Here is a 72,089-nt window from a genome sequence, read left to right on the forward strand (position 1 = left end):
TCTAGACACTGTCAATGAAGACTAATCCAGAATAATTTATACTTCCAATTTTATATTTAGGAAACCCATTGCAAGAGTTTCCTTTGATTTGCAATTTGAGCTACATACATATTCTGTCTTGCAAAAATACTGATATCTATGGAAAGTTTCATGACTTTCTTCTGTAAAAGCTAGGAGTGTCCTAGAAATCAATTAAATAGAAAGTCTCTCATTAGGGTGATCATTTTATGATATGTTTTATCTTTGCAAGCCAGGACACTGGAGGACAAAACAAACATTTAACCCTGCCAGTGGGATCAGGAAAAGGCCAAGCTTTTTCACTTTCTGCCATAGCTATTCCAGAATGTTCACGTGTAAATCATGCTTTCAGAGCCAAGCTATGCTTTAGATGTCTACAGAAGCCTGCTATTTAAGGAAAATTACAGTGAATCCTTTTGCAAAGTGAGGAATACATCGCTTTGAACCATGAACAAATATGATTAATTTAGTTCTCTTATAGTAACCTTTCCATATATTAGTCTTTTTGAATGCACCTAACTTGAATGTCATTACTGGTAAAATATTACCCTCTTCTTACACTTTTTGTTTTTATTTATTTTTGATTATTATTTTTTTTTGAGATGGAGTCTCGCTCTGTCATCCCAGGCTGGAGTGCAGTGGTGCAATCTCGGCTCACTGCAAGCTCCGCCTCCCAGGTTCATGCCATTCTCCTGCCTCAGCCTCCTGAGTAGCTGGGACTACAGGCTCCTGCCACCACGCCTGGCTAATTTTTTTTTTTTTTTTTTTTTTTTTAGTAGAGACGGGGTTTCACCATGTTAGCCAGGATGGTCTCAATCTCCTGACCTCGTGATCTGCCCATCTCGGCCTCCCAAAGTACTGGGATTACAGGCGTGAGCCACCGCGCCCGGCCTCTTTTTATTTTAAAGTAAGATTGAATGTGGGTAAAAACTCTAAGCTGCTGTGGCCTTATAACTGCTCCATTCTATAGAATTGCTCTTCTCTAAGATTTGTTTGCTTTTCTTCTCTGAGCCAGTGTTATGTTTAAATGGAGCCAGTGAGTCTTCATTAGCCTTTTTTCACAGTGCCTTACAGTTTGTCACATGAGTGGGTTGAATGATTTTCCAGGAAACATCATCACCTCTCATGTGGGAGAAGGGATGACAAGGGATGTGGGAGAAGGCAAGGTCATTTCTGCTCCAGACCATGTCACAGAAGAAATGAGTGACGATTTGTGCATGGTTCTCTTCTATTGATTAGGAATGTGTGCGCTTCATTCCCATTCCTGTGCACGTCCTTCTGTCAGGATGAGATTTCTAACTGCTCAGTTGTCTCACTGTGGTCACAAGGAGAACCTCACAAGTGAGTGGAGAGGACCCAGAGAACCCCTTTCTACTCATGGCACAGCAGCCCACAAGATGAGATCCCTATGCCGCTCCCAGATAGCACGTCCCCAATGCGTTCTGTGCTTTTGCCTTGGGCATGATTATTCCATGTCACTGATAGCTTCCTGGCTAAAGGTTAAATGTCTGTGTGAGCCAAGAAGACACATTCTTGTTCATGCCTGTCTTTACTTTTCCCTCCTTGTCTTCCAGTTCTGGTCCTGTTTGCTTCCTGGACAGTTTGCACTACTTCCAGGAAAAGTCCAATCATTCAATGAAAATGTAATACAAGTAAACATACTTCTACTGAGCACATTTTTGGCAAGAAAAATAATGTCTTGGCTGTAAGTCCGCTGCCTGAAACACACTGATAGTTGCTAACCATGCACATTTTTGCATTTAAAATGTCCACGCAGAAGCTTGCCTGCTGTCTGGACCTGGGTTCTTGCTCCCTTGCTGCTGTAACTGCTGCTACAGCCGCCTCGTGACCTACCACACAGGCCAGCCACAGGCAAGCACAAAGCACACCCCTAGCTGTGGGCTCAAAACTGACAGAGATAATTTGGGCTTCTGTCAGTAAGAGCTCTTAAAAGCAAAGGAGATAATTTCATTTTGACCTTTTCTCCCTATGGTTCAAATGAGGTGAAATTTATTTTAATAGTCATTAATCAAAGGCATTTTGACCATTAATGTAAAATCATTGCTTTTAAAAGCACCCAGATGCTTGTTAAGAGGGAACTATTGCACTTCCAAATAGTCTTCATTTTTAAAAATATCCTTTAACATCGTAAGATCATAGAATTTTGAGACCTGCTTAAACTTCGCTTTCCAACTTGCCTTTAAGCGATTCCTTTCTAGACCAAAGTACAGTAAGAAATGTGTCATGTCTTCCCACCTGTTGATGAGTTGCTTTGTTAAGTGGATGCTAGTCCATGTCCCATTCTGAGATGCTTACCTTTTGCTGATTTCACTGATATCACTAATCATAAAGTCTTTACATGTTTTGGGGAATATCCTAACACAAAATGGACATCGGGGCGGGGGGTAAAAATATTTCATATAATAACTTGGCTTGTGAGATAAGTTGATTCATAAGGAAACTGACCCATCTTGTTCTACTCTCTACCTATTTCCAATTGTAGGGGACTAAGCAAAGCTCAAGTTGTCTCTAAAGAACGACACATTTTTCCCTTAGGCTTTTGCTTACAAAAGCAGAGAAAGCTGTTGTTAATGTTTTCATTTATCTGACAAAATTGCAGTTATCTCTTTTAGGGAGGTTTTGATATTTGTTAACAACTGTGAATCATTTCATAGATAATTCAAGCCTTGGCTTTCATCCTGTCAGATTTCAGAACAAAATTTTAGATTTCCTGAAATAAATGTGGAATGCATGCTTTGCGCAAGGTAGAATAAACCTAACCTATATGAAGTCAATTAAATAAATTAAATAAATGAAGCCAGTTAAATAAGGGATCACCTTAACCTGGGAGGCTGGGATCTCTAAAAGTGTCTGATGATTTTAATGTGTATATGCGTGTTTCTTTTGTTGGTAAATATATAAAGATACATCTTTTATCTGATTGTCAAAAGGCACTTGGCTATCACTTGATTTTACCACTTGTAACAGAGATGTCAGGTGAGCTACTTACTCTTTGAATAGCTGGTTACATTTGGCCTGACTCAGTTTCCAGCTTCTGATGCCCCAAAGTCCTTTGCAGGAGAGCTGGGAAGCCCTAGGGCTTTCTTCCTCACGGGACCCTCAGCCTCAGTGCTTCTGGATGTGTGTAACAGTTTCAGCCTGCCTCAGCCTGGCCACAGAATACCACCTCTTTCTCAACCAGTGCCTGTAAGAACAGTCCCATTAATAACATTTTCTGACTTCAGTAATCTTTATTGACAATTTATGGGCTATGGAGAGAGATCACTCAAGAAAGGACCTCCCTTTGATGTCTCCTTATCTCTACTTCATTTTCTCTTGGTCTCCCTGCCTCCCTTACTAAAGAAACAAATTCCCTCCCTTATGCCTCACTAGTTCTCCCAGAGGTCTCAGCTTCCACCCCTGGTGCTTATCTTGTTGCCAAATTGAACTTGGATGCACTTGCCCAGTGCACAGAAAAAGCCACATGGAGACAAGGATTTGCAGCAAGAGAAAATGAGGCATGATTTCAGGGCACAAAGCAAAGAAAATGGGCTGCTAATGCTTAAGACCTGAACTTCTCAATGGCTTATAAGCAAGGGCTTTTAAAGGCAGGGGTACATTTCAGGAAAGCAGAAGTTATAGGCAAAATTATAAATCATTATATGGTGGTTATAAAGTGGTTCGGTCCAAAAGGCTGGATATCTTGAAGCAAGGACTTATAGGTCATAGGTAGATTCAGAGATTCTTTGCTGAAAACTTGGGGCAGCAGAAGGAAGTGCTCAGGTCTGGCCTACAGGCATGACTCTCTTCGGGCCCATCAGGAAGAAATGCAGAACAAAGAGTGGTAGTCAGAGTTCAGTCCGTAGTTCCCCCTTTTCTGAGGTCTATATGATAGCAATTGGCATTTTCCATCTTCTTGGGGTCCAGATTGCTATAAAACAACTCAAGAAGATATGTTAAGATGTTATCTTTTAGTTTCCATAGGGACCCAAAACACCCTGTGACTCTGACTTGCTTGGGAGACTATTATTACTATCTTGTTTGCTTTATCAGATTGTTCATTTACGTTTCAAAGCTAAGTGCCTGGAATTTCCCTTGAAAGAACTCAAAATTTTTCCTTTATTTCCATGCTTCCGGGGCCCTGGCAGGCTCCTAAGTCAAGTCCCTGCTCCATGTCAATCTTTGTAGTTTCCTAAAGAAATCTGGAATATAAAATGATCTCTATCTTCTTACAGGCCATGCAAAGATTTTAGCTTTGGTTCCCAAGGGACATAGGGGTGTGTTAGGAAAGATGCCTAGAAAGCCAGGATGTCTGGGTTCTGAGAGTCCTGACCCTGACCCTCTAAATGACCTTGTCTCAGTCACTTCATCTCTTTAAACCTCAGTTTCCCCATTTGTAAAGTGGAGATAATAACATAAGCCTTGCCTTCCCGAGAGGCTGTGATTTTATTTATTTATTTATTTATTTTTAATTGAGACGAAGTCTTGCTCTGTTGTCCAGGCTGGAGTGCAATGGCATGATCTTGGCTCACTGCGACCTCTGCCTCCCGGGTTCAAGCAATGCTCCTGCCTCAGCCTCCCTAGTAGCTGGGATTACAGGTGTGCACCACCACACTGGTTAATTTTTGTGTTTTTAATAGAGTTGGGGTTTCACCATGTTGGCCAGGATGGTCTTAAACTCCTGACCTCAGGTTACCCACCCATCTTGGCCTCCCAAAGTGCTGGGATTACAGGCGTGAGTCAATGCACCCGGCTGCTTTGTTTGTCTCTTATGTTCTTTGATATCCTGGAGGGTAGAGCAGCTCCAGGGTCTGGACCTTCAAATTCTCATGGGATAACAAAGCAGCTCTACCCATTAGGACCTTACACAGGAACCCATCATTGAAGGAACAGAATACTTTAGGTACATGACTTTAGTGCTTTTTAAGATATATGTATGTATACATACATACATAAATATTTGGAGACAAGGTCTCACTTTGCCACCCAGGCTGGAGTGCAGTGGTATAATGATAGCTCACTGCAGCCTCAACCTCCTGGGCTCAAGTGATCCTTTCACCTCAGCCAACCCAAGTGGCTGTGACTAAAGGCAGTGCTACCGTATCTGGCTAATTGCTTCTTAATTTTTTGTAAAGACAGGATCTTACTATGTTGTTCAGGCTAGTCTCAAACTCCTGGCCTCAAGTGATCCCCCTGCTTTGGCCTCTCAGAGCTGTAAAATGTATATTTTAATACAAATATTGTCCATAGTGTCATGTGGGTCTGGAATATGCCAGCTATATCATCTTGCCTGATGAAGGGTCTGAGTGGACACGAGAGTGTTTTCAGGCCTGAATGGTGATAGGTATGTGCTTATTGGACACTCATATGACTCATGACACTGGGGTCAGCAGTAGTTTACTACTCACAACTACCCTGAAGATAAGACATTTTTAATCTCTATTTCAGAAAGGAGGAGACTGAATTTGTGAGAGAATAAGCAACTTGCTCAAGGCCACATGGTCAGTGTGTCCAATTTCAAAGTACACTTGATTCCAAAACTCATGGTTCTGTATATTAGCCTGTTCTCACACTGCTATAAAGAACTACCTGAGACTGGGTAATTTATAAAGCAAAGAAGTTTGATTGACTCACAGTTCCACAGGCTGTACAGGAAGTGTGGCTGGGGAGGCCTCAGGAAACTTACAATCATGGCGGAAGGTGAAGAGGAATCAAGCACGTTTTCACAGGGCAACAGGAGAGAGCAAGCAAAAGGGGAAGTGCCACACCCATTTAAACCACCAACTGTCATGAGAACTCACTCACTATCATGAAAACAACAAGGGGGAAATCTGCCCCCACAATCCCATCACCTCCCACCAGGTCCCTCCCCCAACATTGGGAATTAAAATTCAATATGAGATTTGGATGGGGACACAGAGCCAAACCATATTATTCCCTTATACCAAGTTATAGTACAGGTTGTCATTCATGCAGAAGAACATCTGAACTTTCTACAGCCACCAGTTCTCATGAATCCTAGAAGGAGATTTAAACTTGGAGGAACAATAGATTGTAAGATCTTTAGGGTCTCTGCCACCTATAGCATTCCAAGAGGTCATTAATTCTTTTTTTAGTCACAAGTTCAATGGAGTGCTCAAAAAAGAAATTATTCCTTGTTTTGCCTCTTCCATTCAAACAATGGTCTCTGGAGTGTGATGTGCAAGACAGTCAATCAGGTTGTAGAGGGAAAATACTAGGCAGGAAGAGGAAGTTGCCAGTCCCTCAAGGCCTGGCCTATGAACCAGCATTTTGCATTCTGTGGGTGAGATGGTCATAGCATCCATCCAAGCTCAAGAGGAAGACACAGAGCTTACCCTCGATGGAAGCAATATCATAGAATTTCTGTCCATTTTAAATCTTCTTCAAGCTGCATTATTTTTGTAAAAAGGATCCCAGCAAACCTGTCCTCACGGAAGCAGAAAGGACCATGTATAGGTGTCACATTCTGTGTCCTCCTCCATCAGCACTTCTACCCATCATCTTCAGCACTGGCTTGGGCTTGGACAATTGACCCTGTGAGTTCTTCGTGCCACTTCAGGTTAATTTTTAAAGAAAATATATCCCAAATTGTTGGAGGTAAAGATGTAGAGTACCTCTTGAGTATAGTAGTTTTTTTGTTTGTTTGTTTTATTTTGTTATGAATCAATCAGGAAACTTAATGGTGGAGTGAGTGCAGAGCTCCATGGAGTTTGTTGTGTGTCTCCTAAAACTAGAAAAGAAAGGAAAGATTTTGTCCCCTAAAATATTCTGAAATGTGCAGTGATCCCTGACAGGCAAGGCACTGTACTTCTGGTGCTTAACATCCTTACAACATCTAGCAGATTCTTTGTGGACAGTCTCCTGTCTAGCATGTTCAGTTTGGCTCAAGTGTAGAGTCCATTGGAAGGAAGGATGAGAGATGGTGCCAGAGAGAAAAGAGCAGATTGCAAAGAGCCTTTGGGCTGCATGACAAAGTACCACAAACAGAGTGGCTTAAACAACAAGAAAAAAAATATTGTCTCACATTTCTGGAGGCTAGAAATTCAAGATTGAGATGTCAGCAGGGCCGGTTCCCTCTGAGGACTGTGAGAGAGAATCTGTGCCATGCCTCTTGCCCAGCTTCTGGTGGTTGCTGGCAAATTTTTGGTGTTCCTTGGCTTGTACATGCATCACCGTGGTTTCTGCCTTGATCTTCTCATGGTGTTCTCCCTGTATGTGGCTGTCTCCATGTTTTCTTTCTTTTTTTTTTTTTTTTACAAGGGCATCAGTCATATTGTATTGAGGCCCAACCCTAATAACTTCTGTAAAGACCCTCTCTCCAAAGAAGGTCACATTCTGAGGTCCTGGGGGTTAGGATTTCAACATATAAATTTTGAAGAGGAAACTATTCGACTCCTAACAGCCTTGTAAACCAGTAAAGGACTGTAGACCTTGAAATCAGAGTTTTTATTAGGATCATGTAAGATAATGTTTATGAAAGCACTTCACAAACTGTGAAGTACAACACAGATGTGAGTTGCTGCTATTGTAATTGCTATGCATGTTACAATTATTCAGCCTATTTCTTTCCATTTTCCTTTGATTTTTGGACATTGCAGAGCAGACTGTCACGCTGCAGAAAGTGTGAAGATGGCAAAATGCTTCTACCAACACGGGCTTTGGATGTGAGAAAAAACAGCTACCATTTGCATATTCTTCTAAGGAATTAGGACCTACTAATTCATTTCTGATGTTTTGAGGGAATCCAATAAACTGCCTCTATAATTTGTATTGGACCTACCAAGACTCACTCTTGTACACAAGCCCACTGGGCTTATGTATGAAATAGAAATTCTATTCTGTTCTATTAAGGGAAACCTAGCAGCTGCCATTCTCTTCTGCAATGGAAAACCCCAAGGACCACCATCTTTGGAATGTCAGATTTAAAATATAAAAAAGAGCTTATGTTCAAAAAGGCAGCAAACAGGAGAGGGTTCTATTGGACCAAGAATTGAGAATATGTTAGCCCTTCAAGAAATGCCTTTCTAGGATGTAAACAAGATTAATTTTAAAGTGATTTCTTTTTCCTTGCCTGTATAATATTTTTCTGGGAACAATTTTGTTTGCTTTGAAACTGTCACCGCTGGGTATCTTAGAAATCTCTTGATTGCTTTTTCTTCCTCTCACAGACCATCAATCTTGCACCCCTGCCTCTCATATTTTCACAACAATGGAAGATCAAAATTCATTTAAACAGGAGTGAGAACTGCCATAAAACAGCAAATAACATAATAGGAAATAAGACACTAATCCATACTGTATGAATTTGTTTCTCTGTTTATGTATATGATGACTTTTTTCCTCAATGGATTTGAGGGGGTTCATAAAACCATATAAATTACAATAAGATTAAATAAACAACCGAGGGAGCAAAAGCCAAGTAGCAAACATGGGTGACAAAATAAGGAAACTAGAGGTGGGTTTAACACCATGAAATGTATGCCCTGTGGACCTGTGCTTTCACTGGAGCTGGACCTAAGATGGTGCCCAGCTTCTCAGTGGTCACACCATTCATCTCCAAATGTCTGGGCTCTGTAAGATAATCACAGTAATGAGCCCTGTGCCTGAGTAGCTTCTCTGTGTCCTTGCAGAGAAGTTTCTTCCAGGGGCCCTCATAAAAGGACACTGTGTGATGATGGGCAGAGTCTTCAGCCCCTTTCGCTGTAGATACAGAAGTGGACACCATGTGATTGGGCTCTTGTATCTTCCCTTCATGAAGGTCAATGGCATAATAGTGTGGTGTAATTAAAAAAGCAAACATATGAAAAAAACCTCATTATCACTGGTTATTAGAGAAATGCAAATCAAAACTACAATGAGATACCATCACACGGCAGTTAGAATGGTGATCACTAAAAAGTCAGGAAACAGCAGATGCTGGGAAGGATGTGGAGAAATAGGAACACTTTTACACTGTTGGTGGGAGTGGAAACTAGTTCAACCATTGTGGAGCATAGTGTGGCGATTTCTCAAGGATCTAGAACCAGAAATACCATTTGACCTAGCAATCTCATTATTGGGTATATACCCAAAGGATTATAAATCATCCTACTATAAAGACACATGTACATGTATGTTTATTGCAGCACTGTTCACAATAGCAGACTTGGAACCAACCCAAATGCCCATCAATGATAGACTGGATAAAGAAAATGTGGCACATATACACCATGAAATACTATGCAGCCATAAAAAAGGATGAGTTCATGTCCTTTGCAGGGACATGGATGAAGCTGGAAACCATCATTCTCAGCAAACTAACACAGGAACAGAAAACTATACACCACATGCTCTCACTCCTAAGGGAGAGTTGAACAATGAGAACACGTGGACACAGGCAGGGGAACATAACACACGGGGCCTGTTGTTGGGGTGGAAGGCTAGGGGAGGGATAGCATTAGGATTAATACCTAATGTAGATGATGGGTTGATGGGTGCAGAAAACCACTGGGGCATGTGTATACCTATGTAACAAACCTGCACATTCTGCACATGTATCCCAGAACTTAAAGTATAATAAAACAAACAAAAAAGATGGTCCAAATCAAAACTCCCTGATCATCTGATAGTTTGACTCCATCCAAGGGTTTAATTGAGAATATCCACAGCAGCGTTTCTGAACATTTTTGGAGTAGGGACTCCTTTAAGAAGAAGAATAATGACAAATATAAACTGAGAACTGAATATACCCAGATATCTGAGATTGTCTCGTTTACTCTGCACAGACACCCCAGGTGTAGATACTGTTATTATCCCCCTATTAAAGATTAGGAACTCAAGACCTCCCAAAGTAAGTAACTTGCTCAAGGTCACACAGGTAATAGTGATAGAACCAGATATAAACTCAGGCATGGATTCAGCCTGGTGTTATCCATCACACAGAACAGGTCAGGACAAAACTTTTTGACAAGCTGATTAAAACGATTAAGCTCTCTCTCCAGAAGAATATGCATATGGACATAAATACAAAAATCTAGATGTCTTCTTTACAGTTTTCATATATTCCCTAAACTCCTTCTTCTAAATAGATCAAGAGCCTCCAACTGTAAAGACCGAATGATCCAATGTCATTCAAGACCTTCTTGGAAATAGTTTTCTGTCAGGACTTGAGAGACTGCAGATCGGAGAGTTGAGGGCCCTAGCTGATGGCAGAATCTGGGGTATAGATGTGCTAGGTTTCAGATGAAGGGCAGATCCATGAGCTTGTACAGTCAGGTAAGATATGGGACAGACTAGGGCCCTTTCATGAAAGTTGAGTACAATTGCTAAGTGAGTGGTCACTCTCACCTCACATGCTGAGAAGTTGGCCAGGGAACACCTACTGTGTCTGTTCCAACACATGATGAAAGAGTGATTGAGGGCCCAAAGTATTTTTACCTACATAATCATTTTAGTTAGGAAATATTGTTCCAATAGTACAACATGTCCACATGAATATTCCAATAAAGCAGCCGTAGTTTATCTACCTTTACATGGAGCTCTTACCTGGTAATCTATCTAATCTATTGACCTCTCTGCAAATTGTACACCCAGGTGTCTGATTGACTTGACCTATGGCATAGAATCAATGCATATGAGGGATTAAAGGTTGGAGGACATCTGACACCTATCAGGGTTTTGATTTTAGAATAGTTGACCTAAAGCTATCCTTTCTGCGCTTCTCAATAGAAATGCCAATTATCTTTTGAAGCCATATATACTGATCACTTGATCAGAGAAGAAACTTTATTTTTTAAATCAGTGACATAAAAGTCAACCAAAGGTAATGTGAGGTCATTGGATTATCACTTAAAAAGAGGTAGGACATCATTGGAACCTAAAGTGTTGGGACACTGGGCTGGCTCCTGATTCTGTTTCTTGGAGTGTTTTGTGGAGCAGATTCTGAGTAAGCATAGTAACCATGAAGCCATATTGAGCTCACAGAGTTGTCCAAAAATAATAATGCTGGTAATAGCTAACTGTGTGACAGGCACTCTTCGAAGATCTTTGCATGGATAATATAATTTATTCTGCACACCCCATGAGATAGGTGCTATTATTATCATCCCTGTGTTATAGATAAAGGAACTGGAGCCCACTCTCTTTCCACAAAGTGTGCAAACTCTCTATTTCCATCAGATTTCTCTACAAGGTGATCAAGGGCACTTTTCCATGTGGAAAAGCTGGACTACAGTTGACTCACTGTCCTAAGAAGTCAGATAGAAGACTGGATTTATAATTTGGGGTAACAAGTAGTAGCCCTTCTCAGAAAAACAAGATGGATTCATAAATCTCTTGTAGTGACACTCTGGTGCCCGGCTCATGCCCCCTTCAGTCCTGAGGACCATATTTCCCCAGCTGCTGGGAATGGCCCCTCCTGATGGCTCATGACTGAGTCCCTCCCTGAGCATTTCCCTTCCAGAAGGGGTTATGCCCCACACCAGGGGCAGCCCCTGTCCTATGACTGCTCAAGGCAGGGTTCCAGGGCCCAGCCCCCCATGCCTCGATCTGGGACATCTCTGAAAGGGCATCTCAGCCCCATCGCTTCTTATGAGGTCGGCTGAGGTTTCTTTTGAAACTAAATCACAGTTTCTCCCTTTGCCCTATCCTGCTGTCCTCATGCCTCATAGGAGTCCTGCTCCCAAGGCACTCCCCAGTGAACATTGTGCAGATGCATTTTGATCTCAGAATCTGTTTCTTGGGGGGACCTGAACTATTACATCTGTCTTTGTTTATGATGTGCTTTTCTCAATTTTAGATCAGTGAAAGATTACTTTCTCATTGTATGTAGGATATCTATTAAGTAAACTATTAGTGCCTAGGTCTTTTTTGTTGCATCTCATTGCTGTGTTGAAGAAACACATCTCAAATTGCATTTTGATGAAATGACCATGAGAATGCTTTGATTTTACCTGGTGGGTTTGTGGTTGTATGCACACACACATACACACACACACAATGACAAAGACATTGATGCAGACTCATATAGATATCTATGTGTTTATAAAAAATCAATAATTTTATATAGCTTCATAGATATATGATATAAATATGGAAAAATACAGACCTAAAATAATATTTTATATACATCATCATATAGATGTAAATACAGACAAAATATAGGCATATGGGCAAAACATAGCCATAGCCATAGACATGGATTGTTGTTGTTGTTCTGTTAGGCCTCCATCTGAATCACGTTTTCAACCAGCACTTTTTTTTTTCTTCATTGCTGGTTCTTCACCTTTATTAGGAGGACAGGTAGAGTGAAATTATTCAAATATGACTTAAATCAACTGCCAGGATACCTCAGAGAAGGTTGTAATTATATGCTGCTGATGTGCTACCAAAAGCTGCAAAGCCGTGAGTACATCTTTCTTTCTGAGCCCCTTGTCACTTAGCTTGCTTTGTGTAGAGGTGAGTGTGATAGGAAGCTGGGTGACAGCTTTCAAATGTTTTGAATTTCTCCTCTTTGTATAAGTACGGTCAAGGAGCCACTCACTCAGATGTTTTGCATTAAGATAACACCTAACAGCCAGAGATTCTGGGACATGTGAATAAATGTTGGACTTTCACTTGGGTAAACTCTTTCATTTTTTAAGACAGAGAATGCGTACATGGCCAATATGAACATAGGTCTTGTCCTTGGTGCTTCTACAGTCTAGACTTTTGTCTGAATTACTTTTTCAGTGCCATGCTGGAGATATACAGATATAGATACACACCATTGCCAGTGTCTGAAGTATATGTGCTTTATACAGCATATGATAGAGGTATCATATTTATGGCATATGTCAATGAAATAGCCAGCGTGGATGAAAGTGTATAGTCTGAGACAATAGATAAGATTATATTGCTCCTATTAGTCTGCTAGTCAACTGGCCCAATCATCACGTATTTAATGACACCTCAATATGCACTCAACACCAGTCCCTGGGAGAGGACAGTATAAAGCAAATATTTTTAGTTAAGATCTCTGATCTTAGAGAAGTGCAAATCAAAACCATAATGAGATACCATCTAACACAAGTCAGAGTGGCTAATATTAAAAAGTAAAAGAATAACAGATGCTGTTAAGGCCATGAAAATAAAGGAATGCTTATACATTGTTGGTGGGAGTATAAATTTGTTCAACTATTGTGGAAGACGGTGTTGAAAAATCACTTAAAAAGAGGTGAAATACTAAAGATAGAAATACCATTCGACCTAGCAATCTCATTAATGGGTATATATCCAAAGGAAAATAAAAATTGTTCTATTATAAAGACACATAAACGCATATGTTCATTGCAGCACTCCTCACAATAGCAAAGACGTAGAATTGACCTAAATGCCCATCAATGATAGACTGTATAAAGATAATTTCGTACAAATACACCACATGTATTATGGAATACTATGTAGCCATAAAAAAAGAATACAATCATGTCCTCTGCAGGGACGTGGATGGAGCTGGAGGCCATTATCCTTAGCAAACTAACATGGGAATGGAAAACCAAATACTGTATGTTCTCACTTATAAGTGGAAGCTAAATGATGAGAAAACATGGACACATAGAGAGGAACAACAGACTAGGGCCTATTGGAGGGTGGAGGGTAGGAGGAGGGAGAGGATCAGGAAAAATAACAAATGGATACTAGGCTTAATACCTGGGTGATAAGATAATTTGTACAATGAACCCCCATGACACAAGTTTGCCTATGTAACAAACCTTAACATGTACCACTGAACTTAAAAGTTAAAAAAAAATTTCTCAGGACATAGAAATCACTAACTGTAAAAGAAAAATAGGGCCAGGTGCGGTGGCTCACGCCCGTAATCCCAGCACTTTGGGAGGCCGAGGCGGGTGGATCCCCTGAGGTCAGGAGTTCGACACCAGCCTGGCAAACATAGTGAAACCCCATCTCTACTAAAAAATAGAAAAAATTAGCCGGGCGTGGTGGTGCATGCCTGTACTCCCAGCAACTCAGGGGGCTGAGTGAGGAGAATCACTTGATACTGGGAGGTGGAGGTTGCAGTGACTCGAGCCTGGGCAACAAGAGCAAAACTCCATCTTAAAAAAAAAAAAAAAAAAAAAAAAAAGAAAAAAAAAGAAAAAGAGAAAAAGAGAAAAATATGTATGAATTTGATGTCATCAAATGATAAAATTTCTGTCTATTCAAAAAAAGGATATCATCTAATCAGATGGTACTCCCATCTTGGGGATTCCTTAGATATTCACTCCAGAGATTGAGGGATGTGTGTGTACACATACACTTGCACCTGTGTACACATGAGAAGGGAAAGATTGGTTGAGGAGAATGTTCTGCCATTGTTGAGTTTATTCCACTTTTGCATGATAATCTCATAGGTTAAAAGGATGCATATTTAAGACCAAATTAAAAGTGATGGATTAACAAATCCAAACTGAAAAATAAGAAACAAATGATAAAATGTGAATGACTTTTTTACATTAAATTGGCTTTGCTTTTAGATAATGGCATAAAACTAGAGATTGAGGAAGTCATTTTTCATTTCTTCAGATCATGCCCCAATGAATACTCCTCCCTTTACCTTGGTGATGATCTTCCATTTGTACATTCATCCATCTTGCTAAGGATACCATTTTGCATTCTCATGAATTATGCTGTGAAAAAAAATTCTCAAACATCTGGGTGGTTTCTTTTTTCGTATTCACATTTCATATTCTATTACTTTCCGCTGTCATCTCTTCTAGGAATAATGATTTTTTGCTAGCCTAGTTGAATCTTCTTAGGTTTGAACCAACAGTCTTGACTCTTTTGAATGAGTTTAATTTGCATTCCTACTTTTTCTTTTTGCCGATTCTTTGAAGATTGCAATCAACTCCTTTTTGCCTTCACTGTATATTTTCAAGTTATTGATTCACTTGCTACGTGGTATAAAATGAAGCTTACAAATGCAGTTTCTTTGGTTCCTAAGGTGCTTCCCACGCCCCTTTCAGTTCTCTGTTGTCCCAGCAATCCTAACTCTGCATTCACAATATCTTGGCCCATTAGCAGCTAGGACTTGTTTGGGCAGAGTGAACTATATTTCTTTGCTCTAATGAAACACACAAACTATAACAGCTATCTCCTCAGCAGGCTGCTCCTGCTAAAGAGGGCAGAGCAAATGTTGCCTTAGAGCAGGGAGCTAAGCTCTGAGGATTTAATGAACTTCAAGATACTGTCTACACAGGACTGTGTCATTGGTATGAAGTTCAACAATTCATTTCAGCTGTGTCAGCTGCTCCTGTCTGCACAGGGCCTTTCTGGCCTTTTGAATGGACATTTTTACTCTCCTGTATGGCTTTTGTTTAGTGGATTAGTGACCTGGATTATGTAGTTGACTATGCTGCCTTCATTTAGCACTTTCTGAAATGGAAAACTCACAGATCTCAGATGAAGGTCACAGAAAATCATTATAAATAGAAATAGGACCTAGAAGCTACCCCCTCAATGAAGTTTCTTGAAACAAAGATGTGGGGTTGTGATGTTACACAGAATGTTCAGGAATGAGGCCTGGGCTATTATGGCTGTAGTATGGAGTGGGAGGATTAAGGGTGTGGCTACAGGTCAAGTTTAGGAGCCAGAATCCTACCTGGATGTAAAGTTTATAAAATAGCCAGATGGAGAGATCATCTTTATTCTTCGAGCAAATGGGAACCCGTTGAAGGCAATGTGGTCCTATTTGTGTTTAGAAGGACAGGATGAATATGGCTGAGTGAGCTGATGTGAAACAACTTCCCAGCCTTTCACTTCAGCATACAGCCATGTCAAAAAAAGTATAAAAATGTAAATACCTACTTCAGGTTCAAAATCAAGAAATGGAAGGCCTCAGCTGTCAGAAATGAGGAGGGAACTCAGAGGCAGGGCAGTGAGCAGGAACTGGCATTTAAATGGACCATGACAGAAAACAATAAAGATGTAGGCTCTAACTGCTGGCAATTGGAGTTTTAAGCCCATGGGAAGGCAGTTTAGGCCGTACTCTTAGATCTGAGCTACATGCACCAAGCCAGGAGTTAGAAAGGGCTGCCTTGTCAATTCAAAAGGAAACAGCAACTGCACATTGGCTCAGAGGATTGATGACAAACTTGCCATATCTCTGGTGCCATCGGAAAAAGATCACCAAAGCGAAGTTCTAACTCCAGGCTATTGCCGCTGCAGATGTAAGGTCTGGATTTACACTATCTATGTGGTGGGGAACCTAGTACTGAGAAATTAACATGAAAAATGTCTTGGAATGGGAGAAATGAGTAGGCCTCTGGCAGAGACATCTACAATCATCACATTGTTACTCTTCCTAAGAGAACTTGAATAGAAAATAATCCCCACTGAAGGTTAAGTCAGACTAAAACAAGTACAAGGCCTGTGAGTAATGAAGTAACACAGAGAGAATTAGGCCCAACAAATGGTAGAATGTAGGTTCCAAAAATTAGAAATAATAGAATAATCAGAAACATCAATTCAAGGTTATTTAGGATGTTCAAGAACCAAAGAAAGGAGAAAAACCATAGGATTGTTGTATAACATGTTTTTATAAGAGTATTTTTCAAGTGCTCTTATAAAACTATATAAGAGCATTTGAAAATAACAAGAGGCTTTCTAAAATTAGAACTGCAGTCATTTAAAGAAAAAAGCAAATGGGTTGAGCAATAGATCAAACAGAAAAAAGGGTGAACTGGAATATTAATCTGAGAAAATGATGGAGAATTCAGTAACAGAAAGGTAGAGATGAAAAATTTAAGAGAAGAAAAAATGGAGGCTACATTAAAAACACTTCAACGTATGTCTAATAAAACTGTCAGAAGAGAAAATAAAAGATGAGAAAGAAGCAATATTCAAAGTGAAAATGGTGAGAATATTACAGAACTCAAGTGGTTCCATACTGGTTCCTGAATATGATAAGTAGATAATAAAATAAAAATATAAACTCACCCAAGACCTACAACTGTGAAAATGTATAATATTAACAGCATAAAGAAAATTTTATCAGCTTCCAGAGGGGAAGGCAAATCCCTAACAAGGAAGGGATGTTAGATAATACACTTGGCATCTGCAACAGGACATGATGTAAGACAGTGAAATATCTTCAAGGTACAGAGGAAAATAATTGTCAGTGTAGGATACTATACCTAGGATAAAATAAAAGAATAAGCAATGACAAACTTTGACTTAAAAAGAATATGAGTATTTACAACTCTGACTTCACAGTTCAAACGTGTCCTTGAGAAAGAAGGAAATTAAATACAGTAAAGAATGATGAATAAATAACATCATAAAAACAAATGCAAGTAAAAGTAATATTAAAAACATTTAACAATGGATATTTAAGAAAAAAGATGCAAAACAGTGATAACAAGGGACACAGGTTGGGAGGGGGAGAGAATTGAGTCCTTGGGTTACTTGGAAAAACATTAAAGATACTAATTAAATCTAGACTTGCTAAAACTAAGATTCCATGTGAAACTTTAAGGGTATTATGAGAAAAGAAGTGGAATGTATAATTTGGGAGAAAAATAAAATACAGCAGAGAAAATAAAAAGGAATAAGGAAAATGATTAATTCAACAAAAGTGAGGTAAGAAGAAAAAAAGGAAAAGCAAGGTAAATTCAAAACACAAAATAAAATGACAGTAATAAATATAAACAGGTAAGTAATCACAGTAACTAAATGCTTTAAAAATACCTTGTAAAAGACAAAAACTTTTCACAAATAATCTATAAATTAGTAAGAATTTAACAATGTCACTAAAATGAAGTTCAGTATACAAAAACTAACCATGTTTATGTAATGGCAACAATTAAAAATAAATTTTAAAGAAAAATATCACTTACAATAGTATCAAAAAAATTTAATACCAATGAATAACTCTAATTACAATATGCTGGATAGCAACGCATGTATCTGCATATGCAGGTGGTCTCTGACTTAACAATGGTTTGACTTATGACTTTTTAACTTTACAGTGGTGCAAAAGCAATATACATTCAGTAGAAACCATACTTCAAGTACCCATACAACCATTCTGTTTTTCACTTTCAGTACAGTATTGAATAAATTACATGAGATATTCAACACTTTATTATAAAATCGGCTTTGGATTAGTTGATTTTCCCAACCGTAGGCCAATGTAAGTGCTCTGAGCACTTTTAAGTTAGGCTAGGCTAACCTATGATGTTCCATAGGTTAGGTGTGTAAAATGCATTGTTGACTTAAGATATTTTCAACTTGTGATAGGTTTATCAACATAACTCCATTGTAAGTTGAGCATTTATCCATCCATTCATCTATCTGTCTATCTATCTACTTACTTACCCTCTTTCTGACTACCTACCTGTCTATCTGTATATATATATATGAAAAGCTATATAGTATATATGTGTAGATATCTATATATACACACACTATATATACTATATATAGATTATACATAGTATATATTCTAGTCCATATACTATATATAGATTATACATAGTATATATTCCAGTCCATATACTATATATATATACTCTCTCTATAATATATACACACACACTATATATACTATATATAGATTATACTATGTATACTATGTGTAATCTATATATATATTGTATTATACTATGTATAATCTATACTATATACTATATAATCTATATATATCAATCTATATAGGTTATATAGTATATTATATAGTATATATAGATTATACATAGTATACATGTGTATACATATATATGTATATACTATGTATATACTATATAATCTATATATAGTATATATAGTATAATCTATATAGTATATATAGTGTGTATATATAAATTATATATAAATAATTATATAGTGTATTATATATAATAAATATATAGTGTGTATATATAAATAATCTATATATAGTATGCTATATATAGTATACTATATTAATCTATAAATATACCATATATAGTATACTATATTATATATACTATATTATATAGTATTTTATATATAATACTATATTATATAGTATTTTATAAATAATACTATATTATATAGTATTTTATAAATAATACTATATTATATAGTATTTTATAAATAATACTATATTATATAGTATTTTATAAATAATACTATATTATATAGTATTTTATAAATAATACTATATTATATAGTATTTTATAAATAATACTATATTATATAGTATTTTATAAATAATACTATATTATATAGTATTTTATAAATAATACTATATTATATAGTATTTTATAAATAATACTATATTATATAGTATTTTATAAATAATACTATATTATATAGTATTTTATATATAATACTATATTATATAGTATTTTATATATAATACTATATTATATAGTATTATATATATAATACTATATATACTAATTATACTAATTACTAAATTATAATAATTACTAAATACTAATTATATAAACTATATAATATATATACTATATAATATTGTATACTATACATAATATATTATTAATCTATATATAATATATAGTACACTATATTATATATGCTATATATAATATATACACACACTACACACACTATATATAGATTGTACTATGTATATAGTATACATGTATACTATACATGTATACTATACTATACTATACAGATTATACTATGTATATAGTATAATCTATATATAGTATAGTGTGTGTATATATATTATATGTAGTATATATAATATAGTATACTATATATAGATTATACATAGTATATATAGTGTGTGTATATATTATATATAGACAGAGTATATATATATAGTATATGGACTAGAATTATGCATCCAAATTTTGGGGGGCAAGAAAGAAGGGAGTGGGACTGGAGAGGGACAAAAGGGGAACTCAGTTTTGGCCAAAATGCTCCATTTCTAAATAGAAACTAAAATTACAGTAAAAGTTACATTATATTAAGATATGTTCATTCTTAGTTATAGGATTTTCTGTAGTCAAGTGTATTTTAGACTTTTTTAAAAATGCAGTTTTAAAAAAGGGAGGAAGGCTAACCCTTACTGCAATGTGAGGATGAGAAAGGGGAAGGGGAAACTGGAATTAGACGTACAACTTGGGAAATGGCTGTACTGTTCCAAGCAAGAGATGGTGAAGGCATGAACCAGGGCGATGGCAGTGGGAGACTGGAACGTGAATGCTAGAGACACTCAAGAGGTGGAATTATAAGACCCTGCTAATGGCCTGGATCTGGACACAGGGAAGTGAGCAGACTCAGGGGATTCTGAGGTTTCTAAACCTGCTTTCTAAGAGGATGCTGTGCCATATGCTTTCTGAGATGTGGAAATAGAAGAGGTGTGCATTTGGTATAGCAGTAATGGGGAGGGATGGAGGATGAAAATATTATTTAACACTTAAGCTTGACGGGGTAGTGCATGCCTACAGTCCCAGCTGTTTGGGGGGCTGAGGTGAGGGGATCACTTGAGCCCAGGAAGTTGAGGCTGCAGTGAGCTGTGTTTGTGTCACTGCACTCCAGCCTGGGTGACAAAGTAAGACCCTGTCTCAAAACATAAACAAAAAACCCACTTAAGTTTGAGATATTATGGGAAACCCAGCTGGATGTTTCCATAAGACAATTGGAAATACAGATCTGATTTAGTAGACACTTATATTAAGTGATGAAGTTACATATGATTGCTTAAAAAAGACAATGAAGTAAGAAATGATAATACACATTCCATGCTTTTGCTAGTGTTATGGCAGAATATATGTATAATCTATAATTAGTTGTATATACACAGTCACATTATTACTTCTAGCATGAGTTAGAGTTAACTCATGTGACCGCCTTAAAAACAAAGGATTTACTTTGTTTGGTATGTTTGATTGTATTTGGCACAGGCCATAGTAGGAGCTTGGAATAGGGTTAATAGATGAAATAACGAAACTAATTATTATTGTTTCTTTGGTGTTTTTTTTTTATTTAAAAAAGCTAGCTCTATTGAAATAGTATAAAATTCACATTACGTACAAGTCACTCATTTAAAGTGCACAATTCAGTAGTTTTTGGTGTATTCCCAGAGTTGTGCAACCATCACCACCATCAATCTTAGAACATTTTCATCATCCCAAAGAGAAACCCTGTGCCCACTGGCTGTGACCCCCAACGCTGCCTCCCATCAATTTTCTACTCCAGCACTAGTTTACCATTCACTTATTTTATTTCACTGTAGATTTGTCTATTCTAGATAATTTTATAGATGGAATCACTCAGTATGTGTTTTTGTGTGTGTGTGTGTGTGTGATTGGCTTTTTTACTTAGCATAATATTTTCAAGGTTTCTTCACGGGTTGTTTCCATTTCTTGGCTATTATGAGTAATGCTGTTATGAACATTCATGTGCAACTTTTTGTGTGGACCTATGTTTTTCTCTCTTGGGGGTAAACATAGGAAAGGAATTGCTGGGTCTATGGTAACTCTATGTTTAACCATTGAGGACTGCCTGACTGTTTTCCAAAGAGGCTACCCCATGTTACATGTTCACCAGCAGCATAGAAGGTTTCAAAGTCTCTATGTTCTCTGTAGTACTTGTTATTATCTGACTTTTTGATGACAGCGTCCTAGTGGGTGTTAAGTGCTGTCTCCTTGTGGTTTGGGTTTGTTTTTCTCTGATGGCTCATCACGTTGAACATCTTGAGCTTATTGGCCATTTGTGTGTCTTCTTTGGACAACTCTCAGCTTCTTTGCCCATTTTTAAAAACTGGGTTATTTGTCTTTATATCACTGTAATAATTCTTTATGTATTACGTATAAAATTCTCTTATAAGATACCTGATTTGCAAAATAAATAATTCCTTTTTATGCTATTTTTTGTTTTGTTTCACTATAGTCCTTCTTTATATGCACATAAACCTTGTCCTGTCCTATTCTTTTCTTTCTCTCTGTAATTATCTATCTTTAAATAAGATCTTTATGTATATAATGGTTTGATCCTGTTTTTCTCACTTAAAATTTTATAGTAAAATTTTTCCCATATTATTCAAAATATTTGGAAAATATTTATAAAACGGCTATAAATCCTACTATGTAATTTATGTACCATAATGTATTTAATTATGTTTATATTCTTGTACACTTGTAAAGTGTTTTAAATATTGTGGTATTATTATTAAGGGCTAAAAACACATGTATAAATACATGTTGGTCCAAATACCTAAGTCTATCCCTAGAATGGGTTCTAGTTAAGAAGTAGAGTAACTGCGTCCAAGACCATAAACATCTTTCTAGACGGCATGCAAATTGTTTTCCAAAAAGTTGCATCAATTCACACTCTCCTAGTGCCTGTTCATTATGTCCTTATCAACATTGTGTTATTTTTAATCAAGTAGTAACTGTGTGAACATTTCTCCTTGATGCCCAAACCCTGCATTTACGTAATGCTGAGCCCATAGCTGTCGATTCAGGATGATGCAGTTCACCCAGGAAGTCATAAATTCCGACAAAGCTTTCACAGTAGTATATCCATGACTTTTGGGTGACTTCGAAATTCACTTAAAGAGACATAAAACAATTACCAGGTCATTAGCAGGCACTTTTTAAAAGGAGCTCCCAAAAAATTATCTCTGAGAGAGATGGCTTCTGAGCTGATGTTTTATTTTGCAGGGCAGGGAGGGGGATGCCAAGAGGAATAGTTGACAAAAAGGAACAATTTAAAGGCAAGCATTAGAATTATGGGAGGAATGAGTAGATCATTCTGCTCCTATATCTGTGTAATCTCCTTGAGGGCAGGGACTCCAGCTTATGCCTACAATGTGGGACACTTAACAGCACAGACTCCAGATGAGCAGATCAATGTTGGAATCCAGGTGCTCCTATTTCCTGGCTGAGTGATCTTGGGTCTGCCTTAAGTGTACATGAAGCACTTAGCACAGCTAAGAGCATGCTGGCTTCTCAGTATATGTTAGCTCTTTCCCATGACTGTTCACTCAGTATCCCTAACTGGACAGCAAGCACTGAGGATGACCCAAACAAGCACTCAACATAAGTATTAAATGAATAAGTTGTAGGAAAACTTTTTAAAAATTTACTTGGAAGAAACGTTCCAGTTTTCCGTAGGATGAGCCACTTGCAATCCTCCATTTTAAAATTAATCCTTCTCATGTTTGAAATTGTCCTATGCTCTTATCCAGTTAGGTTTCCTCAGTAAGATTTTACTCTGAAATAAACCGTTATGTGTAGCCTGACATTGTTCTATTCTTGCAGGGATATGCATTGTTCTTTATTTCTGTTATTTAAAATCATTTAGTAGATAACCAAAAAAAAAAAAAAAATCACTTAGAGTCTGATTTAATCAAGAAGCAGAGGATGAAGTGTGAAAGATCCAGTGTTTTTCTGATCTGCAGTTTTGTTGAAGGCTGCAAAAAGGTATCAATTAAGTGACCTTTCCAGGTCAGGATTTTATGGCTGTGATAAATTCCCAGGCTTAGCACTTGTCAGGGAAGACAAGCAAGTGAAAATATGAGGATTCTTTCTCTCTAGCTACATCTTTCCAATGAGTAGATGAGATCATGGATTTGAAAGTGCCTCAAGAAAAGTTTTATAAATCTAAAACATTATTATTATTATTATCTTGTTGTGATAACAGCACAAAAAATGAAGAACTTAAAATTGAGGCAAAGGTTTTTTTTTTAAATCATTTCATAACATCTTACAGCTAGACAGATTGTTAGAGATTTTGTGGTCCCAAGCTCTTACTTTTACATATGAAAAAAAAGCATAAAATTGCTTAAGATTACATCATTTAAAACAAAAGTCTTGTTACTCTACAGAAAGACAGTGGATGGTAAAATTTAATAATTTAGGCTGGGCGCGGTGGCTCACGCCTGTAATCCCAGCACTTTGGGAGGCCGAGGCGGGCGGATCACGAAGTCAGGAGATCGAGACCATCCTGGCTAACACGGTGAAACCCCGTCTCTACTAAAAATACAAAAAATTAGCCAGGCATGGTGGCAGGCACCTGTAGTCCCAGCTACTCGGGAGGCTGAGGCAGGAGAATGGCGTGAACTGGGGAGGCGGAGCTTGCAATGAGCCGCGATCATGCCACTGCACTACAGCCTGAACGACAGAGCAAGACTCCGTCTCAAAAAAAAAAAATAATAATAATTTAAAATATTCTTAGATGACATTATTTATCCCCACAATGCAAAGAAAATACAAACTTATATTCATATACTTCATGTATAATGAGTTTGAGTGCATTTTAAATGTTATTGTCCCAAGGTAAATTTTAAAAATCTGAAATAAGAAATTTCATTTTATGAAGTCTGTAGTGGAATCGATCGTTTTGGTGTTTGGAAAATGTTTTTGCTGCATAAGCAGGGCAAAGTTTAAATTCTCCAAGCTTACTGCAATTTACCAAATAGCCCTTTCCTTCAGAGAACTGCTTACAGGACGGTACTGTCTTCCCTGGATGTTAAGTTACATTGAAATTAATAAAGTTAATGAAGTCTTTTAGGAACTCCCTGTCTTTCCTGTGAGGTGCCATATTTAAAGTTAAGCTATGCCCCTTAAGCAAAACTTTAAGAAAGTTGTTTCCTGGTAACCAGCATTTGCATTACCTTGAGCTGTAAAGGTCCCCTCTGCAAGGCATTGAGTGGCATTTTGAATACACACAAAGCAGTACTAGGTTACAATTTTTTCTTTTTTGCAAACATTACTTTGATCCTTAGGGGAAGCAGTTTCCCATGCTCACATTTCTTTTTGTTGCTGTTGTTTGTTTGTTTGTTTGTTTGAGATGGAATCTCCTCTGTTGCCCAGGCTGGAGTGCAGTGGTGCTATCTCGGCTCACTGCAACCTCCACCTCCCAGGTTCAAGCAATTCTCCTGCCTCAGCCTCCCAAGTAGCTGGGATTACAGGCACCTGCCACCATACCCAGCTAATTTTTGTATTTTTAGTACAGATGAGGTTTCACCATGTTGACCAGTCTTGTCTCGAACTCCTGGCCGGGTGCGGTGGCTCATGCTATAATCCCAGCACTTTGGGAGGCCTACCTAGGCAGGTGGATCACTTGAGGTCAGGAGTTCACTTTTTGATAATACTGTATTTAAAACACAATTCTCCTTTGTCCAACTCTATTTGGAAGAAATGAAGAGTGAAGAGTGATGGTGTGAGAAATCTAAATCACTTTAGGGAGCTCTAGAATACACTATATTTTATCATTATAATTGGAAAGGCAATTGGACAAATGGTTGGAGATTGACATTTCTGCATTGTTTATCACTAACTGGAGAGGCATAGTCAGAAGGAGAATGGTGGAAATCGGCCATTGGGCACTATTCTTTATGCAATAGAGCAGGGCTCATAGAAATTCTGGGAAACAAGCAAGGCAAAGAGAAGGAAGTGGAAAAAAGGATGACTCTGACTCTGCTGTTCTCAGGCTGCAGCATATACTGCTATCCCTGCTGCCAAGAATTTGAAATAACAATGAGCAGTGCAGAATATGTATTGCAGAAGTACTTGACATCAGATAATCCACATAGTTGGAAAGTAAGATGCTTCCTTTCCCCTTGCAAAAAAGGCAAAGTGCTAGTTCTTCCAAAAGCCATACTCTAAGAGTATTATATAGTAGTCATTTTAAATGATTTGAAATAATTTTAATTGGTACTTACCTGGGAGGCTATATCACTTTTCATTTCACCAACTGTCTCAAAATGGCATAGCGAATTGCCTCTCATTGGCAACTGCGACAGTATGATAAGACAGGATGATGTATACAAATGACTTCTTCTTCAGAAGAATCCATCCAGAAGAATTATCAAATTATTTTTAAATGGCTGTAGTTCTTATTGAAACATTGCAAGAGAAGTTTAAAGTCTTCACTTGCATTGTGTGACATTGTTATTTGGCAATTCTTTTTTTTATTATTATTATTATACTTTAAGTTTTAGGGTACATGTGCACAATGTGCAGGTTAGTTACATATGTATACATGTGCCATGCTGGTGTGCTGCACCCATTAACTCGTCATTTAGCATTAGGTATATCTCCTAATGCTATCCCTCCCCCCTGCCCCCGCCCCACAACAGTCCCCAAAGTGTGATGTTCCCCTTCCTGTGTCCATGTGTTCTCATTGTTCATTTCCCACCTATGAGTGAGAACATGTGGTGTTTGGTTTTTTTGTCCTTGCGATAGTTTACTGAGAATGATGATTTCCAATTTTATCATAAAATCGTGGAATGTTTGAGCTGGGATATACTTGAGGCGCTGTCTTTTCAAAACTCTCACTTTTTCCAGATGAGATAAGAGAGATCCAGAGAGGCTAGGTAACTTGAGGAATAAACTCAAAGATAAAAGAAGTTGTCAGAAATCCAAAAGATCACAGTTTTTATAACTATGAAGAAGACAGAAGGGTATCTGAGATCTCTTCAATATCAACAGATAGGAAATTGGAGGTCAGAATAATGGAAAGAAGGGAACAGGTTTTTGAGAGAAGAAACATTTCAATGACTTTGATTACGGTGTTACAGGAATAGTACTAGTCTCATTTTGAGGTGGTTGACAGAAGAGTTTTTGGATGACAGTAATGCAGTTTTCGTATATGAAATATAGGGCCAGATGTGGTGGCTCATACTTGTAATCTCAACATTTTGGCAGGTTGAGGCAGGAGGATTGCTTGAGGCCAGGGGTTCAAGAACAGCCTAGACAACATAGCTAGTCTCTGTCTCTAAAAAAAATTTAAAAATTATAGCTGGGTGTGGTGGCACGCTCCTATAATCCCAGCTATTTAGAAGGCCGAGACAGGAGGATCACTTGAGCCCAGGAGTTCAAGTGTTCGAGTGTATGTGTATATATATATACGTGTATATATGTATATATATGTATATGTACATATATATACATATATATACATATATACACGTATATATATACATATATATACATATATACACGTATATATATACACACACACACACACACACATATATATACTCACACACACATAAAGTTTCAAACCATCGAGACAAATTGCCATGTACAATGACATCAATAAAGGTATTAGGTAAGACATTTTTTTTTGCGTCTATGGGCAAAACTTTATATATTACATATAATATATATTTTATATGTAATATATAATATTACATATATAACGTATATTATATATTATATAATATTACATATAATATATAATATATATTACATGTAATATATATTATATAATATATATTATACGTAATATATATTATATAATATATATTACATATAATATATATTATATGTAATATATAATATCATATATAATATATATTTTATATGTAATATATATTATATATTATATATTTTATATGTAATATATAATATTATATATAATATATATTTTATATGTAATATATAATATTATATATAATATATATTTTATATGTAATATATAATATATATAAATATATAACAATATGTTATAACAATACATTATATATTTATATATCATAAATTATATATAATATATATGACACATTATATGTATGTATGTATGTGTGTATGTATGTGTATATATATATATAGCCAGGCTCCCATTCTGAACAACTAACTGGGAAGGGCTAAAAGGGACTAATGAGACCCAAAGTGAAAAATATTTTGCATTTATTTAAACCCTACATTTTGAGTAACTCATATTTTCCAGATTCCCTTTTGGTAGTAGCCCCAGCAAGAGGAAGGAATATAAAGGAAGAGTCAGCAATCTTCGCCTCTATGATTTGGATATGGAAACCAGGACTCCAGGCATTCAGTGACAGAAACCAAAACCCACTTCCATCTGCCCCAGAGCACCTTCTTGCTCCTTAGTGCTTGTTTGATCACAGCAGAGGCGACCAGAATCAGCAAGGGAGCATGAAGGGCCTTGGTTGCCTTGGCAATAATTTGTCCTTTGGCAGGGCTTAAGGAAGCAGGAAGGGTAGGGGGAAAGGGTCAGCCACACTCTTGAAGAAATCGCAGCTCTGTAAGCTCTCTTGACAAATGTCATGACCTGGTGACTATTTCCTCGCCCTGTGAGGAATTTCTGATAGCCCTGAGATTATTTTGCAGCTCTTAGTCTCAACGAAACAAAGATGTGAGCTCATAATGATCACATCTTAATAAAATCTCCCTTATATACATAATGTGTTTAAAATGACTGTCATTATGCTGGTTCGTATTACTTTATTCATAGAAATTATAGTGTTCCATTTTAAAGTGTGGATTATTTGCATGATATTAAAGCAATCTTTAAATTGATTAAGAAAGCAATTGAGGAATTGTTGAGCAGGCTTTCTGTGGAGAAGGATGCTGGCGGCACCTCATATTCACTCTCTCCTTCTTTCTTGGGAGCAGAATCTCTATTTTAGCAGGGCACATGGCCACCATGATGAAAGACTGCATTGTCCAGGTTCCTTGCAGTCAGATGGGGCCACATGACTGGGTTCTAGCTAAGACAATGTAAGCAGAACTGTTGTTTGGGACCTCCAAGAGGTCTTCTTGAAAGAGAGGAGTGTGCCCTTTCTCTTCCTCTTCTCCTTCTGAATTCAGGGGAGATAGATGGAGTTCAGGATAAACCTTGAACCTGAATGTAATAAGGGAAAGATGTGGAGCAGTGAGAGATGACGTGGACTGCTGACACCAGTGAGCTCCACACCAGCTTTGGCCCCCCTGCTGCTGGACTTCTTTAGGTGACAGAAAAATAAATGTAATTCTCATTAACTTGGAGATCACCAGATACATTCAGCTGAATGCAAACCTAAATAATATAGATCTTAAAATAGTATGCAAACACTTAGCTCCTGTAGGAAAATCATCAAGCAAAAAGTTTTGCCCATAGACACAAAAAATATGTCTTACCTAATACCTTTCTGATGCCATTGTACATGGCAATTTGTCTTGGTGATTTAAAACTTCTTGTGTCATAACATTGAATTTTTAAACCAGATTTCCCTTTATATGCTATATGGAGCCTTGGGAGAAATACCAGACCAGTAGTTCAGGAGCCTGAACTCAGTGCCACCTGAGTCATTTTTTTAGGGCTATGCTCTTGAATAAGCCATCCTGATCTCAGTTTCTCTCCGTGTAAAATAAAACTTCTGGACTAAACAATTCTCTAAGCTCTGAAGATCTATAAATGTATGATAATGCCTATTTCTTTCTAAAACCACTAAAACTGATTCTGGGCCCTAGTCATACATGTAAATATATGTGCACAAATACAGAGTGTCTGGTATATGTACAGAATTATTCAACTTTTTATTATGTGGGGTATGTGTGTATTGGGGGGAGGACCACAAAGCTCATCGTCAAAGGGTCTACATTTTAATTGTGTAGAAAATGAGGCAAACGTCGAGGCATAAAATTCTGAGTAAATCCTGTTTCCTGACTCCTAGTTCAACACTGTCTCTTCTATTTCATATCCTTTATCTCACAGAGCTTCACATATTAAACTGACAGAGGCCTACTAGCTCTGTGGTTTACAGAACTCTTTTAAAATTCCAACAATTTTGTTTAATGCCATGAAATACAGTTCTACTCTATGATTACCCATCTAAGACTAATCCACTTGCTATGATAACAGTCATTCAACCTGTCTCTAATTAACATTAACTGTGCTTCATCTCACTTTTAAAGCTATATATCCATGAGGGCAAAATAGTCTATTGTTCACTGAATACCCACGTATTAAAATAATTAATGGAACAATTAAACCAGAAAATGTTTTTATGGAAGAAGTGAGTTTCGATCCAGAGTTTTAGGGAGGTGATAAATGTGGGTTGTCAGAGAAGTGAGGAGGTTGCCTTAAAGGGCGTGAATGTTATTTGCAAAGGCATCAAGCTGTGGATGATCAGCAGCACAGGGCAGATGGTACAAGGTGGGGCTAAAGAGAGTGGGATCTCAGAACTTTCCTGCTGTTCCTTTGCTGCCTTGGCTTTCTTATTAGCATGAAATACTTCCTTTATGCCCAGTGTTTGTTTGGAGTTGGATGGCACTCATGTAGAAGAGAGATGGATAAGAATATGATGCTGGTGGAAGTAATTTTAAAGATGCAGAGCAGAGAGTGGCAAAATCATCGCTGTAAGAATGTGCCCCCTTTGTACAAGAGATATTCCATTTGCATATTTAGGTTTCACGCTTCATTGTGTGCTTATGTGGTGTGGGTGAGATAAAGTTGCAGAAGGAACTTAGCATTGCCCGACTTGTGAAAATTAAGTCAGCCATGTCTTTCCACTAATAAAGTATCTTCATGGGCTTAATTTTCTTGCAGCTGTGTGTGTGTGTGCGTGCATGTGTGTGTGTGTGTGTGATACTAAGTGAAGAGAAAGTAAATAGGCAGTGTATTTATTGCAAGCAATGTGTTTACCTGCATGTATCATCACTGAAATTATCAGTTATTAGAAGTGGAAAGTCATGTGTTTTAAGTGTCAGTTCCAGTCAACTTCTTTTGCAGCACAAACCTGCCCAACAGGGTCATGATGGTTCCTAAGCACTGATTTGGGCATGGTCACAGGAATACAGCACAAGAATAAAGCCCCATGTTCAGATGGCACAGTCTGCAGCAAACTAGACTGGCCAACTCAAAAGAATGCATGCAAACCACAAATCAGAGTGAGCACTGGTTTGTGTTTTCTAAGAGAGGCATGGAAGCAACTCTTCTTCCTGGGCCATCTTCCAAGGGTCAAACACAAATGATGGAGAAAACCTTGAGAAGCAGAAGGAAGCAGGGCCTTTCCCACTTGGCCCTTCTTTTAATAGCCAGTTTCTTGGATTCCTTTCCTCATTCTCCTCCATCTACCGATTCACACATACACATATAGTTGGCATGAATTTGCTCCACAACAAATACAAAAACTGCATTCCTTTACATTTCTATATGTAATAAAAATCTGTTTTTGCCTGTTAGTTAGGTTTTACGTCTGACACCCAACATCAGTCATAATGGGAGGCCCGTTTACCTGAGGGTGGCTTAAGAGTCTCATGGTGTTCTGCAGTTCAAAAAATTAGGAAGGGGCCTCCAACTCTTTAGGCCATCAGGATCACTGCTGAGATGCATGTTGTCCAAACCCTTGGGGCCTAAGCCACCAAAGGAGGTACTTCTCCCACTGCATGGAATGTGGCCATCTTCATCCATGTCTCCTGAAGCCACTGCTGCTTGTGTTCAGGCTACAGCTACTCAGACCATCCCATCAGATCTCCCAGACAATAAGTAAGAGTGGATGCAGGCACCACAGCTCCACACATTCACCACTCATCTCCTTATTCAGTTCCCACTCATTTTCATTTCCTGAACTCAAAACCATAGTCTCCATCTCTTCCCTGTCAGGAAAGACTCACCCTAACTCATCTCTTTAGTTTGTAACAGACTCCAAAGCCTGCCTAGGGCTTTTTTTAGGTTTCTGGCAATTTCTGTTTTCAACTCATGAACCTAAAACTTCTGGAAGCCCTAAACTCAGAACTCAAGGGGCTGTGCTACCTAGAAAAAGGACAGATAATTTTGCCATATATATATATATATATATATTTTTTTTTTTTTAGATCTGATTGCAGTAGCAGAAACAAGACGTAAACTTTATTTTAATGAATTATCTTGAACACACACATATCAGAGTGGGAATTTGTGCCGATAGGGAGCAGACAAACAGGAATTTTTTGACTCGTGGAAAATTTGCAAAATTGATATTTGTCTTTATTATTGTTGCTGATGTTGTTTTGTGTTAGAAGGAATGAGACTTTTCTTAAGGTCAATTTGACTGATAAGTCAATAGGCAGAATCAACAGGTTGTTTCTGCATCACAGACCTACCAGCCCCTTGTTCCATTTATCAGGTTGGGTTAATTGTACTTCCATTCTGGTGGTGTGGTAGAGAACATTATGTCCCTTGATTGCTTAAAGAAACAAAATGCTTTGCTTAAGTCTCCCACAAGGATGGAGAGGTATTTAGCACAGAGTTTTTCCCACAGAGTTTTGTAAGAGTAAGAATGAATCAAGTATTTACAATAATGATATGTATCTTGAGAATGAGCCCCTCTAGATTACTAAGTTTATCCTTTGATCTGAAAACATAACAATGATTGAAAAATCAATTAGCACATATACCATAGGTCTAAATTTAGCCTAAATTAAAGATGAGGGAAGCACTTTTTTATTAGGAGTTATTAACCTATGTGTCCCCAAATTAAGCAGGATTTAATAGAATTTATACTTGCATTTGTTTTCTATTGCTACAGTAACAAATTGCCTGTGAGATAATAAATAAATGTCTTAAGCATGCTTCACCTGGGTCCTCTGCTTAGAGTCATGCTTCACCTGGATCCTCTGCTTAGAGTCTCACAAGGCCCAAGTCAAGGTGCTGGCAGGGCTGTGTTCCATTCTGGAGGCTTTGGGGCAGATCCACTTCTAAGCACATTCAGGTTGTTGGGAGAATTCGGTTCCTTACGGTTGTAGGACTGAAGTCCTGTTTCCTTGCCTGCTCTCGGGACAGCTGGGGACCACCCTTGGCTCCCAGAGGCTCCCTCTGATCCTTGCACATGGGCTGCTCCATCATGTGATTTCCTCCATCTCAGAGCCAGCAAAAGTTTGAGTCCTTCTTACGCTTAGAATCTCTGACTTCCTCTTTTGCTGCATCTCTTCTGCCCCTAGAAGAGATGGCATAGAAAGGTTTCTACCTTTAAGAGCTCATGTAGGTGAAATGGGCTCACCTAGGTAATCCAGGATAACTCCCTCAAAATCTGTAACTTTAATGACATCTGCAAAGTCCCTCTTGCCATGTAATAAAACATATTCATAGGTTCCAGGATGTGGATATGTTTGGCAGGGGGTTTGGCCTACCAAGATGCCTTTTTGTAGAAAAATAAACATAAAACATTAAACCCACCTACTTTTAAGTTAGAAAACAAAGAATATAAAAGTATTCAATAAGAGTGACTAAAATATCAAAACTTTGTTTTAGTTCAGGGTAATGGCATTCTATCAGGGATGGGCCTGATAGAATGGAGGGAATGTGAAATCTAGAAAAAAGATTTTTGTTTTAAAAAGGGGTGGAAGGGAAGGAGAAGGCTGCATAGATGGAGAAGAAAAGAGCCACAGAAAGACAAAGAGGGAGGAAGAAGATAGGGGGAGAAAGGAAGGGAAGGAACTGAAAAGAAAGGCAGAGGGTTGATGAAAGAGGAGGGACACACTGGGCATGGTGGCTCACACCTGTAATCCCAGCACTTTGGAAGGCCAAGGCAGGTGGACAGCTTGAGCCCACGAGTTCAACACCAGCCTGGGAAATACAGTGAAACCCCATCTCTACAAAAAATACAAAAAATTAGCCCAGCGTGTTAGTGCACACCTATGGTCCCAGCTACTTGGGAGGCTGAAGTGGGAGGATCACTTGATCTGGGAGTGGTAGAGGTTGTACTGAGCTGAGATCATGCCACTGTACTGCAGACTGAGTGACAGGAGTTAAGACACTGTCTCAAAAAATATATAAATAAATAAAAAGAGGAGGGACATTGTATAAAGGCTAAGAAAGATACATAAAGATATGTAGGCCGGGTGTGGTGGCTCACGCCTGTAATCCCAGCACTTTGGGAGGCTGAGGTGGGCAGACGATGAGGTCAGGAGTTCAAGACCAGCCTGACCAACATGGTGAAACCCCATCTCTACTAAAAATACAAAAATTAGCTGGGCGTGATGGTAAGTGCCTGTAATACCAGCTACTCAGGAGGCTGAGGCAGGAGAATTGCTTGAACCCGGGAGGCAGAGGTTGCAGTGAGCTGAGATGGCGCCATTGCACTCCAGCCTGGGCAACAAGAGTGAAACTCTGTCTCAAAAAAAAAAAAAAAAAGAAAAAGAAAAAATATATATGTGATATGTAAAGGAGAAAACAGGTAAAAGAAGGCATGTGAAGAAGAAGAAAGTGTAGAGGGCTTTAAAGTGAAGGTTAACTGAAGGTCCTGTGATGTGTAGGGCATTTATCATCTGTTGGGGTAAGATATTCTCTAATTTTCCTAAGACAGCTCCAGATTACGCTAATTATCCTGGCATATTTACTAGTGGCATCCTTTTCACTCTCATAAATGTCCTGATTTGGACAAGGTATTACATAGTAATCCTTCCTTAACAGGGCTCCATTTGATAGGTACATTATCTGCTTACCATTTTTTGCAGTGTTTAAGATGTTATCGGGAACATCTGCTCCATATGGGTTGGTCTCAGAATTCAGCAAAATGCATGAAATTTATCAGTGACTAACTCAGGTCCTTGAATCGTTTCCAATTCCTGCACGCACCTTTTGTTTCTATTTGTCTCTGACATTCACTGTCTGCAAACCCTATTAGTGGTATTAGAAAACGTCTGCATCTTTTCTTTTAAGTTAATTTTCTTTCTCCACTCGTAATATATCATTGCATAACACATAGTTTAAAGTGTAATCCTATGCTTTTTGGTGGGAGAAAAATGAACGCTCATTATCTCTTAGATATTAACTCAGAACATACTTTCTTGTATTTTAGTTTTTTTACATTAAAATGTCAGCTTTTCCTTATCTTTGCATCCTCTTTAAATGGTTTAAACTCTTAGAAGTTACATTCTTGTTTGCATGCTAATTAATCTATATTGATGAACACATATGTAAATAATAGTGATAAATAAAAGAGCATCTGACCAATAGAAAAGCTAACTGGCTTTAATGAGGCTGTATTTCAGATTGATTTTGGTTATTAAACCACATACAGTGCTCTTGCCTTCCAGTAATTACACTAAGCAGAACTGGTTATTTGATGATGAGATAGTTTCCATTTTGGTTTAAGTAAAATTGATTTCCATGAACTACAGTTTAGTTCTGAATAATATATGTGTTATTCTGGATTGCTAAGCACTTAGGAAATAGTGGATAAGATAAATATTCAATTCGCCACAGATGAAAATAACAGTAAAAAAATAGTGGTAAAACATGGATTTTTGAGTCATGCAGACTGAGATCCAATGCTGACTTTGTTCCTTAGGAACTGGATGACCTCGCACAAGTCACTCATTCTTTCTGACACTCAGTGTTTTTATGGGCAAAATGGGGTTAGCAGTATCAACCTGGGATGGTGGGGAGGAATGTGATGCAGATTAAATGAGATTGCTGAGAAATAACCAGCCCAGTTTCTGGTACACAGAGATAAAAAATTGTTAGTTACCATCTCCTTGCCTCCTGGGGTGGCCAGTATGCTAGTATGTTAACCTCAGCTTCTGCATCTAACTTTAACCTGAACCCTAATTTTGTGATGTAAGAGTGAGTTGAGTCTGTCTAGATTTAACATTCTTTTATATTGCACTAGTTATATTTGAATTTTTTTTTTCAGTTACAGCCTCCAGGTCTACTAAAAAAAAAAGTGTGAGAAGTTCATATGATTATTTTCTAAAGCAATAATAAAAATGCTTTTTAAAAAGGTTAGAAATTTGAAATTTTATAACAGGTTTAGAAAACAATAGCATCTTATTATTTACATTAGATTTGACATGTCAATAGCAAATGAGACTTTATTGTAGTTCAAAGGTTTTACCACTAAGAACTTGATAATTATTCTTCTCAAAAGTAAGCTGGGCATGGTAGCATGTGCCTGCAGTCATAGCTACTCGGGAGGCTGAGAGGATAGAATCGCTTGAGCCCAGCTAGGAGTTCAATAAAAGAAAACAGCCTTGACTGGTGATTTGAAAGCACAGTCAAAACTCCCTGCATTTCCTTTGGTGCTTGGTTTATGACTCCTCCTCTGAGATGCTCTTGTCCATGGTGCTGACCTCCTGATTCAAGCTGTGGATGGAGTTCAAGTAGCGTCGGCCAGGGTGTCCCTTCCATGCTGGGAACATAAGGAGCATCCTGTGGTGTGTAGTTGCTGTTCTTCTGTGTTCAGTCTGTTGTAACTTTAAAGCTCTTCTTCAACTCCTCAAATGCTCCAAGGGCTATCATATTCTCGGGTACTATTCTGTAAACTCTCCATATGCAATGTTCTGTTTCATGCTGTGGGTCAGAGCTTCGTGAACTGTTTCTCTGGTCTAACTTACTCAAGGTTGTTGAGAGTCAAGTGCCCTATAGTGATATCTTCACTCATTCATTCCATAAAATTTTACTGCCCTTTTATGTAGACTCTTGTCATGGGCACTATGGACAAATAAAAGGTGAATGTGACTTAGTCCCCGACTTTGAGATACTTAGAATCTGGTGAGAGGTGAAGAGGGAGATCAGCACACAAATTCAGGAAAGTGAGGCAGAATTAAGTAACTTTATAGGACAGGTGTAGTGTGAACCTATAGTGATTCTCAACCCTGACTACACATCAGAATCACCTGTAGGGCTTTTAAACATCCTGCCACACGTGCTTCATCCCAAACAAATTCAGAAGCTCTGGGAATGAGGAGTGAAGGCATCAGTGTTTTTAAAGCTGATTCCAGTAATTCAATGTGAAGACAAAGTTGAGAACCACTGGCCTAAGGAAGAGCCTGAAAAACTTTCAGTGGCTCTGTGGCAGGCTGATAGTAAAATCTCAGGTACCATTGTTTCCATTGATTTCTTGCACCTGTCTTCATATTACTATTGGACTTTGATGTCCCTTACTTTCGTGTTGATAGGAAACTTGTGTAATTAGTATATACTCAATAAACGTTTGTTTGTGGATAGATGAATACCCATTTTTAATGCTTCCTTCTTTTTAACAGCAAACATTTATTGAGCATCTACTATGCCTCGGGCACTGTACTGAGTAGTGGGAACAGAGCAGTAAGGACGATTGTGTCTCTGCCTGGATGCCTTGTGTTTCTTACATTGCAGCTTCCCCTCCAGCAGAACCATCTGGGGAGCTTGTTAACAGAGCAGGCTCTTGAATTCCTCCTCAGCCTATTGACTAAGTCTTTGAGGGTGAACTTCAGTAATCTCTGCTCACAAGCCGCTGAGATGATTCCTGTGTGCACGACAGCCTGAAATTGCTGAGTAACGGCACGTGCAAAGCCATGACAACAAGACAAAGACAAATGAAGAGGGCTGTTGGTGTCACATCAGAAAGGGTGACTTCCCCTGGGGGGAGGTGGCCTCTAGGTGGTCTTAAAGGATGACTGTTTGCCCAGGGAGAGAATGGGAAGGAAAGTACTTCAGGCCAAAGGAAGATGACCTGTGAAGTCACAGAGACACAATGAATACAGCATGTTGTGGAGAATGGAGCCAGATTGTGAAGAGCCTTTTGTAATTTTCAGCTAATTAACCTTTATTGATTTTCTCCAATGTTTTAAGCCCTGTGCACAAAGATGGTAATAAACTGCTCAAGGAACAGGGTGTTCCCGGGTCTGGCTCCGAGCCCTTGTTTAGTTCGGAGCTATGCCAAACTCTGAAAATCTCCCCAAAACACAGAAGCCTTCTTGATTCCTGGTGTTATAAAACCATACCTAAGTGTGCCAGTGTCCCTGGGAGAAAGGCATAGAGTTCTAGCTTGGATAGCCAGGAACACATCCTCTGATACAGCAATAGCAGATGGAGTAGGGACTCCCTGCTCTCCAAACTTCTGGAAGCTCTAGAAGGAGGCAGAGTCTGGTTTGAAAGTGTGGGCATGGGAGTTGTTTAAGACACTCTAGGAGGTCATGGCTGGTGATCCTATTACATTGATAGTTTGGTTTTATAACACCGTGAATGCCAGGCTATCAACATTATGAGTAAAATTGGCTTTGGTAGCCTAACCTGGAGTTCTAACCACTTATAACTTTTTGTCTAAAAGAGGAAGCTGTGTTCCAAAAGTTAAATACTTTTGATTAACAATAGTTATGTATGGGTTGCTTAAAAGCAGCTGTCCTCCAATGCTCTGAGCTTTACATTTACTTCTTGTTACTACTTATTTGCTTTTCTCACCAACCCTCTAAGATATGCTGTATGATTACATCTGTTTCTACAGATTGTGCGGCTTGTGAGTGACAGAGTTGGGATTTCAACCTAGGTGCATGTAATTATTAGAAACTGAGTGCATAGCAACTATGCCAGGCCATTCTTGGAATGAGGCTTTTTCTTAAACTGGTGGATTTTCTCTGCCTTTTTGTTAAATACTTTACATATATATCTCACCGTTTCCATAGGGGTTTTGTTGAGTAATTAAGGTAAGGCAAATTGAAAGTATATAAAATGCCCCAGATTAAACAGGAAAAAAGATATTACCCTCTTCCTTCTGTCCTATGACATACATTGATATATGCAAAATCCTTTTTCCTGAGTACTTTTGCTTAAGGATGCCAGATAAAGGGGTAAGGAAATATAACACTATTCAATTTGGCAGGAATCACAGCTAAGGTTGAATATTGCATTACTTTGCTGCAAAGAGCATTTTCAGATACATTGCTGTAGGAAGATTCTGATTCTGCAAACCAAAATGTGGAAGATTAGGATGAAATTGATTGAGTTATGAAAACAATTATTATATCTATTCACTTATCATCTAATTTCCCGTTACCTGGATAATTACTGGAGACTTGAATCACACTCTACACACCTAACCAACTGATGGCCCACAGAACCTGGAGGAAGGCAAACTCTTAGCTCTGTTATTCCTCTTCTCCATGGGAAAAATATTGACACTGCTTTGGTGAAAACTTACAGTTCAAATATACAAAAGGAGAAAACTGCAGAAACAAAATCCCTTCACAGTGATCTGGAATTTCAGTAAGATTCAGAATTGATATATTTGCTCCTTTTTATTAGAAAGATTTGATTATTTGCACATTTATAATTTTTTGCATGACTTACTATTTAATCCAAGTGTTTTATGTTTGTTCACTGGGTAGTCTAAACATGTTCTCTCTTTCCAAACTATTATCAGTCATCACAGTCATTTGATATGATTCAGTTATATCCTATTATTTAAACAATCCTCTACTGACTGCCTTCTGCGTACTCAGTATTACATATGTAATCTTTTTGTACGTGTGGTAATTTTGGATAGCAAGGGGTTAACAACGCCTTGCATAGTTGTTAGGCATTTCAAAATATTTATAGTGAAGATATGAATGCACGTGACCTCTTAGTAAATAGAAATTAATTGAGCTTATGTTGTGAAACTAAATAAATTAGTGGGAAGAAAAATGGTAGGGTTTACTAGCGGAAGTAATTAGATCAAAGAATTCTCTGTTGTACTAAGTTGCCTCTGTTTGCTTCTGAATGGCTGCTGATGTTTAAATCTCTGGGCTGCCAAATTTGTGCTATTTTGCCAACAACATTTTCTCTACTCCAAGTGTTACTGGAAAGCTAATCAGAGGAAGTAATTGATTTAATGACAGAATGATTCAATAGTTGCAATCTTCCATAAAATATTCCCTTTTTTGGGTAAGGTAAATTATCAATTTATAGATCTTCTCAGAAAAGCAGTTCTTTTTGCTCCCTTAAAAAGAAGAATTCTTTGCAGTCAAATTTGTTTGGGGATAGAATGTTTCACCTATTTTGTGCTGGAGCATAAACACAGTCCTTCGTTGACAGTGAAGTCTCTCTTGAGTCGGTTGTCCTGCATAATAATTACATGGCTGCTTAAAATGGCATGTAATCAAAATGACACAATCTTGATAAAAGATGACCATGTCCAGGGCTCTCTGAGAAGAATTTGATAGTAGAATTTTTGTGTTTGGCCGTTGCTGTGATAAATAGTCCAGGGTTTTGCTTTTAAGAGACTTCTCTCTCTCTGAACTGCCTTTCTTAGCTCCTGGCTTCAGTAGTTGATGAACAACACACAGTTTCCTCCCTTGCAGGTATGTGTGGCATGAAAGAAAGAGAGAGAGAAAGGGAGACAGTGATGATAGGGAGATAGATGATAGATGATTGATAGAAAATGAGAAATAGTAGATAGGTAGGTAGGTAGATAGATAGATAGATAGATGATTGCTGGAATGGGGAATAATAGAAGATAAATAAAAGAGAAAATACATAGGTGATAGAGATAGAGATATATGTGTACAAACACACACACTCACTCACTCACATATACCTGCTTAATGACCAGAAAAAGTACAAAACAGATACGAAACTGCAGATTTCATATTAAGGCTAGAAGTCTCTCCAAATGCCCACAGGTATTGAGTATGACTCAGCATTTGCAGTAAAGGAAAGGATTCAGGTGGGCAGGAGGCACCATCCTGCAGAGCCCTGAGCTGAGCTGACCCCCAATTCAAGAACTTGTCTTCTCTACTGACTCCTGAATAATTACCAGCTTCCCCACCCCAGCCTTGCCAAGCAGCAGAAATTAGACCCTTATCTGGTGCTACACACAAAAATCAACTCAAAATGAATTAAAGAGTTCAAATAAGACCTGAAGTGCTAAAACCACTGGAAGAAAACATAGGGGAAATTGACATGGACAATGTTTTTGTGGATATGAACCCCAAAGTATAGGCAACACAAGAAAATATAGATAAATGGGATTACATGAAACTGAAAAGCTTTTACACAGAAAAAAAAAAAACAAACGGAAAACCAAAAAACAAACAAACAAACAAAAAGAGTAAAGAGATAGCCTATGGATTGGGAGAAAATATTGGCAAACGAACCATACATCCAAAAAGGAGTTAGTATCCAAAATACATAAGGAATTCAAGCAACTCAATAGCCCATTAAAAAAGTGGGCAAATAACTTGAATAGACATTTTCCAAAAGAAGACATACACATGGGATACAACATACAACAGGGATTTCCTTGGTGTTTGCATGCCAACAGTGTTGCTCAGTTGTCTCACAGCTTCCAACTTGTACGTTTAAATAATTGTATTAGGAATGTAATATGTATATTAATAACAAAATTTGAATAGTACAGGGATGATAATACCTAAAATAAATATCTCCTCCCCTAACCATATCTTGATCTCCCATTTCTGGTTTTAGTTCTTCTTGTGGTTATATTTATAATAATATCCAGGTGATATGTATAAATGTCTACCTTTTGAGCTATCAAACAGTATACATTGCTTCCCTGATATGAAAGATGTGGAATTTAGCATAATTGTACTATTTCTTCCACTTCTAAAGAAGGTTTTGTTCTTACTAATGATTGATTTTATAACTCTATTGAGAGATAGGAAAAAGCAAAGTGTTTTTTCTACCCTCATGCACCACTCAACACAGAACACTTCTGTGACCAGATGTGTGGAGATTTTTCCCAGTGGACAATTCTCTAGTGGACACCAACTGGGTATCCTACAATTCCATTCAACTCTGGTGCTATCTACCTGGAGATAGTGTCAGATCTCACAGGTTGAGAGCCCAGTCCCACAAGACTTCTCTCCGCCACTTCAGATACCAATAGCAAATAGCAGATTGTCACTTATACTTCTGACTAACAAGCAACAAAGCAGGTTCCCGTGACACTTCCTTGGGTTTGATTAATTTCTGGGATGTCTCACAGAACTCAGGAAAACACAATTACTGGTCTACTATAAAGATTATAAAAGATACAGATACCTCAGATGAAGAGGTGCATAGGGCAAGGTATGGAGGAAGGGTGCAGAGATCTCATGCCCTCTCTGGGCACACCACACTCCCGGAACTTCCATGTTTTCACCAACCGGGAAGCTCTCTGAGCCCTGTCCTTTCTGGATTTTATGGAGACTTCATTGCATAAGCATGTTTGATTACGTCACTGGCCACTGGTGATCATTCAATACTGTCCTCTCTCCTGAAGCACAGGAGTAGGGCTGAAAGTTCCAAACCTCTAATAACAGGGTTGGTTCCCCTGGCAACCACCTCCCCATCCTAGGGGCTCCCAGTTATCAGTTGTCTTGTTATTATGCAAAAGAAGACTCATTATTCCACAGATTACAAGGGTTTTAGGAGCTGTATCCCAGGGACCAGGGGCAGAGATCAAATATATATTTCTCATTTTATCACAATATCGCAACTCTAGTAATATACTTATATTAGTCCATTTTTGTGCTGCTGATAAAGACATACCTGAGATTAGGCAATTTACAAAAGAAAGAGGTTTAATGGACTTACTGTTCCATGTGGCTGGGAAGGCCTCACAATCATGACAGAAGGCGAAAGGAAGATAAGAGAAGAGAGCTTGTGCAGGAAAACTCCCTTTTTGAAAAACATCTGATCTCATGAGACTTATTCACTATCATGAGAACAGCAGGGAAAGACCTGCCCCCATGATTCAATTACCTCCCACCAGGTCCCTCCCACAAGACATGGGAATTCAAGATGAGATTTGGGTGGGGACACAGCCAAACCATATCAATACTTAAATCTATTTTTCTTAATATATCAACCTTAGGCTTTATATCTAGACTCCAGTATATCTGTAAAATTGGGATAGTAACAACACCTATTTTATAAGGCTGTTATGATAATTAAATGAGAGGATCCATTTAAAGGACCTAGCAAAAGCTTGGCTTACAGTGAGTTCTCAATTAATTTAGCTGTTATTCATTGAGGACAGTTAACTAATTGCCTCAACCTTCATCCCCTCACAACTTTCACTGAACAACCACAGCCTTGGTCAGCAGAGTGTGACTGTGATTGCCTGTAATCACAGCTACTCAGGAGGCTGAGGAAGGAGAATTGCTTGAACCCAGGAGACGGAGGTTGCAGTGAGCCGAGATCATGCCACTGCACTCTAGGCTGGATGACAGAGTGAGACTTTGTCTAAAAAAAAAAAAAAAAACTAAGTAAACCGTTGTCTTTCCTTAGCATTTTGATATGTTTCTCTACTATTTCCTGATTGCTGTAGTTGCTGATGAAAAAATACAGTCTAACATCACACTTCACATCTTAATAGTCTCTCTTTTGTCTTCATTTTCTTGTTTACAGTTTCAATACTTCTGTCTCTAGTTTTGTATTTATTTTTATTTAACTTTTTTGGTACTTAGGGTCTATTTTCATTCAATATCTTTCTATAATTCTTGGAAATTCTTACCTACTACTCTTCAAATGTTGCCTTGGTAGTCTTTCCCTAGATCCTGGAATTTCTATTAGATAAGTGATATAACCTCTCAGTCTGTGCCTTTTTATTTTTAAATATATATATTTTTATTTCTAATACATCAAAACAGATCTTTAAAAAATCTGCTTTTCTTGTTTTATTGCCATCAGTTTTGTTTCATAGTTTATTGTTGTGGGTGGTTTATAAACATAGTTTATATGGATTTCATGTCTTCATTTATCTCCCTTTAAAGTTTGTTTTGACTGTTTCATAAAATAAATTAAATTCTAAGTCTAGAGAGTTCATGTTCCTACTGTCGATGTTTTTGGCTGTCTTTGTTAGGATTTGTCTTATATTTGTGTTTTGAAATTTAGATTCGTAGGCTCATTTTGAGTGAAAAAATCTCGCTTTTTATTTTGTTTTATCTTTTCTATCTGCTCACCCCTGGGCTCCTAGTTCAGAACCAGATCTTATTGTGTTTTGAACTTTCTGATCTGTGGTAACTTAGGAATGTTGCCTTTCCACTTTGGCTCAATTCCTAGACACAAAGCTTTCCCTCCATGTATGCATGCATGCTTACTTTCTTATCAGCCAACTATTTCAAATAAAGGTGCAGCACCCAACGTCAGGTTTATTCATTAATTTTATAATATTTTTTGAGTTATCAGTATATTCTAGGCATTATTCTAAGTCCTGGAGGTTTAGCTGTAAACAAAACATAGTCTCTTCCCTCATGAGCTGACATTGTAGTGGAAGAGAGAGACGATAAAAAATAAACATGTCATATGTAAGAAGATGGTTGAGTACTACGGATAAAAAAGAAAGAAAAATGAGGAATTTGGGGACAGTGTTAACTCATAAAAATGATGAGAGAAATCTTCATTAAAATGGCAAGGGGGCAGTGTGGCTGGAATGAAGAAAGGAACAGGTAGAAGCAATGGAGGTGATGAGAAGGAGTTTGAAGATAAAACTAAATGGATTGCATGTGGGATATGATAGAAGAATCAAGGACAACTCCAATAATTGTGTTCTGCAGGATTGGTTACCATTTACTAAGATGGTGAGGACTGTAGGAGGAGATTTTTGCCATGGAGGGGTGGCAGGTGGGGGCACAGGGCAAGAATTCAGCATTCAGACGTATTCATAAAATAAATTTGAATAAACATTCAAATCACTGTTTTGTAAGTAGTCACTTGAAATGACTATGAAATATCCAAGTGGAGATGTGGAGTAGGAAGTTGAACAAATGCTCTGGCATTTGGGAAAGATGTCTAGGCTGGGAGTTGGGATATGGGGTGATTGGGTCATGGGACTGAATGAAGTCATGGAGGGAGAGAACGTCATCAGAGAAGAAAATAAACAGTTCTGAGGGCCAGGTTCTGAGTTATGCCCAGATTTAGAGGTGGGAGATATGAAGAGGATCTAAGAGAGATGGAGAATAAGTCAGTGAACTAGAGGAGAACTAGGAAGGAGTGTCATTCAGGAAGCCAAGTGAAGAAAGTCTTTCAAGAGGAGAAAGAAAGAAACCAGACCAGATGCTAATAGTAGAAAAAAGAATATGAACGCTGAAAAGTAAAGTGAAACTCATTGGTAAACTTCTCAAAAATGGAGTGATATTTTTTTTTAGCTTATCTGAGAAGGGGGAACCCTCCTCAATCTTTGAGGCATTTTTATTCCCGGGAGATAACCCCTCCACCACCTGCTAGCATCTGCATTAGCACCTGGCAGGTCTGTGACCTGAGGCATTGATGTTTCTGCCCTTTTCCTTATCCAAGGTGATATTTATTTCTTTGAAAGTCTGGCTATGTTGTTTTTATTTGCTCTTTTTCTATTTGGTCGCATTGGTATGTGTTTAGAGCAGTGAGAGTATGAAAAATATGAATTTACTATACCATTTTCACTGAAATTTCTTTCTGCCACCCTTTAATGTCTTTAGTAAGTGTTCCCTTTATCTTCTAGCCTCACTAGCCTCACCTGGGTCACCATTACGAATATGATTTTTTTTTCTATCCCATTTCACATATAGCCAAGTTGGAGGTGAAACTGACGTCTCATCACACCACACTGCCATAAGAAGTAATTTCTCCTTCCTTTATGAGTATTTCATTTGCTGTATCTCCCTCTGTTCCTCCTAGTTTTTGTTGTTTATTAAGCTCCTCCTGGGAACTCCTGTTATGGGATGGATTTTGTCTCCCCAAAATTCATGTTGAAGTAACCCTCAGTACCGTAAGAATGTGACTGAGTTGGATATAGGGTCTTTAAAGAAGTTATTAAGTTAAAATGGCGTCATTAGGGTCTACTTTCATTCAATATATTTCTATTATTCTTGGAAATTCTTACATACTGTTCTTCAAATATTGCTTTAGTAGTCTTTTCCTAGATTCTGGAATTTCTATTAGATAAGTGATATAACCTATCAGTCTGTGCCTTTTTGTTTTTAAATGTATATATTTTTATTTCTAATATGTCAAAACGGATCTTTTGAAAACCTACTTTTCTTGTTTTATTGCCATGTTTTGCTTCGTAGTTTATTGTTATGGGTAGTTCATAAACATAGTTTATATGGATTTTATGTCTTCATTTATCTCCCTGGACCCTACTCCAATATGACTGATATCCTTATAACAAGAGGAAGTGAGAACACACACACACAGAGGGAGGATCAGGTGAAGACACAGGGAGCAGACAGCCATACTGGAGCCAAGGAGGTTGGCCTCAGAAGAAACCTCCTCTGCCAATACCTTGATCTGGGACTTCTAGCCTCCAGAACTGCTTTTTTTTTTTTTTTTTTTTTTTTTTTACTTTGTATAAATGTAAGAGGTACAAATGCAATTTACTTATATGTATATATTGCATAGCAGTGAGGTCTTGGTTTTTAGTGTATCCATCATTAGAATAATGCACATTTTAGGCCAAGCTCAGTCACTCATGCCTGTAATCCCAGCACTTTGGGAAGCCGAGGCAGGAGGATTGTTTGAACACAGGAGTTCAAGACCAGCCTGGGCAACATAATGAGACCCCCATCTCCACAAAAAATAAAAAAAAAATTAGCCGAGTATGGTAGCACACACCTGTGGTCCCAGCTACTCAGGAGTCTGAGGTGAGGAGGATTGCTTGAGCCTGGGAGGTCAATGAGCTGTGAACGTGTCACCCACTCTAGCCTGGGTGACAGAGTGAGACCCTGTAGGAAGGAAGGAAGGGAGGGAGGGAGGTAGGGAGGGAATGAATAATGTATATTGTACCCATGAAGTAATTTCTCATTCCCCACCTCTCATATGCCCAGCAACCCCTCCAAATCTCGCGTGTCTATAATTCCACACTTTATGTTCATGTATGCACATTATTTAGCTCCTTCTTATAAGTGAGAACATGCCATGTTTGACTTTCTGAGTTGTTTTGCTTAATATAATGGCTTCCAGTTCCTTCCACGTTGCTACAAATGATAAAAGTTCAGACTTTTTTATGGCAGCCTCCAGGACTGTGAGATAAATTTCTGTTGTTCAGGCCACCCGCTCTGTGGCACTTTCTTATGGTGGATATAGCAAAATAATATGCCCAATTCATTCACAGATTTTTGCACCTGGTTCTCAGATTTTCTTTCAACCCAATACCCTGCCTTCTTCCTGGATGACTTCAATGTCCAGAGAAATGGTTCATTCAAGACCTTAGTAATTTAATAATCCCCAAGGTTCTTCTTCACTCTTCCAGAGCCATGCACCCCAAGGACATTCTTTGGTTTTCACTCAGAACTGTTTCGCCATTGAAATGACACATTCACCTTTCCAGCAATCTCAGTCATTTTTTCTTTTTTGAGATGGGATCTTGCTCTGTCACCCAGGCTGGAGTGCAGTGGCATGATCATGGCTCATTGCAGCCTCAACTTCCTGGGCTGAATCAGTCCTCCCATCTCAGCCTCTCCAGTAGCTAGAACTACAGGCATGTGCCACCATGCTTGGCTAATTTTTTTGTTGTTTGTGTATTTATTTTTAGAGATGGGGTCTCACTATGTTGCCTCGACTGATCTTGAACTCCTGGGCTCAATTGATCCACCCACCTCGGTCTCCCAAAATGTTGGGATTGCAGGCATGAGCCACCACGTATGGCCAATTATTTTTAATGTACTGGTTCTTTAACCACTTCGTCATACTGGCTGTTATCTTCTAGATGTTCCCCCTGTATATAGGGCAACTATTTTCGTGAATTTCTCCCACCTTGCTTAGCCTGCATGACCCATTCCTTCAACAAAACTCTGCCAGCAGCCCTAACCCTCTTGTCCTATTGTCTTTCTGCTGCATCTTCTCAGCAAACCTAAGACCTGGATAAATCCAAATGCCTCTTTTCCATATCTGCAACTAGGACACATTATAATTTGTTTAATGATTGTTGGGCATGTGGAGATTGTTTCTCTTTTTACTATTAAGACTGTGATTAATATCATTATGCATGTATCTTTGCGTGTTTCTCTGCTTACTTAAGCTAAATTCCTAGAAGTGTAGTTACAGGATTAAAAGGCTTAAGACTTTAGAAAAATGACATCAGGTTGCCTTTAAGAACGTTTGTAATGATTTCCCATTACTGATATAAGAGAATACAGTGTACATTTTGTTGTAAACATCCCAAAGTAGAGAAAAATGAGTTTAAAATTTTAAATCAACATAAAAGATGAAAAATGACACTTCATGGCTAGGGAGATAACAGACTTATATGTTTATTGACAACTTGTTTTCCTGTTTTTCTTTTTTTTTCTTTTCATTCTATTTCAGTTGTTTTTTTCTTTTTATTTTCTTTTTTTTTTTTTTTTTTTGATGGAATCTCACTCTATCACCCAGGCTGGAGTGCAGTGGCACCATCTATGTTCACTGCAACTTCTGCCTCCGAGGCTCAAGCAATTCTCCTGCCTCAGCCTCCCGAGTAGCTAGGATTACAGGTGCCCACCACCATGCCTGGCTAATTTTTGCATTTTCAGTGGAGATGGGGTTTCACCATATTGGCCAGGCTGGTTTCGAACTCCTGACCTCAAATGATCCACCCACCTCAGCCTCTCAAAGCGCTGGGATAACAGGCGTGAACCACCACACCTGGCCAGTTAAGATTCTTTTTAGTGGACTTCGTAAGAGATCTTTTCTCTTTTCTCATACATGATTATCAGATATATTGTTGACTTAGGACTTTCTTAAATTCACAAGTATTCTATCTTATGAGTTTGATTATTGTTTCAATAATCTATTATCTGCTGTTCTTGCACCTGCAGGGTTACCAATTATACATAAATACAGGATTTTTCCCTTTCATATTTGTCGTGTTCTTTATTTCTGTGTTCAGCTCCATTCTTTTCATCCATATTCTTGAAAATCATCTAAATATTTTCCCAACATTCTATTGATTTTTCCGCATTTTCAATACTTTTTCTTTTAGAATTTTATATGCAGATTTTAAATTATCCAATACATGCCTAGTTTTCTTCTCCTATCTTCTTATTTTATCTAGTTCCCTTTTCTTCTCTTCCTGTGTCTCAGACAGCTTCTGAATAATTTCTTGCTATCTTTCTTTTCTTGTTTCATGGAAACAAGAAATTTTGATTTGATTAAATTTTGAGATGACAAAACCAATATTGCTGACAATCTTCTTATGAATCTTGTAGTAGACCTTTTTTGAGGCATGTAGTTCTTCATCTTGAAGATGACATTTCTCTTTTTTTGGGTGGCAGAATTTTTTCTACTGGATTCATTTTTTTCCTGTTTCTCTTCTTTAGTGAGAAGGTCACTCTTCAGATCCACTTTTGCTGATATACAGGGCAAGCGACATCTCCTTAGTGTCTCTAACTCTTCACCTGGTCACTGTCAGAATTTCTCTCTCACGCAGCAGCCTGGGTTATTTTATACAGATCTTTTTCTATTTCCTGAGGCTGGTGGTCATTTATATACAGCATGGCTGTGCTGCACTGAGGAAGGATCTTCTGCCTCTCCTGTCATCTCTCTGTGTGAAGAGGAATTTATTTTATATTCTCTGAAGCATCCTACAGATCATCTCTTTCCAGAAGTGGTGCAAGAAAAACTATCGCCTCTCCATCTCTGATGGCTCCCACAACTCTTTCTTCTTTTTCTCGTCTTACAATAGATTTGGTATCCCAGGATTGATGTCCCACCACAAATCGTCTTTGTAGCCCAGAAATAATGCTCCATTACAAATCCCCCACCCCAATCAGATAGTTTTTATTGAAAACGTATGTGTCCAAATGAGTACAGAAAAGAAGGGCATACTTTTAATTGGTGGAAATAGGTGGTAAAGGGGCCCCAGCTGCTGCAGAACACAGCTCCTATATTAGGTTGATGGCTTTTCTCATTTTGACCAGAGAAAGTTTTTTAAACTTTCTCTGCTCCCTGGGCAGTGGTGGAAATTGCCTAATGTCCTCTCCTTCAGTTCTGTCCACATTTGGTTTGTATATCTGGTGTGCTATGAACCAGTATTTCTTATTTCCAATGCTCTTGTAATTATGCTTTTTTTTTTTTGAGAGGAATTTTTGCTCTTGTTGTCCAGGCTGAAGTGCAATGGTACGATCTTGGCTCACTGGAACCTCTACCTCCCAGGTTCAAGCAATTCTTCTGCCTCAGCCTCCCGAGTAGTTGGGATTACAGATGCCTGCCACCAAACCCAGCTAATTCTTGTATTTTTAGTAGAGATGGGGTTTCACCATGTTGGCCAGGCTGGTCTCGAACTCCTGACCTCAGGTGATCCACCCACCTTGGCCTCCTAACGTGTTGGGATTACAGGTGTGAGCCACTGTTCCTGGCCCATTATATCTTTCTTTCAGTGTTATTGTGAGTATTTCAATGAGAAGGTAGAAAAGGGTGACTATAACACCACTAATGGTCCTTCAACTTAATATGGAAGTCTATATTTTTCTTAAAGTTATAGAGTGTGGTTTAATGAAGAATTAGTGATCCTTTTACATGAGCTTCAAATATGTAAGAAAAAAAAAGATTGAATTTCTACGAATGAAGCCTTTCCCCTAGTTATTACATTTTCAATATGTTTTAGTTGATATAGATGTGTTTATTGTAAATTACAGTACATTCTCCCGAATTCCTAAGTCTTTACAGGTCATCTTCCCTCTATAAAGAAACTTGTGGAAATGGTCATAATCAGAGTTCGACAGAACTGATAATGATCGACTTTCTTCATATTACCCTGCTTGTACTTGCATTTTTCCCATCTTCTGTTTCAAGAGGAGCCATAGAATAGTTGTCAAGAATATGAATTCTGAAGCCAGACTACCCAAACTCAAATTTCAGGCCAAGAACTTCTAGCTACACATCCTTGGGCAATTTTGCTTAACCTTCCTGAATTTTCATTTCCTCGGGTGTAATGTTGGATTGGGAATGATACGTACTCCATAAAGTTGATATGAAGATTAAATAAGTACATGGTTGTAGAATTTTAAAGCAGTAATCAGCATATGGTAAGCACTATATATGTGACTTTTATTACTATTAGTGCTTTGTGATAAATTTAGGACTGTTTGGCAATTTCTATGAAAAAGCGATGTTTTCATTAGGTTGTGTGTAAACCTGAATGGTAACAGAAGCCTGCGATGTAAAAGCTGGAGGGAAGACCATTCCAGAAAGAAAAAAACAACAACTGTTAAGACCCTGAGATAGGAATGAATTTGTCCTGTTCAAGAAACAGCAAGGCCTGAGTAACTGTCACTGCTGGGTGGCAGTGAAATGGTACACAGTCCTTGATGCACATAAATACTATTTATTTAACGTACCAAAATAATTGATGCATGCTGTAAAGCACCCAAAAGACATTTATGCAAAAGACATTATATATGGGAATGATCTGACTGATGTTTACCTTTTTATGTATGCTGTTCACGGTGAAGGCAGATCTAACACTCTATTCCTATTAATTCCTTTTTTTTTCATTTTTTTCCTAAAAATTTGTAAAAGAAAACCCAATATCTGATTCAAAAATAATAGCTTCTGCTTATTTTGTCCCAATAAGCAGTATAATTCTTGGTTGCAAAAACAGAAAACCAGCTTAAATTGATTAAAACTTAATGGGTAACTTATTATTATAATATTGAGGTGTCTCTCAGAATACAAGGCTAGAATACAAAGGGTAACTTAGGTACCCTAAGGGGACTCCCACACCGTTGGGACTTTTTTATTTTATTTTATTTTATTTTATTTTATTTTATTTTATTTTATCTTGAGATGAAGTCTCACTGTGTCGCCTAGGCTGGAGTGCAGTGGCACCATCTCAGCTCACTGCAACCTCTGCCTCCCAGGTTCAAGCTATTCTCCGGCCTCTACCTCCCAAGTAGCTGAAATTACAGGTGCGTGCTACCACACCTGGCTAATTTTTGTATTTTTAGTAGAGATGGGGTTTTGCCATGTTGGCCAGGCTGGTCTCAAACTCCTGACTTCAGATGATCTGCCTGCCTTGGCCTCCCAAAGTGCTGGGATTACAGGCATGAGCCACTATATCTGCATATCTGCCTTATTCCCTCTTACTGCAGACCAGTTCTCTGTTTTCCAATCTACAAGATAGGGGAATAAATGGTTCTGCCAAAAACTCCAAGTTCAAATATTCTCAGTTCAAGAAGATCACTAGACGGCTCTCCAAATTTCCAGAAACAACAATAATTGGCTGAGTGTGAGTTGGATTTTCACTTCTGGGCCAACCACAGTCATTATACAGATAAGTCAGAAAAAAAGGCAGTCTTCAAAACAGGTGGTGGTGATATGGAGCAAGTGCTGGGTAGACAAGATAACCATTCTGTTGCACACATATTCTCGGATTAATCCTTCATCACAAACTTAAGAGGCTAAGAAATAATTTGCCCTCCATCACTCATTTTATCAGTAAATATGGATGAGATTTAAATCCTGAACTGAACTACTTCAAAACTCATGTTCTTAAGTACCACACTATGTAACCAACTTTTAATTATATGGTGGTGAATGAAATGTTAGTGCCTTAACATGATGACATAAGTGAGTTTTGGGCTCAAGAAGGAATTATACATTAAGTCATCTCTGTTGAGACTGTTTTAGGATAAAATCATCTATTATCCAAGCAGAAGAGTTTCCAAAATGGACTTTAAAAAATACAATAATTAGAATCTTCAGATCTACTGCAGGCAAGCACTCACCTGTCACAACAATTCTAAGTTTGAACACTGATATGAAAGGAGTTAAGTGGTAGGCAATCGGAAAATTTCAAGAAATGTTTATTTCTGACAACCAACTAAAAAATTATTTTGGTTTTGAGAATATTTCTAAAAGCAAACATCACTGGGCAGAAGTTGAGGAAGACTTCCAGTATGTGAAACAACTTGGGGTTAGTTGTGAAGTGGAATCACTTCTCAAATATTATCAGTGTAAATGTTTCTACTTTACTACTGGTCAAAGAGACAAAGTTTGAAATTTGAATGATTTTGAAATATGTAAAATCATTACAAGATTTTACATATTTACTATGTAAAATTAGTATTATATGTGGTAGAATCATGCTATGGCCATTAAGATATTCTTTGTATTACTAAAAATTATAGCAAGCAAATCAAGCAAAACAGTAATATCTTAAGTAATTTAGTAGATCAACTCGAAATACTCCTACCCCCAAAGTAAGTTCTACAAACAAGTCAGTTATTTTTTTCTAATATCCAAGCCTTTTTCCAACTCCCAGTGCTAATAGATGATTTTTATCCTAAAATAGTCTCAACAGAGATGACTTAAAAATCAATCCCTGTTCCTCCCTGCCTTCCTCTCTGATCCTGTTCTCCCAAGTGTTTTCAGCCAGTTTCCAGAAGTGCAGGTCTACTACTTGGCGCTCTTTAACATCTTACCCTTTGATGAGGACCTGTTCCATTGGTCCCTCCAGATCCACTCTGTCCTTCCTCGTTCTGCTCTCTACTTGGAACGGCTAATTTCAGTTGGGTTTGGCCAATGGTGATACCCAGCAAGAGACCAGAGAGAAGGAAGATACTGGGATAAGATCTTTGTTGACTGTGTTCTTCTGTGTAGGCAGGGTGATAATGGTTGACCTGTTCCCTTGGCGAAAACCTATGTAAGTTTCTTTGGGTCTTTTTTCTTGAACTGGTCAGATTTCCAAAAGAAAATTCAACCAATCTCTTCCTAACCAGGCAAACTTGGTTAAAATACAATATACATCAAGGAAGAGGGCTTGAGGGTCTTAACATTCCATAAATAACGTTTGATTTAATTCTCCATTATTCAACATGGTAGCTTATCTTTAGTGGTGTCTGGGGTCTACCAGTCTAGAGATCCTCTGCTTTAACCTTTCTAGAGAATTAATACACCATTATATGTTGCCATGAGGAAGGGCAGCTGTATAGCTACAAGGTATGAAAATGGATAGATGAAGATTTTACTGCTTTTTAAATATTTTTAACCAATCTTTTTATGTTTAGCAACCCCCTCATTTCCACTTATAAAGGAACCCAGTGTTACAATTTCTTGAGCCTTCTGGTATATTTTGAGATGTCACTGTGTTGCCACTTTGTTTTTCCTACCAGATTAGAATCCAGCTTTCTACATTTGCCAATGGTTTTTATCTTCCCTTTTATTCTCTTTGTGAGTTTATGCCTTTTTAAAAAAATCCCTTTATTTTCATTGTTCTGGGGTTTGAGAAATGAGTAGAATAAAAGTCTATTTTCAATCCACTATCTTTAAATCTCCTTAACTCTTACTCTCCTTCAGCCTGCTGAAGATACAGCTTCTCTCCCCTACAACACTCAAATATTCCTTGCTGAGTTATTCATGACCTGTGTTGTCATATTCAAAACACAAGCCCAGTTTTCATTTTACTTCACACTTCAGCAGCATTTGATTATGTTCACCACTTATCTTTGTAAGAATTTAGCTTCTGAATTTCAAGATACCGTATTCTCCTGGTTTTCTCTATCTCTTTTGTTCCTTCCTTGTCAATATCCTCTGCAAGATATGCACATCAATGTTGGAGTCCCTCAAGGCTTGGTTCTAGGTCCTCTTTTCTTTTTTCTTTTTTTTTTTTTACTTTGTGGTTCAATGTTGAATTTTTTTAATTATTATTATACTTTAAGTTCTGGGGTACATGAGCAGAATGTGCAGTTTTGTTACATAGGTATACACATGCCATGGTGGTTTGCTGCACCCATCAACCCATCACTTACATTAGGTATTTCTCCTCATGCTATCCCTCCCCTAGCCCCCCACACCTCGACAGGCCCTGGTGTGTGATGTTCCCCTCCGTGTGTCTGTGTTAACCTTGTTCAACTCCCACTTATGAGTGAGAACATGTGGTGTTTGGTTTTTCTGTTCTTGTGATAGTTTGCTGATAATGATAGTTTCCAGCTTCATCCATGTCCCTGCAAAGAACATGAACTCATGCTTTGTTACGGCTGTGTAGTATTCCATGGTATATATGTGCCACATTTTCTTAATCCAGTCTATCATTGATGGACATTTGGGTTGGTTCCAAGTCTTTGCTATTGTGAACAGTGCTGCAATAAACATACATGTGCATGGTCTTTATAGTAGAATGATTTATAATCCTTTGGGTATATGCCCAGTAATGAGATTGCTGGGTCAAATGGTATTTCTAGTTCTAGATCCTTGAGGAATTACCACACTGTCTTCTGCAATGGTTGAACTAATTTACAGTCCCACCAACAGTGTAAAAGCGTTCCTATTTCTCTACATCCTCTCTAGCATCTGTTGTTTCTGACTTTTTAATGATCTCCATTCTAACTGGCATGAGATGGTATCTCATTGTGGTTTTGATTTGCATTTCTCTGATGACCACTAATGATGAGCATTTTTTCATGTTTGTTGGCTGTATAAATGTCTTCTTTTGAGATGTGTCTCTTCATATCCTTTGCCAACTTTTTGATGGTTTTTTCTTTTTCTTGTAAATTTGTTTACGTTCTTTGTAGATTCTGGATATTAGCCCTTTGTCAGATGGATAGATTGCAAAAAATATCTCCCATTCTGTAGGTTGCCTGTTCACTCTGATGGTAGTTTCTTTTGCTGTGCAGAAGAAAGCTCTTTAATTTAATTAGATCTCATTTGTCAATTTTGGCTTTTGTTGCCATTGCTTTTGGTGTTTTGGACATGAAATCTTTGCCCATGCCTATGTCCTGAATTTTATTGCCTAGGTTTTCTTCTAGGATTTTTATGGTTTTAGGTCTTATGTTTAAGTCTTTAATCCATCTTGAGTTATTTTTTGTATAAGGTGTAAGGAAGGGATCCAGTTTCAGTTCTCCGCATACGGCTAGCCAGTTTTTCCAATACCATTTATTGAATAGGGAATCCTTTCCCCATTCTTGTTTGTGTCAGGTTTGTCAAAGATCAGATGGTTGTAGATGTGTGGTGTTTTTTCTGAGGCCCCTGTTCTGTTCCATTGGTCTATATATCTGTTTTGGTACCAGTACCATGCTGTTTTGGTTACTGTAGCCTTGTAAGATGGTTTGAAGTCTGGTAGCATGATGACTTCAGCTTTGTTCTTTTTGCTTAGGATTGTCTTGGCTGTGTGGGCTCTTTTTGGTTGCATATGAAGTTTAAGGTAGTGTTTTCTAATCCTGTGAAGGAAGTCAGTGGTAGCTTGATGGGGATAGCATTGAATCTATAAATTACTTTGAGCAGTATGGCCATTTTCACAATATTGATTCTTCCTATCCATGAGCATGGAATGCTTTTCCATTTGTTTGTGTCCTCCCTTATTTCCTTGAGCAGTGATTTGTAGTTCTCCTTGAAGAGGTCTTTCACCTCCCTTGTAAGTTGTATTCCTAGGTTTTTATTCTCTTTGTAGCAATTGTGAATGGGAGTTCACTCATGCTTTGGCTCTCTATTTGTCTGTTCTTGGTATTGTATAGGAATGCTTGTGATTTTTGCACATTGATTTTGTATCCTGAGACTTTGCTGAAGTTGCTTATCAGTTTAAGGAGATTTGGGGCTGAGACGATGGAGTTTTCTAAATATATAATCATGTCATCTGCAGAGACAATTTGACTTCCTCTCTTCCTATTTGAATACCCTTTATTTCTTTCTCTTGCCTGATTGCCCTGGCCAGAACTTCCAACAGTATGTTGAATAGGAGTGGTGAGAGAGGTCATCCTTGTCTTGTGCTGGTTTTCAAAGGGAATGCTTTCAGTTTTTGCACATTCAGTATGATATTGGCTGTGGGTTTGTCATAAATAGCTCCTATTATTTTGAGATATGTTCCATAGATACCTAGTTTATTGAGAGTTTTTAACATGAAAGGGTGTTGAATTTTGTCAAAGGCCTTTTCTGAATCTGTTGAGATAATCATGTGGTTTTTGTCATTGGTTCTGTTTATGTGATGGATTCCATTTATTGATTTGCGTATGTTGAACCACCCTTGCCTCCCAGGTATGAAGCCAACTTGATTGTGGTAGATAAGCTTTTTGATGTGCTGCTGGATTTGGTTTGCCAATATTTTATTGAGGATTTTCACATCGATGTTCATCAGGGATATTGGCCTGAAATTTTCTTTTTTTGTTGTGTCTCTGCCAGGTTTTGGTAACAGGATGATGCCGGCCTCATAAAATGAGTTTGGGAGGATTCGCTCTTTTTCTATTGATTGGAATAGTTTCAGAAGAAATGGTACCAGCTTCTCCTTGTACCTCTGGTAGAATTCAGCTGTAAATCCATCTGGTCCTAGACTTTTTAGGCTATTAATTACTGCCTCAATTTCAGAGCCTGTTATTGGTCTATTCAGAGATTCAACTTCTTCCTGGTTTAAACTTGGGAGGGTGTATGTGTCCAGGAATTTATCCATTTCTTCTAGATTTTCTAGTTTATTTGCGTAGAGGTGTTTATAATATTCTCTGATGGTAGTTTGTATTTCTGTGGGATATCCCCTTTATCATTTTTTATTGCATCTATTTGATTCTTCTCTCTTTTCTTCTTTGTTATTCTGGCTATTGGTCTATCAATTTTGTTGATCTTTTCGAAAAACCAGCTCTTGCATTCATTGATTTTTTAAAGGGTTGTTCATGTCTCTATCTCCTTCATTTCTGCTCTGATATTAGTTCTTTCTTGTCTTCTCCTGGTTTTTGTATTTGTTTGCTCTTGCTTCTCTAGTTCTTTCAATCATGATGTTAGGGTGTCGATTTTAGATCTTTCCTGTTTTGTCTTGTGGGCATTTAGTGCTATAAATTTCCCTCTATACACTGCTTTAAGTGTGTCCCAGAGATTCTGGTACATTGTGTCTTTGTTCTCATTTATTTCAAAAAACCTCATTATTTCTGCCTTCAGTTCGTTATGTACCCAGTAGTCATTCAGGAGCAGGTTGTTCAGTTTCCATGTAGTTGTGCAGTTTTGAGTGAGTTTCTTAATCCTGAGTTCTAATTTGATTGCACTTGGTCTGAGAGACTGTTACGATTTCCATTCTTTTGCATTTGCTGAGGAGTGTTTTACTTCCAATTATGTGGTCAATTTTAGAATAAGTGTGATGAGGTACTGAGAAGAATGTATATTCTGTTGATTTGGGGTGGATGGTTCTGTAGATGTCTATTTGGTCCACTTGGTCCAGAGCTGAGTTCAAGTCCTGAATATCCTTGTTAATTTTCTGTCTCATTGATTTGTCTAATACTGATAGTGGGGGGTGTTAAAGTCTCCCACTATTATTGTGTGGGAGTCTAAGTCTCTTTGTAGTCTGTAAGAATTTGCTTTATGAGTGTTCATAACAGTCATAAAGTGTTCATGGAACCCTTTACCATCATATAATACCCTTCTTTATCTCTTTTCAACCCCAAATGCCCACTCAGCATCTCTATTTGCATGTCAAAACCTTTAAAGGAATCTCAAAATCGGTATGTCTAAAACAACTCAGGGGTCTCCTGTAACACACATAAAACACACACTATCTGCCCCAAATCATGGGTCTCTTCTGGCATTTTATATTTTTGTGAATGGCACCATCATCCATGTGGGTAGACCCATCAGGGGTCTTTCTCAACACCTCCCTCTCTCTCATCCCACATATCCAAGCATCTCCAACTTTTCTTGCTTTTACCTCTTATATACCTATTGAATTATCACTTGGAGGACAGTTACTGTCTGCCCTGCAGAGTCACATGGCTCCACAGTGGACTTTTTGTGAACAATAAATATACCTTTGTTGTTACAAGAAGTAAAATATTGAGATTGTGACTGTAGCACTATTTACCTCATCCTCACTAATACAATATATGTCATGGTTTGTAATTACACATTGCTTTGAGTTATTAACTTAATGTATTCCTCTTTGACTAAATTATTAGCTCTAGTAGTACAGAAATTTTGTCTATTTTCTATTTCCCCAGAACCTGGCACAGTCCTAGCACAAAGAAAGTGCTCAGAAAGAATGTTAGATGAAAGAATGGGGAAATAAGACAATATGGAGCTAAATATTGTTGTTGATACAATTCTTCATAATTAGCTTGCCGTAAGTATTGGTAGAACAACTGAATAAGTGAAGTAGATTTTGCTATTATTTATAAAATTTTATCAATGGAAGCCTTAAAATACATAAATCTCCAGTGTAAATCCAGGGACTAATGTTGGAAATGTGCTAGAAGCTTGGGCTTTATTTTCTGGGAACCAGTTTTTACTTACATATGCAATCATCATCCATCCACATTTGGATGTAGCAGAGCTTCAATATCTGCTAGTTCTTGTGAAAAGTTCTTTGCTTATCCTCTCCTTGGGGCAAGGACCCTAGATCTGTGTTGAAATAAGGGGACGTGAGGCAGTGGCTCTAAAATCACCTGGAGTGGCACTTGATTGATACAGTGTTGCTCCATCAATCCCTCCTAAGGAATATTCTCAAAGTCAGTATCAGGATAACATCCTCCTAAATGCAGCTGAGTTTCGCATCTCACTCTCTGTGAGTTAATGGGTGCAGCAAACCAACATAGCACATGTATACATACGTAACAAACCTGCACGTTGTGCACATGTATCCTAGTACTTAAAGTATAATAATGAAAGAAAAGAAAATACATAAAAATAAAATTCAAAAAAAAAGAGTTGCTCTCAATGGATTTCCTGAACCTTTCATCTCTCTGTCTACTTTCCCTCTCATTCCCTAGAATTGATCAAAAGACTTTCTGTTCTAACTCAGTCTTGGCTGTGATGGTCCATGTTCTCCCAGTGTGACCATCTTTGATTGACCTTCCTCTGTCCTCCTAAGAGTTTTCTGCCAATTTCCAGGTACTTATAAACATTCATGCGTACAACAGACACATTGCAATCTTGCTTACTTTCTAACCTGAATAGCCTATAAATCCATCCTTCAGAGAGTGCCATGGATTTTTTTATTTTGTGTTCAAACCAGAAGGCTATTTTTAAACACAATTTACAAATTGGACTTTGGAAAATGAGGTGGACCAAATTCTAGCCTTTACAACAAATGCCTGAGAGTCCGTCCCATTAAAGAGTTTTTAATTAAAAAGAACAACCCGCAGGTGCCTTATTGTTCTAGCATACAGGATCACTCAGCAGCCTCTGAAAGAAACAGAATAGTTCACTCCATGGTTAACATCTTCTAGATAAATTTAACCCTAGCTAAGAGCTGGGCTGGCCATTAGAGGCTAAGGTAATTTTGTTTGAAGTGCTACCAGCTCCTCACTTTCATTTTTAAGTCTCCCAGAATAGCACAGAGAAGAGTAATCGTGGCCTCAGTTCTTTTATTTCCTCCCAACACTATTTTAATGAGAATTTCAAAGAATGCCAGCTGACAATTTCCACTGTAGGGAAAAAACCAGATGCAGAAATGCAAACAGGGAGAGGATGATTTTCCTCTGCACTACTCAACTGTGATCTTCATGAAAAGGCAAAGATTGACACACCTTTGTGGGCCCAGTACCAGCTAGACTATATCAAACATAGTAGCCTTTCAACAAATGTTCATTGAATAAAATTTATACAAGATTTGGTAGTGCTTTCAATTAATAAATAAATTAACAAATCTCAGAAAGAGAAACTCCCTGTTTTAGTCTGTCCTCGTATTGCTATAAAGAACTACCTGAGACTGAGTAATTTATGAATAAAGGAGGTTTAATTGACTCACAGTTCTGCAAGCTGTACAGGAAGCATGGCTGGGGAGGCTTCAGGAAACTCACAATCATGGTAGAAGGTGAAGGGGAAACAGGCACATCTTAAATTGACAGAAAAGGAAGAAGAGAGTGAAGGGGAATGTGCTACACACTTTTAAACAACCAGGTCTCATGAGAATTCACTATCATTGAGAAAAGCAAGGGGGAAATCCACCCCCATGATCCAGTCACCGCCCACCAGGCCCCTCCTCCAATATTGGGGATTACAATTTTATATGAAATTTGGGTAGGGACATGAATCCAAACCATATCACTCCCCATACAATACTGACTTACAATAAACTTCAGAGGTCAGCACATCTTATTCCTCAGGCTATAAGGGACTTTTTTGTCACCTCTTCTGAGCATCTTTTCAAATAGTGCTGGTAAGTTCACTTTGTTTATTAGAGAGAAAAAGGACAGGACTAAATAGGAGACCATAAATAGGAAGGAATGAGAATAAAATGGTCAATTAAGGAAAGCATTCTCTGAAAGCAGGCCCTGTCATTAATAATGATGATCTCTAGCTGTAATTAAAACACCTTTGTAAGTGTATTCATGCCCTTGTGCCTCAGAGGTGAGGTCTTCAAGCCTGTCTCTATATCACAATCATCTGGAGAATGACAGGTCCACCTTCAAGGTATTAAATCAGAAGGTCTAGGGCCGTGGCCCAGGAATTTGCATTTTATAATAAACAGTTCGCATGCTTTTGATGCATAGCTAGTTAGGAAACCACATTACCTCTAAGAATTTCTATGGGTGGAGTGACATCTCTCAACCTTTAGAGGAGTGGAGAATCTTTTCTTGAGAACTTTACGAAGAATCAACTATAATATATTAGAAGAAGATAGCAATTTAGATTTATGTATGTATGTATGTTCATATATATGTATGTATTTATAGAGGAAACTATAGATATGGTTGAAATTCCTTGGGATTTAATAGTTAGAAACGGTGAAAATGCCATTTTATTAAGTTATATGTCAAAAACATTTAAATATTTCAATCTGGTTAAAAAAAAAAGAGGGGTGGGTCAGAGACTTCAAGTAGGAGACAGCAGCTGGGAGACAGGCCAAAAGGATCAGATATGGAAGGGGAGGAAGAACAAAGCTGTGCTACTTGGTAATTTCTCTAGAATGCAGCAGGAAAGAGGACTAGGAAAGGACAACTGTGACCACTCAAGAAACGGGAGCCAAGGCCAGATCTTCTTTCCTTGGCTCTTCTCTCGGCTCTGACTTAATCCTGCCAGGTCTCAGTTTCTTCTCCTGAAAAATGAGCTGGATGGGGAACAGCAGTGATTTTCAATTTAGCCTGAGAATGTGCTTTGCTGTGTCATCATTTTAGCATTGTCGGGGGGAACCCAGCATGATGACAGTTGTAATTTTAGTGTTCACTGATTTAAAAATTGATGATACCTAAAGAACCACAAACTTAGAACTTTTTAAAATTATATTTCCTTTGATTCACCACAACAGCATATATATATGCTGTATATATATACACACTAACATATGTGTATGTATATACATACATATATATATATACACACACAACTTTAGAGTAGTTGTATACACATGTCTATAGCAGATATCAGTATCATTGCTTGAATTCTTGCTTTTTGAAAAAAGCAACTTGAATCTGACTCTGAATATCATAAAAATGATTCTGTTAGTATAATCATAAGTCTAATTTCAGTCATAATCGGGGCTCCCCATCAGTCCTAGGATCCCTCCAGTCTTCAACCCTCACTGATTGCCACTGAAATACTCATTGTCCCCAACCACTCAGTCCTTTTACAGTTGCCTCATCTGCTGGTTCTCTGGGCATGGTGCCCTTCCAAGTCTAAAAGACCTGGTTGTAGGTGTGACCTGCCAAGACTTAAGAGACATACTAGAAAACTCTCCATCTTATGATTCTATTGCTCTTCCAGTCTACTGTACAATCTCAAAATCGTCCTTACTTAGATATAAAGCTACCACAAGCTACCACTTCTCTTTCCTCCCTCGTAACTTAATTTCTCCAAGGGGTTTAGAGTTTCAGAAGATAAAATCCAGGAAGAAATTTAAACTTATTCTAAGCCAGTGGAGCACAAAGACCCTGACTACCATCTTGGAGAAACACAAATGATTTCAATATACTATAATTTCAAACATAATGTGTTTGTGAACCCATATATGTATATGTCTATGTGTATGTGTGTGTGTATACATATGTATATATATAACATGTGAAACTTGTTACATTTATAGATTGGTGGTTTCTTTGTTATGAACGTAAAGCCTGTGGATTGGGAACCTCTGGACTACACAATCTCTAAGATCCTTTCCAGCCTTAATGTTAAGTGCTTCTGGGATCTCTTTGCCCTTTGGCATTGACTTTGATTGAAAATTGCTGCAACCTACAACTTCCAACAATAGGCACTAAACTCTCTATATGTAATGATAATGGTAACTTGGATGGAATTGTCATTGTTGATTGGTTGATTTATTTTCTAATCTAGGTTGAAATAAAAATATATTTAGTGTCATATTTTGCAAAATAATGGCACAACCTTCTGCTAATCACATGTCTTGAAGCATTCCTTGCTCTAGGGGCACCCAAGGGATTACCACTATCTACAACAGTCAGACTATGGCTGTAGTGACGTATGGGATTTGTCCACATGTAAACAGTTGTTCTTCAGTATTTCACATTTAAATACGAGCTTTGTTACTTTTGGCCATGGCGTGTTGCAAAGGTTTCTATACAAAGAATAAATCAATGTGTACTTTAGAAAAGGTCATAGGCTTTTAGCAAAATTTCTAAGTATACAAACTTACAACATTTTTAGAGATGAGTTTATTAGCCTCATTAAAGTGTCACTGTGTTTAGACTCAAATGTCTAAAATGACTTTGCTGTGATCCCTCTTTTTTTTTTTTTTTCTTGGCAGCCAATACAAAAACAATTACTCAGAGTCACAGACCTGTAAGACTTGCCTTTTGGTATTAGAATATCATGTAGACTTTCAAAGGCATATGCACTCCTTGTCATATGCTCATTTGAGTAATGGCATTTGCAGCACCAATGCTGACAGTCACTTGTCTATGTATAGGAGGGCTGAGAGTGAGCAGGAATATTGATGTGCCCAAGCAGCCCTGCCCCTCCTATGTTCTGATTTCCACGGCCTCCTCTTCAGAGCGGGGAGCCGCTACAGGATTGGGCCTCACGAGCAGCTCTGGGCAGGGCTCTCCTTGCCTTCTTGTGCTGGTCTTTGTGACTTTCTCTTCCTTGATGCAGCTGAGGTAAATGCACATTTTCTTTTTTATCTTGACGCTAAACTCTAACTGACCTTAATGGCAAAATCTTTACAAATTTATACCTCTGGTTTCCTAGGTGATAATTTAACATCATTACTCCTTGCTTCCAACCTACTTGGAAGCTATTCCATTTCACTTTGGTCTTCTGTGTAGTATGATTCCCATTATGTAACTCCCATCAAAGCTGACAAGATTCCCTTGCCACCTGTAAAAGGTATATCATTTAATGACAATATTACACATTGTAATGAAATGTTTACATGTCAGAAAATATATTTTAAAATAAATAGGTTAAAAAACAGACTTTGGAGTTTGGAATTGTTATTCTAACTCATTTCTTTCTTCCTTTATGTGTAAACAATTCACATATACAGTTTTAAAAAAGCAAATACATTACTACTGCATTAATAATAAAGGAATTGTTGTAGAGATAATCATAAAGATGATGTTAACTGTTATTAAGGTTTGCTTTTTTTTTTTTTTTTTTGAGACGCAGTCTCGCTCTGTCACCCAGGGTGGAGTGCAGTGCCATCTCGGCTCACTCCAAGTTCCGCCTCCCAGGTTCACACCATTCTCCTGCCTTAGCTTCCCAAGTAGCTGGGACTACAGGCACCCACCACCACGCCCGGCTAATTTTTTGTATTTTTAGTAGAGACGGGATTTCACTGTGTTAACCAGGATGGTCTTGATCTCCTGACTTCGTGATCCTCCCGCCTCAGCCTCCCGAAGTGCTGGGATTACAGGCGTGAGCCACCACGCCCGGCCTTAAGGTTTGCTTTTAACCTGCTATGGGCAAAATAAAAGTCATGAAACATTAAATTTTTAAAAAATGTTCCTGTGTATTTTTTTTTCTGGGAAAGTGCTCTCCATTCCTGTGTTATACAGGGATCCTGACTATTTTTCTTTTTTTCTATTTTCCTTTCTCATCTTTTCTCCTCTCTTTTTCTTTCTTTCTTTTGTTTTCTTTCTTTTTTTTTCTTTTCTTTTTTTTTTTTTTTTTTTTTTTTGAGATGGAATCTTACTCAGTTACCCAGGCTGGAGTGCAGTGGAGAGTCATAATTCACTGCAACCTCCACCTCCCGAGCTCCAGCGATCCTACCACCTAAAGCCTCCTGAGTAATTGGAACTACAAGCACACACACCACCGTGACCGGCTAATTTTTGTATTTTTTGTAGAGATGGAGTTTCACCATGTTGTCCAGGCTGGTCTCAAACTCCTGGGTTTGGACAGTCTGCCCACTCTGGACTCCCAAAATGCTGGGATTACAGGTGTGAGCCACTGTGCCTGGCCAGATACATCCTGACTTTTGAAAGTTCCTGGTAGCTTGTATCCTGTTTAGTAACACAGGCAGGAGATCTGCATCAAGAAAGGCAGGCTTTGTAAAATTTCAAGTTAACTTGGAATGAATGACGAAACGCACAGACACAGTGGCTTTATAATAGTGGTTTTCTGAGTTATAAGCAGTGAGATAGGCAGAATGAACTCCAACGTTGTCCATGCCCTGATTCCTGGGAGCTGTGAATATGTTACATTACACGGTAGAGAGGACTTTGCAGATGTAATTAGGGTCACATGCTTTAAAATGGAGGGATTATCCTGGATTATCTGTGTGGGCCCAATCTAATCCTATGAATTTTTGAAAGTAGAGAACTTTCTCCAGTTTGGGTTAGAGAGAAGTGGCAGAAAAGGAAGTCAGAGAAATTCAAAGCTTCGGACATACTCGACTCAATGTTGCTGGCTCCATGATGAAGAGGCCAATAGGACGAGGATGCAGGTGGCTTTAAGAGTCTGAGAGAAGCTCCCAACTGGCCATCAGTAAGGAATTTGGACCTCAGACCTGCAACTACATGAAACAAATTTTTTTCAACAGCAGAAATGAACCTGGAAATGGATTCTTCCCCCAGAGCCTCCAGGCCAGCTGACACATGGATTTCCTCCTCGTGAGCCTCAGAGCAGAGAAATCAATTGAGCCACCAGGACTTCTGACCTACAGAACTATGAGATAACAAATTGTGTTTTTTAAAGCTGGTAAATTTGTGGCAATTTGTTATGACAGCAATAGAAAACTAATATAAGTAGGAAGCTGGGACCACAGTCATAGACTTTAGTTCTGAACTGGTCAGTATTGTGAAGATGAAACCTCTTCATTGATTATGAATAGGATTAACCTGTTAGAATACAGGTCTTGGTCTGGGTACTGAGATGCATTTAGGTGAGTTCATAGCAGTCTAGTATGTTCAGTGGTTCCCAAAGAGTTGGCTGGCATTTTACACCTAGTTTATCTTTGCCTACCTTCTTTTAATCCATAATAAGCTGTGCTTTTGCCCCAGTATTAAAGAAAAATATGAATAAACATGAACCTCTATTTCAGTGGAATTTTAATGCATAGATTATAAATATGCCTATTGTGCATTTCTAAGTTAAATTTTAAAATAAAGAATTGGAGGTCAAAAATTAGGCAGAGAGAGGGGGATCAATGAAAGTTGTCCATATGGAGATACCTGAGTACTTGAGATGATTCACAAATATCCATAACTCTTGTTGACCAAACACATGTTGTTCTTGACCACCCAGAGCTTTTATCTCTCTCTTTGGAGCCACATGTCTCTCAGGAGTTATATTTTCAGATTATAGTTTAAGATACAGGGAAATTTTGTAATTACTCATACTTTTATCCGAACAGATTGAAAACAGTAATAGAAATTAGTAGACAAGAAGTTCAGGTTGTAAAGATCCAATGTTAAATTACTGGAGAACAAAATTCCCAATGAGGAGAGTGGCAGACAAAGAAATCAAAATGGTAGGCAGGGGGCAGATCACATAGGATCTTGTAGGCCAAGGTAAGGATTTTATTTTGTTCTGAGGGAAGTAAGAAAGTTTTGGAGAGGTTCGAGCAGAAGCAAGATATTCTAACTGCTTTTCTGTTTTTCTTCTTGCCTTGATGCTACATTCCTTAAAAAAATTAATATTTACCATTTCTTCTTCTGTATTCTTTGCTCTTAAAGCCATTGAAGTCAGACCTTAACAAGGATGAGGTTGTCTCCAAATTACCAGATTCAACATCTCTTTTCAGTGTTATGTTTCCAGATTCTTAGTGACCCTTAATACCTTTGACATTAGCTTCCATTCTGAAATTTTCTTCATCTGTTTATAACCTACTTTGAGTCATTTTGGCCCTGTTAGCTCTGTGACCCTGGACATACTGATTCATGTCACTGTTCTTCAGTTTCCTTGTCTGTGAAATGGGGAAGTACTTGTAACAACTTCATAGGGTCATTTTGAGAGTAATAAGAGATAAGCACTCAATGCATATTAACGATTGTTACATCCAAAACCAAACTCCCAATCTTAATTCCTCTCCCAGAATTGCTCTTCCTCCATTAGGGGCATCACTACCTGCTATGGTTTGAATGTGTCTCCTCCAAAATTCAGTGTTTCCATTGTGTTAGTATTAAGAGGTGGGGCTTTAAAGAGCTAATGAGGCTATGTGGGCTTTTCCATATTTAATGACATTAAGGCCCTTTCAAAAGTGGCTTCACTCAGCATCTAGGCTGGCTTGATCTTTTGCTCTTTTGCTCTTCTGCTATGTGAGGATACAGTTCATCGTCTCTTGCCTTTCCATCCCTTCCTCCATGTGAGGAGGCGCAAGAAGGTCCTCACCAGACACCAGGTGCTGACACCTTGATTTGTACTTGCCAGCCTCCAGAACTGAGATAAATAAATTTCTGTTCCTAATAAATTACCTAGTCTGTGGTATTATGTCATAGCATTACAAATGGACTTAGACACTATCTAAACCAGAAACTTCAGAGACACCCTTGATATTGATGTAATCTTGTAGATTTTACCTCTGAGATTCTCCCCTTTATTTATTTCTACTGCCATGGCCTCTTCCTTCTAAGCACATGTACACATACACACACAGCTTTCCTTATATTACACTCTGGCCATACTGAACTACTATGCCAGCTACTTAACTGCTCTGCACATTTTGTTTTGACTTTCAGTAGTCCTTTAGTGACCTCACTGCCTCTTGTCTGTAATAACAATGAAATGACAGTAGGAATAAATGCAATGGTTTACCTTGTGCCTGCATACAGTATATTAAATGCTTTCCATACATGATTATTGAGGACTCACAAAAACCTTGTAAAGTAGGTATTATTATTATTATTATTATTATTATTATTCCTACTTTACAGAAAAGGCAACCGAAACTTAGAGGAATTACATAAAAGGTCACACTCAAATAAGTGGTAGAGCTGGGATTTGAGCCCAAATACACCTGATGTGAAAGCCCAGGCTTCTACACTATGCTCTTATTGTGCCCTGAAATGAACTTATCTTGACAAATTCTCTTAAAATTTTTCTTACTTGTGTATCTTATGCCTGTGATAACTGTCCATTTTGCACAGGACAAGTTAATGTTCCTTAGCCTGGTATGAAAGACCCTTCAGTATCTTCTCTCAATTGATCCCTTTAAAATTTAGTTTATGTCTTTATTTTTATTTAATTTTTATATACTTGCAGTTTTACTGTAATTTCTTTTATATTATATTTCTAATTTACTCTAGATTTTTCTCCATTCTCCTCTTCCTCAATACACACACACACACACACACACACACACACACACGAATACCCACAGTACTTTCAGCTTGGGAAAAATTCTTCCTGAATTTTTCCCGTATTTGTACAGACCTGTACAAATATAAATACACATGAATAGGGCTTTTGTTTGTCTGTAGCACTGGAAATATTATATGCATGTATTAGTCAGGGTTCTCCAGAAAAACAGAACAAATAGACTGTACATAGATATATATAGAGAGAACATTATTTATTTTAAGAAATTGACTGGCATGACTATGGGGGCTGACAAATCCAAATTGTGCAGAGTAGGCTGGCAGGCTGGAGGCCAAGGGAAAAGCTGCAGTCATGAATCTGAAGGCAGTCTGGAGGTAGAATTCCTTCTGTTTCCGGGGAATCTCAGCTTTTTTCCCTTAAGAACTTCAACTGATTGGATGAGGCCCACCCACATTATAAAGGATAATCTGCTTTATTAAAAATCTACTTATTTAAATGTGAATCACATCTAAAAATACTTTCACAGCAACATTGAGACTGATGCTTGAACAAATATCTGGAAACCACAGGCTAGCAAAGTTGACTCATAAAATTAACACCACAGTGTATTTCTTTATAACTTGCTTTTTTCTCACCAACAAGGTAGCATTGACATCCCTTCATATCAATAACTACAATATTCACCTTTCCATCAGCAGCATATGAGAGAACTTTTTCCTTTGTCCTGGTCAGCACAGGGCATTAGAATTATTTGTAATTAATGCCGATCAAATGAATGAAATACGGCATCTCACTATACCTTTAATATTAATTTCCCAGACTATTTGTGGGAAGTTGAGCATCTTTTTATTTATTTATTAATCATTTAGCCTCTATTCTGTGAATTGTATTTTGAGAATTAAATCATATTCCTTGCCCATTTTTCCATTTATTTCTCTTGTTTTTTCTTATCAATTTTTGTATTCTAGAATTTAACTCTCAATATTTCATGTCATTTGCAAATATTATTTTCCTGTCTGTCATTTGTCTTTTGACATTATTTGTGAAATCACTTAACATTCTAAATGTTTCTCTTAAACTTCCTTTTATAATCCAAACTGCCTATTTTTTTTTATAGCTTTAGAGGTTCTTAAGTTCTTTTGCTTAAGAACTTTGTTTTGTTTTTTAATTTTTAACGTTTAAATCTTAATTTAGCTAGAATTTATTTTTGTATTCTATATGGGATGAAGTCAGATTTGTTCCCTTGAAATAGCTTGTCAATGGTGACAGTAGAATTTATTAAGATTATTAAATTTTAATGAAATAAATTTTAACAATGGGAGAAGGGACTAAATAAGCCATCCTTTCTCCAATAAATTAAAATGCCATTTTTGTCACATGTCAATTTTTCATAGATACTCAAATCTTTGTCAGGATTCTCTATTGATTTATTTGCTCCTGTGTTGGTCTGATTAAAGAAACTTTATAATAAAGTTTTATAGCTGGCAAAGCAAATCAACAACCTCCTCAGCTTCGAACATACATATGCTGTATTCTTTTTTCTCATGTTTTTATATGTTTGGAGATTCATTCTTCCATACAAACATCAAATTATTTCACACACTTCCACAAATAAATAGAGTAACCTCTGCTGTAGCAAAGCAAAAACACAACCCTATAGGATTCTGCTGGTGGCTGCATTCTATGGTGTGTGATGACGGGGAGAGATATTGCTGTGCTTATGATATTAAACCTTCTCATCTCAATGAAAGTTGCTTATTTGTTGAACTGCCATCATCATAGTTGCTTCAGGTTGATCAAGCCTCAGGGAGAACTCCTCTGTTAGGTCTAGATGATTCTACTGTACTGATTCAAAAGCATTCTAATAAAAGTGGGTGAAAATTTAGTAAAACAAAATTTTGTATTTTAGCAAGTTTCTCTGTTTTCTAAAGACATGATGTTTCCTGTTAGTGCACCCACACTTTATTATACAAAAGAGCAAGGAATCCCCTCCCTTATGGGAGCCAAGATGGTCAAGAGGATGTACTTAATCTTGCTGATTTCTGGAGGGCAGCTGTACCCATTTCCCAGGCTTGTCTCCCCCTCCTGGGAAGGACCCATCCCACCATGCACGCTACTCCTGCTTGGGAGAGAAGGTGCCATCAGAGCTCCTCTGATGCCTCTCCCTCTTGCCCACTTGTTTACCTGCTACTCTCCCAGCTTGGCAGCACTGTTTTCAGACCTTTGCATTCTGTAGACCCAGAAGCCCTCATGTTACAGCAGAGACACAAGTTGGCCATACATTATAGAGCTCTTCTCTTTGGTGCGATCTCAGGACACATTTCTACATGGTTCTTCATTTCCTCATGGTTCAGCCCTGTTTGCCTTTGTGTTGCTTTTTACCCCTTCTCAACCCATAAAATAACTCCTGGACACATGTTTTTCTTTGCTGCCAGGAAAGCAGCCCAGATGTATGGTTGCTCAGTTAAGCCAGGCCTGACATGAAGGATTCAAAGACAGACCAGCAAATAGGCTGAGCAGAGCCTGGGCCAAGATTGTCCTGACCTAAGGGCACAGTGACACTCAATTCACTGCTCGCATTGTGTCCAGGGCTCTAAGAAAGACAGGCAAAGAGATTTGCCAGAATCTGTCCTTGCCTGTATAGCTCTTTGTATGGAGATTTTTTTTTTCGTCCATCTGTTACCAAATCATGACTCTCCTGGCAGTCAGCCTGGGTAAAGATGCAGTGGTTAGCTCCTTGTTTCTTCTGAAGGATGACATTTTCCAACATCTGCAGCCTGCATATTGAGCCAATAAATGGCTGTCAGTTCACTCAGGGAGAAGATTCTTCATTTCTCTTGTGACTCACCTCTAGGACACATGGCAGGGCCTGAGAGCTGTCTATCCTTCTTGTTAGCAGAGCCTCCTGGCTCTCAGGCCTGCTGCGTTGTCAGGATGTTTGCAAAATTCCTTTTTTTTGGATATAGTAGCTAATAAAATGTTATCACTTGATATCACAAGTTGAGGCTATACTTTCCCATATTTTTGAATATTTGAAAAAGTATCTTGTCTTTGGAAAAACTAGAATGTCTTTTATAAAAATAGGCCTGTTCTGATGTCAATTTTCTGCCTGAATAAAAGTGAATGAATATTAAACATTGCTGCGGGCAGTCTTGTCATTGGAATTAAAGATTCTCTGCTATAATAAATAATTTTGTAAAAACACGTATTTTGTCTAAGCAATGCTAAGCACGATTTTTTTATAAATGTGTTTTCAGTCCAGGGTACATACATTTGCAGTTTAATGTGCAATCATGAAGTGTAGTGTTTTTTTTTTGTTTGTTTTTTTTTTTTGCATAAGTAGCATATATTTTGAAGTAACAGTGTTGCTATCTACCTGTTAAAAAGTGGTCTAGCAGCTGTATGGAAAATAGATGACTCTTCCCAGTGGGAAGATGGTATACGTCTTGGAGGAAAAGTGAGTCATACTCAGCACTACTAAATTTTTATTCACTTGAATAACATATTAGGTCTCCGCTGAAATAAATATGATGTGTTCTGTAAAAGGAACACTGGATTCAAGTCAACAGACTTGTTTCAAGTGGGTGGCAATGCTGCTGCTTGCGAGCTGTGTGACCTCAAATAATTTATTTATGCTGTCTGAGCATCTCTTTTACTGACTGCAAGTGGAAAGGATCAGACCAGATGGGACTTCTAAACTGCATTATTTATACATGGGCATGTCTCAATCGGTCGTGAGGTAGGTAATTTATTGCTACTAGAAATAAAGTCTTGACGTTTGCAAACAACTTACAGTTGTAACGCAGATAAGTTTAGCCCCATGATGTCACTCTCACCATCTCACCTTCTGAAGTAGTTTCTTGAGTGGGAGAGAAGAAAGAGAGTGAATTATGGTTGCCACACTGGTAAGACAAGCACCACGGCCGCCAAGAATTCCACGTGATCGATTTCGTTGTTTGTGAGCCTATCAAATGTTTTCATGGACACTATTCCCAGGAAGTTCCTGGGTATTTGTCTTACTTCTAAACAAATATTTTTAGTCAATATTTAGTCAATATCTTGTTGACATCTGAGCGCACCCTGAGAAAGGAATTCTTCCTTAAATACCGCCAGCATATGTAAACTGTAATAAATAATTTTGTAAAAACACAAATTTTGTTGAAGCAATGCTAAGCCCAATA

Source organism: Pongo abelii, chromosome 8 (assembly GCF_028885655.2).
Source record: "Pongo abelii isolate AG06213 chromosome 8, NHGRI_mPonAbe1-v2.0_pri, whole genome shotgun sequence".
NCBI classification, from domain to species: domain Eukaryota; kingdom Metazoa; phylum Chordata; class Mammalia; order Primates; family Hominidae; genus Pongo; species Pongo abelii.